General features: G+C 42.9%; 3 protein-coding genes across 6 annotated transcripts in view; all 3 read right to left on the bottom strand.

The window, feature by feature from the left end:
• The window catches only part of ASB9 (ankyrin repeat and SOCS box containing 9), a 17,828-nt gene extending 5,972 nt beyond the window's left edge, over nt 1-11,856 (bottom strand). Inside the window, exons 1-6 of the mRNA XM_068423841.1 lie at nt 11,719-11,856; nt 5,238-5,317; nt 4,042-4,149; nt 2,684-2,834; nt 1,990-2,124; nt 409-600 (exon numbers count right to left, since the gene is read on the bottom strand). Coding sequence (XP_068279942.1) covers nt 409-600; nt 1,990-2,124; nt 2,684-2,834; nt 4,042-4,149; nt 5,238-5,317; nt 11,719-11,812 — 760 coding nt within the window. The 5' untranslated portion in view covers nt 11,813-11,856. The remainder of the gene's footprint in view (nt 1-408; nt 601-1,989; nt 2,125-2,683; nt 2,835-4,041; nt 4,150-5,237; nt 5,318-11,718) is intronic.
• A 15,274-nt stretch (nt 11,857-27,130) lies between these two features.
• Nucleotides 27,131-47,130, bottom strand: ASB11 (ankyrin repeat and SOCS box containing 11). 4 transcript variants are annotated; one of them, XM_068421235.1, is made up of 7 exons: nt 46,923-47,106; nt 43,830-43,909; nt 40,262-40,369; nt 37,269-37,419; nt 36,928-37,062; nt 35,809-36,000; nt 27,131-32,468 (listed from the first exon to the last, which is right to left on the bottom strand). In XM_068421235.1, the coding sequence occupies exons 1-7, from the start codon at nt 47,098-47,100 to the stop codon at nt 32,155-32,157; spliced, it is 1,158 nt and encodes a 385-aa protein (XP_068277336.1). In that variant the 5' UTR covers nt 47,101-47,106; the 3' UTR covers nt 27,131-32,154. The 4 variants fall into 4 exon arrangements, with proteins under 4 accessions (XP_068277336.1, XP_068277346.1, XP_068277357.1 ...); XM_068421245.1 differs by lacking the exon at nt 46,923-47,106 and adding an exon at nt 45,562-45,705; XM_068421256.1 differs by having other exon boundaries at nt 32,215-32,427; nt 46,923-47,130.
• A 4,053-nt stretch (nt 47,131-51,183) lies between these two features.
• On the bottom strand, nt 51,184-59,795 carry PIGA (phosphatidylinositol glycan anchor biosynthesis class A). The gene is made up of 5 exons (XM_068425268.1): nt 59,179-59,795; nt 58,498-58,630; nt 57,207-57,339; nt 55,610-55,816; nt 51,184-53,960 (listed from the first exon to the last, which is right to left on the bottom strand). The coding sequence occupies exons 1-5, from the start codon at nt 59,786-59,788 to the stop codon at nt 53,697-53,699; spliced, it is 1,347 nt and encodes a 448-aa protein (XP_068281369.1). The 5' UTR covers nt 59,789-59,795; the 3' UTR covers nt 51,184-53,696.
• Nucleotides 59,796-71,351: the final 11,556 nt, after the last annotated feature.

The following is a 71,351-nucleotide window of genomic DNA, read 5'->3' as shown; positions in this document are numbered from 1 at the left end:
CATCTCAGACACAAGGGAACTGAGAGACTCCCGCTGACTTCAGTGCTTTAGGTAACCAGAAAAAGCTACCATTAATTTCTAAGGAGCATTTTGCTGCTTTTTTTCACCCTAAACTCTAATTTGTGTTATATTGCAAGCTCCATACAATTGTTCTCCTATGCAGTAGATTCACAACCTGAAGGTCAAAAGATGGGTTATTGTTGTTACCGTTATCACTATTGGTGTGCCACTATATTCTGATGCTAGAGGACGTAGTTAGTGACCATGTATCAGCAAATGGAGGTAAACTTAGTTATCCTCAGAGCTGTAGCACTCGTAGCATGGAATAGCATAGCCTTTTGCAGCAGTTTCTATGTTTTTTCCCTAACAAGTCCCCAGTGAACAAATAAAACGAGAGCTAAGGGGCACCTTCTTTCTGCAGGAATAGACGGCCCACAGGGCTGCTGGGTGGGACCAGCTCCATTGGCCTCTTGCTTTCAGCGTTCTTCACCCAAATGTCTGCTCCAAAGTCAATCAGCAGCATCACCAGCTCCACACTGCAATTCCTGGCGGCTGCGTGCAGAGGGGAGTCCAGGCCTTTGCCGCTGTTCACATTTGCTCCTGAACACAGAGATGACAAAGAATAATGTCTACACAGTAGCCTATTTCCATTTCCTGCACTATCATCTCCTATTTCTCTGAGTAATCCATAAGTGCTGTAGCATCCACCCAGGGGTGGATTTCCTTACGTTCAGGCTTGATACTACAATTTTCACATGCACAACTTGCATTGGTTGGGGGGCAGAGGGGTTGTCGTTAAGAAAATGATCCCAGAGGAACGGTGCATGAGGCAGTCCTTCTCCCACAGTCCAGCCCTTCGATATCTTGAAGCAGGACAAAGATGTAGTTCCACCTACAGCCTGCCTTTGCTCCCCATCCCAGTGCCCAGTTCCCTTAAAATACATGCAGGGTTTCAAACTGCTCTGAACCAGAGTCTTAAGCCGGTGGGATTTTCAAATGCAAAATCATCTGTTGGGAAAAATATGTGAGGATGGAAAAGTTCTGGAGGTCCTTCGTAGAGGAGGATTTAAGCAAGCACCCTGATGAGTGTTCCCCCATCCATTATCCTGGGCTAATGGCCCCTAAAACACAACAAGGGTGAGCTGCAGAACCAATTCAATACTATTTATAATGTTTATAGTACACATTCTTATATATAGAAGGCAGCAGAAACCAAAATGGCAGAAAATAGAAAATAATAGCCAAACTTTTAATATTTAGATTATAAATGGTATTTGATTTCTTCCAAAAAAAAAAAAAGATCACTCTGCTAAACAGTGCATAAGGTGATCTAAATGTGTTTTGATTTCTTTTCAAAGCGGCTTTGTTGGTCCATCATTTTTGTGCTACCTATGTGGCTACTTTAGGTTATATGACCCCTTTGGTTAGAAGAGATGCGCTACTGTAGATAACAAAAAAAGGTCTTGTATGATCATCCAAGTGCTGAGACTTATAGCCAGGTTTGATGCAAAGAATATAGTACTGAACATTTTTCTGTGTTGGGTTTGAAATGTTTCAAACATTTTATGAACTCAGAGGGAATTAAAACATGTTTGCAGAAATACTATGTAAAAATGATTGAGTCAATTGTTTTGGGTAAAGAGGGAAGAAAGAGGGAAGAAAAGAAAAAAAGGAAATTTCTTTCCTACCCACTTCAAATAACTGCAGCATCACACACACAGACACTGGAAAGGATGCTGTTTGTTCTAGGCACCACCGGCCATGTGAAACTCAGGATCACCCATCATTTTGTTGGGAGCTGTAAAGCTGAGTTCCTGGGTCAAGATGACCCTGTTTACCCTGTGACCCCATTTAACCCTGGGCTGCCATTAAGAGTGAAACATCTCCAGGTCCCAGAGCAGGAGCTCCTCTAAATTTTTGATGCAAAGAGAATCTAAAGATAGATGTTACAGGATATGAAAGTACACTATCCTTTATTTTTCTTTTTACCTGACTCAAGCAGCTTCTTGGCACAGTTCACTTGCTGGTTCTCACAAGCTACATAAAGCGGAGTACCCAGATGCTTGATGTTGTGATCTATATTTACTCCATGGGACGCGAGGAATTTGACACATTGCACATGACCTTAAAAGGGATAAAGGAATATTCAACTCTCGGAGATCAGTCATTTTTCAGCCGTCCAAGTTCTCTATTGCAGTGGTGTAATTTGACAAAAATTCAATGTTTGTCAAGAGATGGTAGTGTAATACTTTTATCCACTCCAGTGTTTCCAACCTGAAAAACAGGAGCTGCAGAGCCACATTCAGCAAAACACGCTAAAGCCCTCGTGTTCTATCATCTGACTCATTTCAGATGTCTACTGAAGATGAGATGAATCAGGCCGTGTTTCCATTGCTTTTGAAGATAGTCAGATGATTCCCTCAGATGTCTACATTGTTGGCAGATGATTTGGACAATGCATCTCCTTCCACGTATCACCACATGAACTCAGAGGCCCTGAGAGCCCAGCTGAGCCACCCTTGATGAGCACCAGCGGTGGGAGAAACTGTATCACTCATGATGAAACTAACTAGGAAGGTATTTCACATGACCCAAATCAAGAAAATTATCTTTTTTATATCTCTTTTCCTCTTCAACACATTGCTAGTAACATGCAAAGGAGTGCTGACGCCCATAAGGTTACCTCTCTTAGCAGCTTCATGGATGGGGGATGCCAAGTCACAGGGTGGATGTAGGCTGGCCCCGTGCTGCAGCAATAAATTCAAGCAAGCCACACTGCCACTGACACAAGCACTGAACAATGGAGTGTGCCAGTCAACAGTAACTCCATTCACCTGGAGGAACAATAACACAATCAAGCTTCTTTTTTGTCTTCTCAGTATTTCAAAATTGATTAAAATTATCCAGTTTCTCAACAGAAAACATGATTCTCAATATTTTTATTTAATTCTTTGCAAAAACTGACTACTGCTTCTGAAGATTATAACTTTTTATTAAAAAGATCATTAAAAAATCTTTTTAAAAATTGCCCCCAAGTCTCTCCTCCTGCAAAAGAATGTTTAAGCAATGCCACTCCAGGGTCTCTTGGGAGTTACCAAGTTACCAAGTTAAATGTGTGCCTATTTCTCAGTTGACTCAGCTGAAACACACAGAATCACAGAATCACAGAATCACAGAATCACAGAATGTTAGGGATTGGAAGGGACCTCGAAAGATCATCTAGTCCAATCCACCTGCCGGAGCAGGATTACCTAGATCATGTCACACAGGAACGCGTCCAGGCGGGTTTTGAATGTCTCCAGAGAAGGAGACTCCACAACCTCTCTGGGCAGCCTGTTCCGGTGTTCGGTCACCCTCACTGTAAAGAAGTTTTTCCTCATATTTATGTGGAACCTCCTGTGTTCCAGCTTGCACCCGTTGCCCCTTGTCCTGTCAATGCCCTGTCAACACCTGCCCATAGTCCTCTCCTGAAACAGTCCATTTTTAGCTGAAAGTGTGCAGCCCTCCCTTTTTTAAAAAATTTTTAACTGAAAGGTAATATATGTATAATGAGTTCATTTTCTCATTCACTGTAATTTTGACATTAGCTTGAAAAGTAGAGGCCATGAGACACACCCATTTCACCACTTGCACATTGTTTCCATTTTCTTCCCATTTTATCATCAGTTGATTGTAACCATCCTACACCTCTACTTAAGACTGCACATTGACACCAATGAGATTAGTGTGTGCAGAAAATAAAATACACCCTTAACTGTTGCAGGATTATAAGCCCTTTGCAAGAGGAACTTCCCCTTATTCTTTCAGTAAATGGTGAGAATGTTGTACCTTCATCTAAAGAACAATAACTGTTGTTTATATCTGTGCTTTTTGGATTGCTTTATTAAGTGCATTTTATAGCATATGTACCTTAAGCAGAGCTAAGTACATTGTGTAAATCACAGCGATATGCTGACATGAAATATTACATCACCTAGCATTAAAATGTGATAATACAACATATTAACACTGGAGACAATGGTCTGTCCATCATGTACTCACCTGAGCACCATATTTTAATAGGACACTGGCACAAGCAGCGTGACCCGCTAGGCAGGCTTCATGGAGAGGAGACACCTGGTCTGCTGTAACAAGATTAACATCACTCCCCTGATGAAATAGTGGAAAATATCATTACAACCAACTACCAAAACCCCCTTACAAACAAAAAACCCCCACCTTTTTATCTCTAAAACTTTATGTAATCAGACCTTCTTCAACTGCCTGGAGTCACTCATCTCAACAGGTAAGCAGAGAAAGAGGCTGTGGTGCTTTGGCTGGAGTGGATACTGGCACAGCACACCAGATATTATGCCTTCTACACACTGCTAATTGGCGCAGAAAGCTGCAGGCAGTGGAATGTCCAATGGGACAATACAGACATACTTTTAGGAACTGAGCATGATTTTATTTCTACTACACCATGAATAGCAAAATCTGGAATAAAATAAAAAAGATGAAAAATTGCTACTAGAGTTCTTGGAAGGGTCATGACTGCTGCCTTTTTACATCACTGCTCAAGCCTTCTGACCTCCTGCCCACTGAGTCTGCGGTTGTTTGACTGGATTGAACCCTGAAATGCTTTTGTGGTGTTTTCTGCTCGTTGCAGCAAGGTACACTTTGAAGGAAAGTCAGCCCCTGCATTAGAAACCACTGGTTTGATTCTACAGGATCTTTTGTTTCTAGCAATCTTGGTGCTCCAAAAGGTTAGGCTGGAAGAGTAATACCCCTTCCCTTTCCATCAACTCCTCCACAGGCTAAATCCAAGAATTTCAAAGAAATGGAGCAGTGACGTTAGTGGGAGCAGGGGTCTTAAATACCCTCAGGCGCTTCAGAAACAGATGTATGGGTGGCTGAATTGAAGCCTCAACCAGAGCCTTGCCTGGGTCCGGAGCTGCCCCCCACCTGGGGCAGCAGAAGGAATCCCCCAGACACCCAGAGATCCCAGCAACTGGGGTCCCATTGCCTGCACCAGAATTAAAGTACGCCCAGAATATTTCAGTACATCACCAGCTTAGTGCACAGAGCTTGTGCTAGGCAAGGAACTGCTTGTAAAAAACAAAATATCTGTTACACACAGATTTTGCTTCATTCTGGTGAACATGATTTTCTCACCCTGGAGGTTTCACAGAAGCACAGACTGCTTTCAACAACTGAACAAACCCAGCAGAGATCGTATCAACCCAGGAGAGGGCTACCTGTTTGATGAGTTTCTTCAGAGTAAGCACACGCCCATGGATAGAGGCATCGTGTAAAGGAGACCAGTCTGAAACAAAGTCTGTACAAAGAGAAAGACAGGGAAAAGGCTTTCATCAGTTTTCTTTACTTCAGGCTGTGTGACCACAGTAAACCTCTAATTTATTACATGAACTGCCAAGCTTTCCTTGGAGCAGCTGCTGGGAGGGAGACAAGAGGATGGCTTCCTTCTGGGTGTGTTTTTAACTCATCCTGTGTTAGTGCTGAGCAGCTGCACTGTCCTTCAGAAGATGAGAGGGATTTGCAGAACATCACCTTGCTCTGACTGAGCTTGTCCCTCACTTTGAATTATTTCCAGTGCTTTTGTTTTCACAAGCTCATTACACTTTACCAATTAGTTCAAAAGGACTACTTTTTGAAGAGGGTATGGCTGCTCAGTCATTTACCCCTGCTCAGAGCTGGGCTAGAGTCAACAATACCTAACAAGAGAAGGTACCAAAGTACACGGAGATAAATTGTGTTACCTGTTGATTTTGCCTTTCGGTTTTCAGTGTTCGGTGTTAGCAGTGGTGCATTTTAAGTAATAGCTATATTCTCCACATTGTTGAAACCACAAAGTGAGGTACAGCACATGTATACCATACAAATATTAACAGAAGGGGATCTTCAGTATTACAGATTTTATGGCTCAGAGGCAGCTGACAACAATAATCCCTCTGGGAGACATTTGCCTCCTTCAGCATTCATTGCCTCAAAACCCAGTGTCTGGTCTCCACCAATGGCCCAGGTTCCCCCTGGGAAGGAAGACAAGTATTTCCAATGGGCATTTCACTCAACTTCTTTTGGAAACACATTTTTCTACTCTCTGGAGATGTCCCAGTCTCTTTCCACTAAGTACAGAAAAAACCCCAATGACCGACTTGGACGAGTTGCTGAGGTTTTCAGGGACTGTACTAGATCACACGTGTGGAGCAGGATACTTAACAGTAAGAAGTCCACCTTCAGCAACAAAACCTAATAAGCCACCATAATTCTTTAAAATCATTTTTATGGATTACTGGTGATGTCAGTGCTTATACAAGATCTGCAGATCTTGTCTCAAGTATGAACGTGCATGGGAGCGCCGAACCCCTCAAGGCCAATGTTCTGCCCCTTCTGCCTATGCCATGGTGTGCTGGAATGAGGCGATAACCAACTGTGTCAGCCATCTCCCAGCCTGCTGGGCTATGGCTCTCTCGTCTTCAAGCGTGCTTAGTAAAGAACATCACGTTTAAACAGATAAGATCTAGTACAGCGAGTCTTACAATGGTTTTGTGATTGAAAAACTCTGCACTAAGTCATGACCTGAAGATGGTGGTATCTGACATATGTTGTTTATCACACACAGAAGATCTTTGCCTGCATAACCATGTTAGGTAGGGGGGGTGACTTTTTGTCAGCATAGTGGTCGCAAAAGTTCTGCTGTGGATTTATAGTTATTCTTGCAAGACTCTTCTGTGACTGTGCAATACACTTGTCTAGAATTGTTCATATAGGCAAAATGATATTTCTGCTACTACAGTACACCATTTTTGAGCCACTTGATGTCCATCACAATGCATAGTACACTTTTGCAAATATGTACATACTGCATCTTACCGTCTCTGAACAATGGCTCATTGATGGACTAAACTAGGGTAAATTTTAGAGTTTCCCTTCTTGGACACATGAGTCTCTGTAACAAGCAGCTAGTCAAATTGGTAGTAGTCACCCATACATCACAAGAGGGAACCCAACTAGTCCCTGTGATAGTTCTTATTTGAATGAAGTAATTAAAAAAAAAATCTAGCAGAATAATCAAGACTTCACCTTCTCTTGTGAGAATCCTTCCCTAACAATGCCTCAGCATGCTCCTGGTTCATAGGAGAATCCCAGTGACATCCTGGAAATAACCTCAGGGTGGGTTTGAAGCCTGAAGGGGGGTGAGCCTGTGGAACAAGGCCCTTAGGAACAGGGGTCTCATCAGGGATGATTGGACAAGCAGCTGATTCACATTTTTCACCATTTCTCCTCAGTTCCCTGTCTCTGGTTATGACTGTTACCTAGTTAGGGGAAGGGAAAGAGGGAGGGCTTGCATAAAATACTAGATCATTCATTGGTTTATGCTAGGTTTATATTTACTTGATCTAAGCTATCGCTGGGTGCCCCTTGGGGACAGAAATGAGGTTTATTTTGACCATGACTACAAACAAGACGCAGATCTGGTGGCTGGATCTTCTGTTACCTGGTCGGTATATTCTGCTCATAGGTGCAGTTAAAATTACTATCAATCAGCTTTGAATTCTGAAGGAGAGATGCTTTGGAGAGCAGGCTGGAGGGAACATCAGCCCTGGGACTGTGCTTCCTCTGAGCACAGGGCACAGTCTCCTTCCTGCACTCTCCTTGGGGAGAAAGCTTGGCGCCTTCTCCTGCTCTTGGCATGTATTTGTTATAGCTGTGGGTTTGGGTCTTTTCCTTCAGACCATAAGTTTGTTGACAGGGAACTGGGAAGGTGTTTGGTGATCTATTGACCATGGCCTGCAGACTAGGTGTTTGGTGGACACTTTGAAACCTTCCATCTGCAGCCAGCTGCTGCCTGTGACTATGAGACTCTGTCAGAGATGGTGCAGACTTGGTAGTCTGCACTGCCAAGTAAAGAAAGCCAGGAGGATATTCAGCATTGAGCTTTAAGGAGGTGAAGATGTGAAGGCAAGTCAGTCTGCACCATTTGGTCTCAAAGACAGAAATGGTCCCAATCTCTTTTATTTAGCAGTATAGAAATAGCTAACAAGATGAGACTCCAGGAGGCAAATGATCTTTTCCAGTCTTGATTATTTTCACTATGAAAGTCAAAGGGGAAAAAATGAGAAACTGAGAAGCAACTCAAACTTCACAGGCACAGAAGGATTCATCAACTCAGATGTGATTCCTATTTGGGAGAAGCCTCAAAATTAGAAGGCCAAAATTAGAACCCCAATACAGCTTTTTGGGCGGTACCAAGTACATGAAATGAAGAGAGGAATGGACTCAGGAAATCTGGATAATGCATGTCAATTAGTTTTTAAATAAAATTGTATTCTTTGTTATTAGCATCATTTGAGCTCTGCCTGCCTCCTTCTATGTTCCGTGGGCCATGTCCCACAACAAACGTGTAGTTTCAGTAAGTTCACAAACATCCTTTGACTTTAGCAAATGGACAGCCATTTCCTCTCATAAGGATAGCCAAACTATGCTACAATTATTAAAGCACAGTATTGTTAATTGACTAAAATAGCTTTGCTTTAAGTGATGTGTGTCGAATGGTGCTTATCTGACCATGCTGTCGTTCTTACTGATCCTGCCTGTGTTACCATTGGTTGTGTTTCCAGGCTCTGTAAAAAGCTTTTGATTTTCCCATTTAGAAACTAATGCCATTGCCCAATCTGCATGAGTTGCAAAGGAAGCATGTTTATAGTAATTCTAGAAATCTAGACTGAGGAACAAGTTTTCTGAGCTGCAGCTTGATCTTTTTTTTGGCCACACAAATACAGGTGGGGTTTTGTGCAAACTACCAAGTTGTTATATCAATGTGTCAGCATTCTGGTGACAGAGGGAGGTGCATGGTCATGCCATCACATCCACGTGCAGAATTTATGCATTCAGTGCTTGCTTGAGAAAAGGCAGGTTTCTACTGAGACTCTAAAAAGAGCCAGACCAGACCATAGTCATCAATGGACTGGCCATTAGTTTGCAATTTTGCCAAGTCTTAACAATAAATTAAAAGATTGACCATATAATCTTCAAAAATAAGTGTCAATGGAAAATAAAAAGAGGTATGTGCCAATATGTTGTAATCCAGCTGGAAATTCTGCACTGAGAGGAACCGAGGCTTTTATCCTAAATGGAATTGGAGGCCAATGGTAGTTTCACACCAGCCTTGGCTACATTGGGAAGAGTGGGTTTAAAGGCCTGTCTGATGACTAATTGCCATGGTGTACTTCCAAATCTGCTGCCATGAACAGCATGGCCCCAAGCTACCATCTCTCCTGCCCTAGCTCCATCTGCAGCAAACACCTCCACCCTGAAGCAATGCCGGGGAGGCAGCCTCCCTGCAGAGGAAGGCAAATTTCCCCAGTTCCTGCACCCAGGGCATCACCCTCTGGTAAATCACAAAGTTTCTGTTTTCTGCCTGCTCCAGGCTGAACCTCCTGTTTCTTACACCTGGAAGAGGAGGGAGGCTGCCGTGGATGTTGGGGTCTCGCTCCCCACATCTGCACAGGACAGGAGGCATGCCATCAGTTGTATAAATGATCAGTATTTATACCATATGCAGGCTTTTGATTAAAGCCTAAGCAAATGCCAGTGCTAACTGGCCATGGACTTTTAAAATTCTGAAATAGTGACTTTTGGGAAAGTCCTCAAAACGCTTTGCCCACCAGAGCCGCCCATGAAGGAGCAAGGCCGATGTACGAGGGTGGCACAGCTGTGTTCACTGCATGTACCATCACAGCAACAAGGACTTCTGAGTGCCAAAAATACGTAAAACTCCTCTCTCACAGAGGAACGAGACCATTTATCCAAATTTGAAATTTACCCAAACCTTAGTCCACAGGCAAGCTGAGTCAGGCCTCAGGACCTTCAGCATTTAGACATCCAAAACCCACTGGCTTTCAGTGGCATTGGGTCACCTAGCTCCCCCTTCACTGCTGAAAATCCCAGCCAGCCCAGAGGTTACATTAAACCTCTGGTCATATTTGATTGCACTGCCATCACTTGGGCACGTGGACACGGGCAGGGTGGTGTATACAGAGGGAGTTTTATAGCAATAACCACACAAACATGCAAACCCTGACTGCTCACTGTGGACTGCAGAGCATTCACAGGACCTTTCTAGAAGAGCCCTTGTTTTTCTGGTGATGGCTGAAAGTATCTTTTTCCAGCCTCTGACCACGTGGAGGGTGTTGCACACTCCGGTCCTGGTTTCCTTCTGTGGTGGTCACGCACAGTGCAGCTCAAAAAGGGCTTTGAAATCCTTTCGGCAGAGGTATGCTCCTGCATACATATCTGCATACACATATGCCTATGTCACTATATATAACAGTATTATAAATGGTGTTTTTCATATTCTAAGGCTTTCCCCTAAAGTTTGTGAAATCTGTAGCCTAAGCCAAATACATTCCTGCTGTGAGTTGCCAGCAGAGCTTATTGACTCTGCTAAGGAGCAGGCAGACACAAGAGGAATGGACTGAACCAAATGATCTGTGTGCAGCAGTGCGACATGTGGGCTCCCCTCCTTCCAGCCTCTGTTTTGCTGGAGCTCATCTCCAGTGCAGACCTGGTTCGATTCATACTGTTAATAACATTGCTGTCCCTGCCCTCCCACCCCGGCCTCAGTATGTACGTATGTGACACGCATGAGGAGAGGCAGATAACATAGCATATACAGTGATCATCTAGTTTTAGGGTCCTATTTTCCTATTTGGTATGAACAGAAATGTCCTGAACAGCCCAGGAAAGGAGGGAGGACAGTGTAAAGTCACATTATCTTAATTTACCTCCTCATTCCTGCGGCACTCACCATAAGCTGAAGGAGTAGCTTCTCAGAAAACGGAACTACAGGGAACACATCTAGCTAAACTGTTACGTGAAGTTAAATTATTTCTCTTTTGTTACCATCTCATATTTTCAGTGGCTGTGGCCCAGACAACCGAGCAATGATCAGAGTGAGGCCATTTGTCTGAATAACTGTTCACCAGTGACCACAACAGCATTGGTCACAACTGACCACAATGCCCTGGCCATTGCAGAAGAACCTGCTAGGGCTGGTGGCTCAGCCTGGGCAACAACAGTTGGGTCTGCTTATCTGAAAGAAAAAAGAAAAGGAAAAGGATAAAGGGAAAATGAAAAAACAAAGAAAATTAAAAAAAAAGAAAATGAAAAGAGACAAAGAAAAAGAAAAAGAAAAAGAAAAAGAAAAAGAAAAAGAAAAAGAAAAAGAAAAAGAAAAAGAAAAAGAAAAAGAAAAAGAAAAAGAAAAAGAAAAAGAAAGAAAAAAATGAGAAAAGAAAGCAGGAGAAAGGAAAGAAGGAAAGGAAGGAGGAAGGGAAGGAAAAGAAAATAAAATAAAAGAGGAAGCTGAGCTTCAAGCTGGCACTAATCTAAGTCAAACATGCCACATTGCAACTTCTTTTTCAGCATGATGTGGTTCAAGTACTACATTTGTTTCCTCTTGTACAAACTGCAGTACAGAATCAGACACTTTTCTGTGACACACCAAAAAAACCCCAACTAAAAATTCAGTTTTAAATAGAAATGGCTTATTAAAATGCCTTCTGAAGTGCGAGGGCATGGGGATGTTGTGTGGGACTGACTGCAGACCTGCCCTGGAAGCAGGACATCAGGAGGAGCACACCACCGTAGCCTGACCCTGCCCTCTCCACTGCTGGCAGAGGTGAAGGCTGGTGGTGAGGCAGGAGTGTTACTTACCCCTCATCAGCGGGTTTGATAGAGACGTTGCAGATGCCTGGCCTCCGGCTCCTTGCAATTTGCCGGTGTTTTGATTTGTTCCTTCACCATCCATGTCAGCCCCGTCTGTCCAATTTCTGTTTTTTCACTTGGCAGTCGGTCTCCAGAGTTCAAATTCCATCGTACCCGTCGAGCCCCCGGCAGTGGGAGTGATCTGTTAAGCAGACTCTGCGTGCATGAGTTGAACAGACCTTGCAGCAGACTGGGTCGTGGTGCTGGCAGCACTTTGTGCAGAAACGCGAGTACCTGCGTTAGGGTTTAACGAAACAGCTCCCTGGCTGCCCTGGGAGGCAGCCAGCGATCCGGCGAAGCGAGAGATGTGCCTGATGTCACATCCTCTCCAACGCAGCGCCCAATCGGGGCGCCCGCCGTCTGTTTTTATCAGGAAGGAAATTCTTAGTTTGCCAAAAAAACAGGACAGAAAGAGCCAGTTCAACTAGTTGAGCAAACTCTGCCTGCAGGGGATTTGCAAAGAAAACTCACAGAGATATGAACGCACATGGATCTGCACCGCTCCTGAGCAAGTTGTTTGCAGGCAACTTTGCCGCACGCCTCCCTGGACGCTGTACGCTGTGCAAAACCACCCCTCTTATCTGCCAAGCCCATGACGGTATGCAAGAAACGGAGTGCCGAATGTCTGCTGCACAGCAGTTCTTGCCGCATACCCTACGGATATTGAAACCACATGTCTGGGGAGCTGCGCTTCCCACTGGAAAGTGCTTCACTGTGTTGTCTCCGTGGCATGGAAATGGCAGCACTGCATGGGATCATCTCCTTACCCCCCTGGTTCAACCAATTTCACTGAGTCACAGTCACACGAGGGGTTTCGTGTCTGAGCAGTGCCCTTCTATTTTTAAGCAATTGCTCAGTCTAAACCAAACATCGCTAACCTACCAGTGAACAAATGGCAACATTTTGTCAGGAGGACCTCCGCCTCTTTTCTCTGGGTCTGTTTGCAAAAATTCTCTTCTCACAGATCATCGCCATTGGCCCTTTTTTCTTTCCTAAATTAGTATAATTTACACTCACAAAATCCTTTCTCCATCCCTGAATATTTGCTCATTTGTGTGCAAGTGCAAGTACAACTTCCATGCAAAAGTCTAAACCAGGTAAACAAAAATTGTTTTTTTTTTTCCATTTGTCTACTAGAGCAGAAATGCATTTGTGTATTTGGAGATACCAAGTTGCTAATCCTGGGCTAATTCTGATCCTAACTCAGCTGAGCCTAAGCGACTGGATTTCCTTCTAATCCCGATCCATAATATATGCAAGAGCTCTGAAATCATATTTAGGTTTCTTTGTCAATATCTTTAAAAGTAATCAGTTATGTTAAAAGGTACAAACAGTAGCTGAACGTCATCCACAAACCCTGCCAGCAGGGAATCTGTGAAGGCAACCTGGGCACACGCCAGCGTACAACTGCTGATGAAATATGGATGAGGAAAAGGCCTGCCCCTTCCAGGGCTCTCCCTGCTGAATGCCTTTCCGGCTCCTGGTTTGGCCCCTTGTGCTAGATGCAAGCTGACACTTTGGTCTGACTGGAAATTACATTTGTGTCTTAGTCTTTGAAATTTCAGCATAAAAAATGTTGTGGGAAAAAAAAATGTGTAAATGGAGAATGTGGTATAAATATTGGTTTCGATGATTAACATGTAAAATGAGGAATGGGAAAACAATTTTTCCCCTTTAGTATTGCTTGAGTTTAGTGGCTAAGTTGCCACATCTTACGTTGAATCATATTTTTAGCAGTATTAGCAAACGTGTCAGCAATTCCACCTCTAAAAGGAATCAGCATATGTATCCAAATATGCAGTAATAGGGGTTATAAGCGAAGAAGCATTAGCTAAGAGCTTTAAATTCAACCATAGTAAGAAGGAGCGTACAAGACAGAACTCCCTTAGTCCCTAGTCACCCATGGCTATCCAAGCTTTGGCCATTTGGTCCTTTGACCAAGAGACCTGCTGACTGTATAGGCTAATTGTTTGAACAGTCTGGTATTGGTTGCACATATTTTGGTCATGTTGTGTTAGATAAACCTCTGCCTTGACAGATGAGCTGTAGCCTGATCTTCCTGGAGGCTGGTAAGGTTGCACAGAGCACCTTAATGGGGCCGATGAGACTGACGCCCTTCCTGTGGGGGCGGACATCCCTGCCTTCCATCACCCTTTCTGAAAGGACAGCCTCTGAGACCCCACAGCATGTTGGTAGCCCACAGGCATACTTTATCTCAGACTGTTGGTGTCCTGGTCCATGTGTATTTATACCTCACAGACTAAATAGACACAGGGTTCACAAAAGCGGGTTCTGGTTTGATCGCACTTGTTTTCTGACAGCACCAGAGAGGCAAAGACTGGGGTGAAGCCACAATGAGGGCAAGATCCAGTTTCCAGACCCATTCCTCAGAACTGGGGCTTCTTTCAGGGCTACAGGACCGCACTCTGTAATGTCACTCTTTGGGCATGATTTCCCCTTTGGATCATGGTATATTGCCAAATAACTAGACACTTGTCCCCTGGGCTGGTCCTGAAGTCTTTGCTTAGTCAGAGCATCTTCAGTTCCTGATGTGATTTCCCCTGTCTTTGTTCCAGCCTGGAAATGTCTTATGTTACAAAACCCTACCTGTCTGCTAACAGACTGGAGAAAGGTGACCCTTACCTGGGATGTAGCCATCCCTTTTCTTGATGCAAGCAGAATTTCTTCAGGCATTAATAGTCTTAGCGACAATGCTACTCAAATTTAGGCACTCAGCTGGCTCTGGCTTTTTCTGGTAGGAGCATGAGGTAAGATGACAGCATAGCTAGTAACTTCAAATCTACAAAAAGTTCATAAGATTAAAAAAATTTGCACTCAGAGTCTTCAAACAGGCACACTGCTTTTATTTCAAAATGCACCTTATCCTATCTTTGCAACCTAAAGGGACTACAGGCATAGACTGTGTTGAGATATTAGGTGGGAAATTCATGGAATTGGTAAGTGATGAGATTATTACCTCCATGCATACAGTGGTGGGGAAAGTCACCATTTGAAAGAAATGCTGCAGTCTCTGGAACTGCGTGGTTCAATCTCCCCCAAGCCCTGCCTGACCCATCTGCATTGCCATGTTGCACAGCAGTCTTTGCAGGGTTAGGACAGAGCAGGGGGAGGCTAGCACAGATCCCTTTGTCCATTAGGATTTAGGTGGGGCAGGGAGCTCTGCCCGAGTCAGGGATTCATTTCATGCTGTATATATATATATATATATATATATATGTATATGTATGTGTATATGTATAAATGTGTATGTGCACATACAAATATAGAGATAGATATGTATGTATATTTGTGTGTGTATGTGTGCATGTGTGTGTGTAGGTCTGTGTACACATATAAAACCAAATTACATCTTCTACCCATTTCATTTAAAACCAAATTTCTCCCATGACATGGTGGGAGACCAGGAAAAGTTCCTGCTAAGAGACCTATTAGAAGTGAACACCCTAGCCAACATCCAGAACAGTGCAGTTTCCTCTGTGCTTATTAAGGGATGAGATGGTCTACTTGAATTTGCAAGCTGACCCCAAAGAACTGAAGGAAACATTGGCTTATGCTCTCTCTCTTCAACTGGTGGTTGCAGTGGCAGTTCCCAGGCTTTGTCACTTCTGGAAATGCTTTTGCAGTCCTCATCCATGATGAATGAGACCTTATTTTCAAATTATAGGTCCATAAATATTTCTCTTGTAGCTTGTGAAAATGCATGTTCCGGGGTCTCCCCACCTTTTGAATTTTTCCTGTGGGGTGTCCTCCACAGCCTCTCTCCAGTGCATGCACACCTTCTCCTCAAAGAATTATTTTCTGTTTGGCCAGATCTCACCTTGCAGCAGTTTTTTGTGTCACATACATCAATAAGGTTGGCACTTTTTACAGTTGTAAAGAGGCTAGTTATAATTTCTGCTGTTTATAGTAGAAGCACGATGAGTAGAAAAGCTGAATTAGCAACACAGAGAACAGAATGAAAAAGAAAGAAACATTGTTTTTCTTACGAATTGAACAATTGCATTCCATTTTCTTTGCTGAGATTTTCCCCACTACTGTATGGGCAGCCAGGAAATCAACACGTGATGTTCCTAAAGCCTCCATTATAAGATACGTACCACTATATCCCAAGATTGAAGTCATATTGATTATGCCTACATTAGTAATGAAGCATGAATACCTGGAGCTGTGAACTCTAGAGAGCTTCAGAGGGAAGGTTCAAGCCCTGAAAAAATTGCTTTATTGTGAGCCCAAGCTCTCCTTCATTTCATTTGGAAGTGCAAGGCATGCTCAGAGCTGAGAGTGTAGTCTGCTGACCAAGAATCATGCTCCCCTGAGTTATACTGTAGATGCCCTTATGCTGATATGCAGCCAGAGTACAGTAGAAAGTACCTAGAGAACACATAGGTCAAGAGTTTGATGGACATTAATTGTCTCTTGAGCTCTTGCTTCAGCTAGTAGCTCAGACATACCTACAGAGACAATGTGCTAGCTTTGGCCTGGTGTAGCAAATAATATTATTTACCATAATATTATTTACCATCTAGAGCCACTTACTTCTTAAGCACCATTTTGATATGAATGGCATCATCAAGCTAAACGAAATTGCCCAAATAAAACACCCCAAGATCAGGGGATTCCTATAGGGTCTATACAGCCTTGCTAGGTGCCAGGAATACGCAAGAAATCTTTGATTACTTTAACCTCCTTAGGTGCAAATCTTTTTTGGAAGCAAGCAGAAAATTCTCCAGCAACAAGGGAACATGTTTTAACATCAACCTGGATCTCCAGATAAACAGCACACAACTTCAAATACAGATCAGAAACAGCTTACACAACACAGAGACACACCAGAGCTTTTAGTCATTACAATACTATTTTCCATTTAAATAGCACCTACATCCCTAAGTTCTGCATAAACAGAGCTAGCTACAGAAATCACTTCATCGTTATTCAACTACAGTCATCCTCAGTGGATAATAGTGCACAGTAAAGTCAAACCTATGACACACAATATTACTTTTTCTGTTTACAGCATACCTTATAAGTGGAATCACATTTTTTTCTCCTTCAAAAATTTAAATTTTTATAAGTAATTCAACGAAATGTTCTTATATCTTGATTTTTTCTTCCACTTGCTAAGCAGTTTTTAAATTGTTCACATCAATTATTCATCACAGAAAATACTTCATTATTATTTATTATTTTGGACAAGTATAACACTTTTAATTATTATTAGCATAAATATTGCTACAAACAGTGAAAACACACTGCTGGTAAATCTGTCTTGGCATGCAAATTCAGCATTGGTTTCTGAGAATGTAAACCACAGGATTAAAGAAAATGTTTCGAAAATTGGACACAAAACATGGGATTTGTCCAATTTAACTTCAGAACCAGAGCCAGAAATCACAGAATCATGGAATCGTAGGATCATAGAATGGTTTCGGTTGGAAGGGACCTTAAAGATCATCTAGTTCCAACCCCCCCTGCCACAGGCAGGGACACCTTTCCACTAGACCAGGTTGCTCAAAGCCCCATCCAACCTGGCCTTGAACACTTCCAGGGAGGGGACATCCACAGCTTCTCTGGGCAACCTGTTCCAGTGTCTCACCACCCTCACAGTAAAGAATTTATTCCTAATATCTAATCTAAATCTACCCTCTTTCAGTTTAAAACTGTTAGCTATTGTCCTACCACTACATGCCTTTGTAAAAAGTTCCTCTCCAGCTTTCTTGTAGGCCCCCTTCAGGTACTGGAAGCCTGCTAGAAGGTCTCCCCGGAGCCTTCTCTTCTCCAGGCTGAACAGCCCCAACTTTCTCAGCCTCTCTTCATAAGAGAGGTCCTCCAGTCCCCTGATCATCTTCGTGGCCCTCCTCTGGACTCGCTCTAACAGCTCCATGTCCTTTTTATGCTGGGGGCCCCAGAGCTGGATGCAGTACTCCAGGTGGGGTCTCAGAATAGTGGAGTAGAGGGGCAGAATCACCTCCCTCGACCTGCTGGCCATGCTTCTTTTGATGCAGCCCAGGATGCGGTTGGCCTTCTGGGCTGCAAGTGCACATTGCCGGCTCATGTTGAGCTTCTCAACCATCACCCCCAAGTCTTTCTCCTCAGGGCTGCTCTCAATCCATTCTCCACGCAGCCTGTATTTGTGCTTGGGATTGCTCTGACCCACATGCAGGACCTTGCACTTGGCCTTATTGAACTTCATGCAGTTTGCACAGGCCCACCTCTCAAGCCTGTCAAGGTCCCTCTGGATGGCATCATTGATGAATGAGGTGGGGGCCTGATGAATGAGGTGGGGGTCCTGAAGACAGAGGATAAAAAGAAGGCGGAGTTACTGAACGCCTTCTTTGCCTCTGTCTATAGTGCTGGAGGCTGTCCTGAGGAGCCCCAGACCCCTGAGGCCCCAGAAGAAGTCAGGATAGAGGAGGAATCTGTCTTGGTAGATGAGGGCTGGGTCAGGGACCAATTAAGCAACCTGGACATCCATAAATCCATGGGCCCTGATGGGATGCACCCGCGGGTGCTGAGGGAGCTGGCGGAAGTCATTGCTAGGCCACTCTCCATCATCTTTGCAAAGTCGTGGGCAATGGGAGAGGTGCCTGAGGACTGGAGGAAAGCGAATGTCACTCCAGTCTTCAAAAAGGGCAAGAAGGAGGACCTGGGTAACTATAGACCGGTCAGCCTCAGCTCCATCCCCGGAAAGGTGATGGAACAACTTGTCCTTGGTGCTGTCTCTAGGCACATCAAGGATAAGGGGATCATTAGGGGCAGTCAACATGGCTTCACCAAGGGGAAGTCATGCTTAACCCACTTGATAGCCTTTTATGAGGATGTAACCCGGTGGATAGATGATGGTAAAGCTGTGGATGTGGTCTATCTCGATTTCAGTAAAGCATTTGACACGGTCTCCCACAGCATCCTCGCAGCTAAACTGAGGAAGTGTGGTCTGGATGATCGGGTAGTGAGGTGGATTGTGAACTGGCTGAAGGAAAGAAGCCAGAGAGTGGTGGTCAATGGGACAGAGTCCAGTTGGAGGCCTGTGTCTAGCGGAGTCCCTCAAGGGTCGGTACTGAGACTAGTACTATTCAATATATTCATTAATGACTTGGATGAGGGAATAGAGTGCACTGTCAGCAAGTTCGCTGATGACACAAAACTGGGAGGAGTGGCTGACGCACCAGAAGGCTGCGCAGCCATTCAGAGAGACCTGGACAGGCTGGAGAGTTGGGCGGGGAGAAATTTAATGAAATATAACAAGGGCAAGTGTAGAGCCCTGCATCTGGGCAAGAACAACCCCATGTATGAGTACAAGTTGGGGGCAGACCTGTTGGAGAGCAGCGTAGGGGAAAGGGACTTGGGGGTCCTAGTGGACAGCAGGATGACCATGAGCCAGCAATGTGCCCTTGTGGCCAAGAAGGCCAATGGCATCCTGGGGTGTATTAGAAGGGGTGTGGTCAGCAGGTCAAGAGAGGTTCTCCTCCCCCTCTACTCTGCCCTGGTGAGGCCGCATCTGGAATATTGTGTCCAGTTCTGGGCCCCTCAGTTCAAGAAGGACAGGGAACTGCTAGAAAGAGTCCAGCGCAGAGCCACGAAGATGATTAAGGGAGTGGAACATCTCCCTTATGAGGAGAGGCTGAGGGAGCTGGGTCTCTTTAGCTTAGAGAAGAGGAGACTGAGGGGTGACCTCATTAATGTTTATAAATATGTAAAGGGCAAGTGTCATGAGGATGGAGCCAGGCTCTTCTCAGTGACATCCCTTGACAGGACAAGAGGCAATGGGTGCAAGCTGGAACACAGGAGGTTCCACATAAATATGAGGAAAAATTTCTTTACGGTGAGGGTGACTGAACACTGAAACAGGCTGCCCAGAGAGGTTGTGGAGTCTCCTTCTCTGGAGACATTCAAAACCCGCCTGGACGCGTTCCTGTGTGATATGGTCTAGGCAAACTTGCTCCGGCACGGGGATTGGACTAGATGATCTTTCGAGGTCCCTTTCAATCCCTAATGTTCTGTGATTCTGTGATCCCTTCCTTCCAGCGTGTCAACCACACCACACAGCTTGGTGTTGTCAGCAAACTTGCTGAGGGCGCACTCAATCCCACTGTCCATGTCGCCGACAAAGATGTTAAACAGTGCCAGTCCCAATACTGACCCCTGAGGAACACCACTCATCACTGGTCTCCACTTGGACATTGGGCCATTGACTGCAAATCTTTGAGTGCGACCATCCAGCCATTCTGAAAATCCATCTAAAATCCTAGCTTTCCTTTAGAGCTAATGAAGAGAAATAGGCATTTTAAGACCATGATTCATCTGACCTACTTTAGATGTCTGCTCTGAGAGGACATGAATTGGGCCTTTAGAGACAGCCTTCACTGACTCTAAAAGGGAGCCCTAAATGATGAGCAGAGATGTAGGTGTGTACGTTCAATCAGCTGAAACCCACCTTAAAAGTATGGCTAAATTCACAGCCAAGTGACCCAAATCTGACGACCTGCCAGTGCTGTTGTGCACTCTGTACTGCGCAGCCTCTGGAGGCTCAGGGCGAAACGCCTTCACTCCAGCAGAAGGCCGGTGTTGTCCAATGCCTGCACCACAAAACCTTGACTGTGAGGCACCGACACCTCGGATGGGGGGATTTTGACAGACAGCTCTGGCAGATTTAGCTGCAGTGTTCTAAGCTGTTGCCCCCTGCCCCATTCCCCACTTTCAGCAGAGATTACCCACACCCTTACAACGGATGGCAGCACTGGCCACAAACTGATGCCGCAACCGTCTTAGTACATAGTCCGTTATGTTAGCTTTAAAGCCTGTAAAGGCAGTTTTCTTCTCTAGCCTGTAAACTTGAGCCCTGAGACACTAGCACATGTCACATAGTCCTCTAAAAGGCAGTAATTTCCAGCTGACAAGCAAGGCAAACATCTGGGACAGCCATGTTTTAAATCACAGCAGTTAAATCTGCCGGAGCTTGTCCACAGGAGTACTAAATCACCAGCACCATTTTCTGAGGTACCTGGGGGTTTTTTTGAAAGCTGCTGTGAAATCTCTGAGTAGACAGAGTGAAGAATTTCTCCCCTGGAGAAATTTGTAATATCATCCAATTCTTGTATCTTTAATTTCCTTTCCTCAAATCAAGTCTCTCCTCCAGAGGTTTTCCTTTTCTTACAGTTGTTCTGAGCATGCAATGTTTTAATTTTACCTTCCTCTCACCCTCACAAAAACTTCCCTTTGCAAACATCCCATCAGCCTGGTTGGGGACCAGACTTCTGCAAGTAACTGTGTTCCCTTATGCAGGTTGGCAGTTTTACTTAACAAGAGTGTCTCTAAATCAAAGCAAACAAACCCTGAAGGAGGTAGCAAAACCATCTTGGTGTCAGTAGCACCTGGATCTGTGCTTTAACTCATTGCAGATGTACAGAAGCACCAAGATTTCCCACAGAAGAGAATGAACTTAGCATGAGAGTTTGCACGCAAGTTTCTTGTATTTTCTTTGTGGCAAAGAGGGCATTAGGGGTATCCTCCTCACAGACAGAAGAGCAGAAACACTCCATTTTTCACCAGATGTCTCTCACTGAACACCTGCTTAAGTGTCTTCATATACTACAAAAATAAATCTTGCCATTGCTCTCTGAACTGACTTTAAAACTTGTACACTACAGTCCATGCAAAAAGAATCCAAACCCTGAAAGTTTTTTTCCAAATCATTGTGATTCCAAGCCTTTCTTGGGATTTTTTCATCCTGTCTCATGGTTTGTAATCATGGTTTGTCAACACTGCCAGGTTAATAGTGTGGTGAAATGATCTCATGTGTCAAGTACACACCAGGAAGCAGACGGTAGGTGTAATGACAGCAAAAACCTCAACCTAGTACTTGAGAGCTGTGGTGGTTTTTTACCACAGTCTCCTTGAATTTGGCTAAATGTAAGGTAGTCTTGTCCAATACCAAATTTAAGTGAAACCCAAATCCAGGCATAGAGCAGATTTCAGTTTCTCTCTCCTCTTCTTTTCTAACTTCTGTTAGTTTCAAAAAACAGTGGGAAATCTTTGGCTTGCTAGCAAATATTTTCAGTTTCCAAACTTTTCTGTGTAAAATAGCCATTTCTGAAGAAAGCAAAATAATTTCCACAAAGACATTAATTTTGTCAGAAAAACAATTTCCATTAAAAAAAAAGTTATGATAGTTTTCCAACAATCCCAGTGATTAGACCAGCATGGAGAAAACCCAAATGTATTACAAGCAAGCTCAGTGCCACAGAGGTCAGCTGAGCTGGCCCTGCTAAGCAGCGCTCGTGGTGGCAGGTCCCTTTCAGAGCATATTCCCTAGTATGCAGACTGCCAGCAAACGCATCATCTTCCCAAGCCCAAAGGCCCAAGGTGGGTCTTACCAAATTAAGCAACTTCCCATGTCTCCCCCTAGTTCCTCTCTCTTCCCATTGCCTGTCACCAGAAGGCAACAGCGGTATCAGCTGAGGAGTATCAGGAAGGCAGATGGGAAAGTGATAAAAGGCTCATGGGATGGAAGTATCTAAGGGGCTGCTCTGCTCTGGTGCTTCTCTTCCCCAGTTTCACTGGGGTTAGATGTTCACTGCTCATCTAGCACATTGCATTGCAACAAGTGTTTCCACCCATGCTCATGGGCTACTTTCCAGACCTTGTTGGAGCTTACCTCTAGAAATTTCCCTCACGTGACATATCTTTCCACACTTCTGCCTGTGATGGGAACAGCCAGCATGCTCCAGTTGTTCTGAAGCCTATGGCGTCCCAGGACTTCCCCATGGCGAAAGTTACCAACACCTTGTCACTACTGCAAAATGTATCTTGTGGGCTTGCACAAAAATTAGCCCATGATCCCTTAAACACTTGTCCTGAACTGGGGCTTCTGTCGGCTTCCAAAATGGCCTGCAGAAAGCTACACTGCCAGCTCAACTGATTGGGCAACAAATGCAGAGAAAGAAAATGTCCCTGGACCTTGCACCTAGTTCTGTTCCCTCCAGCATCCCGCTCGCATACCAGGTGCTCTCATCTTCTTTTGGCAAAGATTATTAGCGAATTACTAAGGTGGGTGAAATTACTAGACTCTCCTGAACAATATACTTGTCTCCCTGCCCCGCCCCTGGAACATGGCATGCAGTGCTGTGGAGGAGGGCTTCTGGAACAGCCTAAGTCAAGCCCATACAATCTGAACCATTCCCAATGTTATCTTCAGTCCTAAGAAATCCACACATGTGGTGTCAGACACATTAGCTGCTCAGATCAGGAGTTATCCATATTTTCTGTCTTGAAAATGCAACATTCAGACTGCAATAAGCAGCCATCTACAGCAGTAGTGTACCTTGGTAGATGTTTCCTTTGCTGTTCTCAGCACAGCTTGGCATTTGTTTTGCATGAGGCTGGAAATCCTCTGGAATAGCTAACGGATGCTGATACACAATGTTGATATTGTAGAAATATTGATATTGTAGAGTTTCCCTTCCTAAAGGATTATGATCTGAGCACAGTGATAAATATACAAGCTTGTCCTAGTTACCACCCATCCAGCTTGGCCACTTATCTGAATAACTGATGTTGTGGCAGAAGGGAAACAACCTCTGGAAACCGATGTACAGAGTGCAAGACTTACCTGAAGCTGAAGCATAAAGACCAAAGTGCGTGATAGGACTTCCTGGCCCTCCCCTTCCCCTAGCTGTGAGGACATCCCTGGTGCACAGCAGGCTCCAGCCAACCTCTCCCAAGGCTGCACCTAACCTGGCATGTGGGCCACTCTACAGCAGGTCCCGGGGTCATCCGCCGTGTCCCAGACCAGGAACAACAGAGCCTTCCCAGGACCTTGACTGCCCTTTGGCTGGTGGCAGGGAAGAAAAGGTCTGTACACATCCCTCGCCCTGGCAGCCGTGCAGGGAGGCATTGGGGGCCAGACCCAAGTGCTCCCATGTCCTCCCAGCCTGAGCACACCCTCAGACTGCTTAAAGGGGCTGGTTCTCCATGCACCCACTCTCTTCAGAGCAGACCTGGAAGTTGCCTGCAGCTGCAGACCACAAAACAAGAGTTCTCTAAATCATTCTTCATCTTGAAAAGGTGAGCCAGTTGCACCCAGGTATTATTTTCTCATCACCTCTCTTCATGACACTATTGGGGCAGGCATCTGAAGATCTGAAGCAACCTCCTCACTCAGCTTACTGTTTTTTCCAACAACTAAGTCTGCTAGAGATTTATACTGGCAAAGAGAATTATCTGTTAAAATGTCCCAAGGATGAGCCTTTTTAGTTGCTATGCCTAAGACACATCCAAAAAAAAAAAATTGCTAACAACTGATTTCATGGTCAGTGGCAAAAACATATTTCTTCCTAAGCCGCTGCAAGTGTGAAAAGCCTGGGTATTTCTCATCCATTTACAATGGGTGAGTAGCAGACGGAAATTTTCTACACAGAAAGAGTTATTGCAGCTCAAAGATTTTAAAAAATGTCAAACAAGCTGCCGTCCCCCCGGACACCCGGCAGAGTAGCTGTGGTGCCTTGCTACTGTGGCTGCCCACAGTGGGTGGAAGGGGGCAGAACTAGAAAGCACGTCTAGCAAAAAAGCAATGTCAGGCTCAGGGTGAAATTTCTTGCCCTGTCTACACCAACAGCCTGTGGGAACCTGCTTGTGGGAACAAGCTGGCATTACTTCTTGGCATAATTTTAGAAGAAACTTTTCACTGAAGTCTTGGAAAACCCCGACCCAAAAAATCTGTTCCCCAGTCACTGTATTTACTCAGGCTGCCATGTTTCATATATATGCCTTGCTGTAAATCTGTAGTGGCACTGAAAGCACAAGTAGCAAACCAAAATTACCTCACTCATTAATTAGGAGCCATTCTGGATATTTGGGAATGAGTGGTCTTTGACAGGTACTCAGTGATGAAAGGCACAAAGCTCCTGGGACAAAGCCAAAGTATCTTTATACACATCTCAGGCTCCAGGCAGCAGAAACTCACCTTTTGAAACTGCTAAAAGCAAGTTCTCTTTGCAGGATAATGAGATACAAATAATAAGCGAAGGATGTGCCTGTGAGCCAGTGTCCTTAAAAATATTTCAGCTTACATTGCAATGTAGACAGCAGGAAAAGGGAACAGTAGTGGCTCTGTTTACACAGAGTTTGAGGCTGATCTTTAAGCAGTTAGCAATTCGCGAAGGTCCATCTGTAAAGCGGACATATTCTTTGAAACGTATTTGGGAATAGCTATACCTTGATTTAATATTTGAAAATGCAGTAAATTGCTGAACTTTTTAGTCATTGCGTGTTCCCCAATCACCTTCCCTGCTCTCAGCCATTGTTACACTACTATTAATATTCTTCATTTAATACTTCTCTCCCAGCTGCCATAACTAGTCAGTATATTTTTTTTTTTTGTTAACGCATAAAATGTGAAAAAATATGCCTTGTTTCCACTGTTATAAACCCTGTCACCCTCACTGGGATTGCTATACCAGCCTTCAAAGAAACACAGGGCCATTGTCACTACATGTAACCATTTGTTCATTGTGACGAGAGTAAAATAGGTATTTAGTCAGCATGTGGTGTGAAGAAAAGTGCAGGGAATAAAGATTTTTAACATCCTAGCTCGAAACTAACTTTCTCTAGGATTCAGTAAGTTCATACATCTCCCTTCTCCAAATACAAAGCATAATGCATGTTCTTCACCACCCCAGAAAGAAAAGAAGTTGGGATTAATGTTTGTGAAGTTGGTGGAGCATGACATGGGCATTATACAATGAGTAAGTCATAAGGCCTATGGAGTCTTTAATTCTTCTCTTCCTAAGAAAAAAAAAGCACATTTTACTCACAAAGACTCATAGAACAGAAAATAAATGTTAGAACAAGTTTTCTCTGGAAATCTCTAAATCTCCCGCCCTTCCCATCCTGTCTAATTTCTACACTGTTACAGCATGTTAACCTCTATAGTCAGCAGATAGACCTGGCAGAAAATGAACCACCCACCACAAAAACATACTGCTAGCAAGTCCCTGGTAACATACAGCTAAAAATATGGCAGGATGCTGCAAAGTTCACCTATCAAATGCCAGAAAACTCAGCACATAGTCAATATAGCAATTTTTGTCATTACTGACCTTATTTTTCATCTCATTTTCTATAAGTTTGGGTTACCAGAATCGCAGGCACTAACTCAGCTGGCTTTGGGCTGGTACCACCCTCCAGCACAGTGTACTATTTCGCTGGCAGCAGCAGCAGCTCCTGATTTTGTGCAAGAACAGATGTGTGCAAAGGAGAAAGCAACCTCCATCCCACCACCTCACCAGGGCTGGGGCCATAGTAGCAGCAGAGCAGCTCCCAGGGAAGCTGGCTGGGCAGGGGGGCCTGCTTGACCTCCACATTTTGTAAAACACACTGCAGCCCAAAGCACGGTCCTAGTTAGTGCAGTCGCTGTGTGAGGTCCTGTGGCTTGTGTTATGGAGGAGATCAGATGAAACAGCCGCAGCCTCCAGGCCTGAAAAGCTATTAAAGGGCAGGATATTTCTTCTCTCACTGTCTTCAGATCTTTTCCACTGAAACTCTACATCTGGGGGAATGGATGAAACTAGAAAGCCCTGTATATTATTCCATTAGATTGTCTCAAAAAAACATGGGTTTAAACCCAAACCCTCCTTTCCCCATAAAGACAGTTTTTTCCCCCTGTTCCTAGTCACCACAGAGTTTGGTACATCTTGTAGCTAAAAGTATTAAACACCTTGTTACCGTTAATACCATAATCACTTTAATTTTTTACATAGCTGGAACATAATTGTATTTCTCAGACCTCAGTTTTGTGCTTGAATGAAGGTGAGCCAAGTTAGTGTTTGTGATTCTGGTAACCCAAACTTGTAGAAGATAATACCACAGACTAGGTGCATAACGACAAAAATTGCTGTATTGACTGTGTGCTGGGTTTTGGCATTTACAATAGTTTTGTTCTGATTGCTGTGAATTAAAGTTCTGAATATATAAGTTTAATTCACTGAAAAATAAGTTCAAAATCTTTCACACATGTGAAACTTTATCCATTGCTAGTAAGTATATATATTAGTTGCAATCATTTGCTGACTAATGTGTTGCTTTGGCTGACTTGTTAAACAAAATGCTGGAATGACGTGCTCTGCTGACTCATCTCTCTCTCCCCCCTTCCAGATGTTATTCTCAACTGAATATGCAAATTATGCTTTCTTCCACTATTCCTGGTACATTCTGTTGAAGATTTTCCAATTCCAAACCTGACAGAGTTTTCCATTTTGCTTGCAATGTGCATCATGAGTTTCTAGAAATGGTATAAAATTTAAGGATAAAGGAATTTTCAAGAAATAGAAATCAAATTAGACAGAAGGTCTGTGTGGAATAATGTGTATTTGATATTAACATACTATACATCTCTTGCAGAATATGACAAAAAAACCACAGTGAGGAGCAACTGGTGTGTGAAAAAAGTTAATTTCTGAAAAAAAACACACAAAGGCATCATGAACTGTCAGCCCAGCATGTAGGTCAGACAGATTTTTCAGCTAAGAGCCAGTGAATGTGTTTCATTTTCATTAGTATCAGTCTAATGCCCTGCTGGCACACACCACCAGAGTTTTCAGTCCAGTAAGGACTGGAGGGCTGCTAAATGCCAATAGCAAAGTTGCGCTGCAGAAGACGGAGGTCAGGTTTGGGACAGAAGGGTATCAGGCAGCCCCTGTAGCTCTCGCCCTGTAGAGCAGACAGCAAGTGGAAGACAGCAAGTGGCACGAAGAGGGGCTGCCTCCCTTCACCAGGGTTTGCACAGGGGCAGCACAACACTAATTTCTGGCATGGACAGTGAGAAGTCTAAATGTCATGAGGTGGGAGTGGACCAGGCTCGAGTTCCCTGGAGGAAGACAAAGTTGGGAGGAGAAGAGCCCCCAGTCCCACCATCCAACGTGGCACAGGCATATGCCATTACAAGACAAGGGAGCATGCAGGTGGACAGACGGACAGACAGCCTCCCTCAGAGTCTGCGCCTGCCCAGGAAGATGGGATGTCAGCACCTCAAGGCAGATGTGGGGAATTTCAGCTCCTACAGTATGACCAAAAGTTTTGGCAGCTTAGCATTTCCCCCTCCCCTTTTTAGTTTCACTGTGTGAATGGGAGATTCAGTTGGACAGACAGAAAATCAGGGACATCTGCTATGAGAAGTTGAGACAGGATTTCCTGGAAGCAGCCTGAACCCAACAGGTTCATCAGGAGACCAAAACAGGGATCTTTTAGGGGACAAATTAGAATGTAATTTTTCTTTTCCTACCAACTGTGAGAAACACTGTTCATTAAACCCTTTCAAAATGTGTTGGTCTATTTATTTTCAATGTTGCATGTACCTGAGGAGGTGGCCCATTAGCCAGGCTTCTTGCAGATGAGAGTCTGGGAAAAAGTGCTCTCAAGCTACTAGGAAACTTGTGGAGCCAAGTTTTGAGCCAGGGTGCTGAGAGAGTAACAAGGCGACAGCAACAAGAGCATCGCCACAACTATCTTGACAAATTTGTGCAAACTGTGAACAACAGCAGCGTGTCTCCTGCTGTGATCAGACAAGGAGAAAACCAGTTATGTGCAGCTAGCAAGCCAGCAAGCAGAGGGGCTGTGCCTGGAGTTAGCCCAGACAGCAGCCAGCATGGCAAAATTACTTGCTCCAGCTCTGCATGAACACGGTGGCCAGTACAGTCCTGCTCCCACAAGGACACACCAGCCGAAGAGCCTGTGAGCAGGACACAAACCATGGATATGACAGCTCTCTGAACACAAGTCCGCTCTCCTGGGACTAGGGAGGGCTGAGATGTGCACGTTCGGAGGGGGAAGCCCCAACACAGCAGCCTGCTGAGCAAGAGAAATAACACAGACGACAAGGAGACAGGTTGACCTTGGCTAAGACGCCTGCTGTTGAAGAGTTAGACTTCTCAAGGACGAAACTAAAAAACATTTTCTTAGTGACAAAGGAGAAATATGTGAATCTAGGAGAAAGTTGATCAGGAAAGACATATTTATGAACAAGAGCTTAGTGGTTTGAAAAAAGATACAGTGGGAAGAAAAAAAGGATTGCAAAGATGTTTGGAGTCATGGGAATGCATCTACTCATAGAAAGAACATTGGTATGAAGACTGCTTATTTTAAAGTTGAAGACAGGGTGGATACAAAGCCCATTTAATTTTGTTTTGCTTTGGATCATGAGCAATAATAGAGATATACTGAGTAATGAATGATGGCTTGAAGTCAACATCTGATTAGGTTGAGATCTGTGAGGTCCTCATCACTGGCACTTCTGAGTCCACACTGGATCTCTCATAACAGATGGATAGGAAAACTGAAAAGTGGCTCAACAGATTGAGAATGATAAAAGGAAGTCTTTTGGGTTTATATCGCACATCAGTAACCTATTTAAGCCACTCCTGCAAAATACACTCAGGACCAAGGACTTTATGGCTAGTGAGCATCCATAGCCCAAGCTTGCACTTTACACTGCCAGTCAGTGTCTGTACTTAGAATCAGTAAGTGTTTATGGTTCATCAAAACTTTTCCAACAGCCAGGATATTATGTAATTATTCCTGTTGAGATAAGTAGCACTTTTCACTGAAGCAGATAGTACTGGCAGTTGTTGGGGGTAAAGTCATACAGATGTGGTATAACAATGGACATTGCAGCACAGAAAAATGTCTGTGTCCCTAGGAAAACCATATTTTACCCAAATAACTGGTTTCTGACAACGATCACAGAATGACAGAGAACATGTCACTTATTTGAAGGAAAGAGACTTGATGAGATTAGTTAGCCCTTCTGCTGCCTTGGGATAAGCAGCTGTATCCACATCTGACAGACGTTTTTCAAACTCATTCTGAAAAACCACCACCAAGTTTCAATAGTCTCCTAGAAAATTGTCCCAGTCCTTCCCTGTCCTCACATGAGATGCCATATTTGCAAAAAAATGAAGTTTTACCAGCTATTACCTCAGTAATATTTCTGTGCATTGTTACAACACAAAGCACAGTCAATGAAAATTAAATGGGTAACTTAATCTTTTGAGATAAGAGCAAGAAAGTCTAGGTAAAGTTGCTAATGAAGTGTCTTAACGTCAGGACTTCTCAGCTTCTACTCTGATTTATTAAGGCTCTGTTCCCTCCAGACTCTCTGTTATACAGAATTTCAGGAAGAATGATGTCTCCAGGAGGAAGCAAAGGTGAGGTGATTTTTTTGATGGGAAGCTAATATCTGCAATAAATATAGGGCAGCTTCTGCTGCTTCTTAACATAAACCTTTCTGAGAGGCTGAATAGACTTTGCATTTCCTTAATGAAGATACATTTTTTCAATTTAAAATTCTATGCAAGTGAAATACTGCTTTCATTGATGATCGCAGTAGGAAATCAATTCAGTATTACACATTCCGAAATAGACCCCATAAATTGCCACAGCTCCTTGATTGCAATGCAAGTCTGACAACCCACACAGCTGACGCTCTGTCTCTCTGTTTAGGTAGTGGATAGTATTCTGACTGCCATCTTATAAAACAGAGCAGGTGAGCTGGTAGTAAAGATAAGACTGAGAGAGATCTGCTGACATCAGATTAATATAGACATTTCTTTCTCAATAGTATTTGATTTTCAGAGGCTCTTGAGAATTTACAGTTCCAATCTCTGAGATTCATGATATACTGTACTATACAAGGTCGTTTATGTCACTCACAACTTTATGGGCAATAGTTCTTGCCATCAGAGAGCATTCAATATGTGCAAACACAGGCTGAAAACTACATTCATTTTTGGCTGTAACATTGCAGGTCCAGTCTCAAGAACTGTTAGGAGCACAATTTATCTTACTTGTGCTGAATTAATCGTAAGAAAGTACGGGAAACTTCAGACCTATGTCCCAGAGAGGGAAACTGTCATGGTGAAATTAAGGGATTAGCATCGAACCAGAGAGGCTGCTGCTGCTGGAGCAGGGAGAGGAGCTCAAAGGCTGCTGGAAGCCAGTCCCATTAGTCAGGCTCCAGCAGGCTAGTTCCCCCTGACTTAAGATGTATGGGCAGTGAAAATCGGTACTGGCATGCATAGCTCATAATAAAAACACTAAGTCTCGTAGCCTGAAAATGTGTCATTGGCCTCTCGGACCTGTGAAGTTGAGCTAAGTGGAGACAGACTCTTTTTACTACAACTAGTGAAACATCATTGCCTGTCTCATGGTAGAAGTTTACCAAAACTGGGGTCACCATTTCTCCCCTCAGAACAACCTCCACAGAAAAAATAAACAAAGCTTTACAGAGCCACGCAGGCATTGCACCAGTCGCTGGATCCCACATTTCTCAACTCAAAGATGTACACATTTTTAGCTCTGCTGTGTCCAAGCTACTAACCCTGACAATATTTAAACTAATACCACAATGAACAAAGTCATAACACTCTAAAAATCCCTTCTCACAGGAAGGTGATGAAAGCATCTAGAGTAGAGCATGAGGGAGCAGACAAGCCTGCGAACTTCTCTTCCTGGTGAGTAATAACCATCAAGAGGAACATTTAAGTGATGCACAACTATCCTTAGGGGCCCTGCTTCTCTCCTGCCCTACAGTCTGAGGACTTATCTTGAGAAACATTGAAGCATGCAAAGCCCAAAAGCAGAGCAGCAACTCACTCCTTTGGTTATCTTTAAACCTGGCAGAGGGCAGACATTGAAATCTGCCCTGCTGTGCCTATGAAAACATTTGCAGTTCTGTCCTGGAATTCAGCTAGGGAAAACCTATTCATGTAACAAACACAGACAGATCTCAGGTGGCATAGCTTAGGAGGGATTTTTTTTTTAGAAAAGATGAATGTTTGTTTAAGACTGTCACACATTTTTGTGTGCTTACTCCAAACTCCTGCACCTGCCTTGGTAGCATTACATGCACTTCAGAGGACAAGATGTGTTAGCGTTGGGGGCAGCTGGGTGAGGGGACGTACAGTGGCTGGACAGCCAGAGCCTGCTGGAAGTTGCTACGGTTCCACTAGATCATGGGAAAGAGGTGGAGGATGTGAAGTCAAAGTAGACAAATGATGTGCAACGTAGTAAATATGGCTGACATTGGGCACTGAAGGCTTTCATTCTCACTCTACTGGAAGAATAACAATCACTACCTTGATTTTGACAGTGAGACTGGATAGACAAGAGGAAGAAGCTGCACAGACACTATAAAATAAATATAATACTAAATGCAGGGGAAATCTCTGTGTGTGTCTGTGGGGGGCTGGATATGTGCGTGTATATCATGTCAAGTGAGATGCTCATGTGCTACTTCTCAGGATGGCATGAGTGGCTGTGGCAATAGACTGTGAGGGAACTGTATCCATATCATTCACTGGCTGTGAAAAGATGTTTTCAATTTGCACTGTCACATAGCAGCTGATGTTTGGTATCCACAGTAGACAGTAAATGATGTCTTTGATTTTTTTTCTTTGATATAATGATTTTGGAGTAAACAACCATTTGTTCCTCTTTCTTCTGTAGTATAAAGATAGTCACAGACTTATCGATAAAGGAGAAAGTTCTCAAGTGGCTCAGGCAGGTGCAGCTTGTGGACTGTATATAGGCACGACCGACCCAGATGCTTTCTGATACACAATCGGCACAGCTGGGCAAGGCCGGCAGGACCTGGAAAAAAAAATAAAGAACAAGCACCCCCAACCCCACCACTGGTATAAGTCAGAAAGCAACAAACACCAGCAAGATTTGCAAATCAGATCAAGCACTACACAATGACTTGCTGAAGTCAAGGAGAGCTAAATACTTTGTTGTTCATTTTCAACTTCTGTTGTCAAAGTTGGTTCAGCAATTTAAATATTATGAGCACTAAACGTCTTTTTCTGCATGCACAGCTAGACTTTTCTGCATCTTTTCTTGAACAAATGCTTTAAATGCCATAAAGGTGTCTGCACTGGAGAGAGCACCAGGATGCATACCCCTTGCTCAGTAAATAAGATAACTCCCAGCAGTGTTGTGAGGACATAGATGAGAGGGATTACGGGGAGCTGCAGAGGTGCTCAGTGTAGACCAGCCATAACAGGGTGCATATGGCAAATACAGTTAGTTGTTCTTATACACAGAACATGCTTCTTCCAACCGCTGGTGTCTCAGCAGGTACCTGCGCAAGTAGTAACTACAGCTTAGCCTTTTTACACGACCACACTGCTCCCCACAACAATTTCTTAATGCGTCATCCAATTTTAATTAAGTCTGACTAAAAGGAAAACATCTCGAAGATAGAAAGTCCCCGAAAGTTTTGTGCAAAAAAGGCACCCAGGGTAAAAAATTTTAAAAATTAATTAACAAAAAACACACACACAAAGAAAAGAGAGGCCTTTTTGCCCTTCCCTTGCCTTAAGGGAAAGGTTGCCACGTATGAAAAGTTCTTGGTAAACATCGGAGAGTCCACTGTCGGAGGACTCATCGGGCTGACGGCAAGGCCGGCTTGGGCAGTGGCTTGCATGGCACTGCACACTGCGCTACTGCCCCGGTGGCTTCCCCGCAGGGTGACAAGGTAGGTGCCCCCAGCCCACCCCACCGTGGGTCAGGTGAGGGGCACACCAGGCACAAACCCACTGGAAATGAGGCTCCGTCACTTCTGCAATTGCACGCTTGCACGTGCAAATGCAACTTGCTAGTGAACGTGTCCCTGCCTCCCCTCCACTTTCCTCTTGGTGCCGCTGCTCTGGGTTGAATCTTTACGCCTGCTCAGAGGTGCTCAGTTTTCAAGCCCTGGCTCAGGCCTTCCCCTCTGGTTTCTGGCCAAACAGTAGCGATCACAGCAGTGTTTGGCAAGCAATGGATAGAGATCCTCCATAATCTGTGTTTTTACTACAGGAAAATTTAGGAGCCTAAACAGGCTGATAATGCCCCTTTGAGAAGAAATTAATACAAAAATGTAGGATATATACAGAAGAACACTTGTATTACTGTCACTGGAAGTGAAGAAAGAAGCTACCATCTCCCAAAGCAGTTAGGAAAACAGAAACATTTTGTATTTCACATCTCAATAGCTAGGAAGAGGAGCAATTAAAGGGAGCCATCCAAGTAACCACAGGAGAAAAGTCAGAGAGTATAAAGAAAACTCTTCAAGATAGGTCTCTGGGGTGCTTATTTTACACAGAGGGACCTCAGAAAACACAGAAGAAGTAGGTGAAAAGGGCAGTTGTAGATGTTAGATACAGCAAAGAATCTGAAAGTGGGACTGAAGGGAAAGGTGAGGAACCTGAGCAAGCTTCATTTCTGAAAAATGAAGAGCCAGCAGGAGCTGAAGTGCCCCTATAGTCCCTCTGACTGTAAGGAAGGAAAGGGTGACAAGCTGAAATCAAAAAGAAAGTTCAGGAAGATAAAATTATTAGTATTGCAATATTTCTTTATCTACACAAACTCTCAATCACACAGGGCAACTGGAGCAGGATAACTGCAAGGACTGCCTTTGCTCATGCAGCCTGCTGTTGCTGAGCCCTGAACATCTCAGATACAGGGACAGAAGTCACAAGAGGTGAAAGGCATCGAAGCAGAAGTCCTCCCAGAAGGTTTTAGACATGACAAATTAAAGCTCTGCACGGAAAGCTATGGAGAAAGGGAGCAGGACAGAAGGATATTAAGCCAATGTTTCATTTCCTCTATAAAATCCACCTGTGTGTGGAGAGCCAGCACAAAGCCTATGCACAACATTGACAATATTAATTTACCACCCAAGAGCTGTTTTGCAGCTGGAAGAGGGCTCTCTGCACACATCGTGCTTTGCTCCTTGGTAGGGAGTGAGCAGGCTCGGGAAGGTGGGCAGGCTGCCTGCGTGGAGGAGCAGCATTCACCCCCTGTGCAAGCAAAGCCCCGAGGGGCATAGTTCAACTAACAGGGTACCAGTGAGCTGGGAAACACAGAGCTTAGAGGAGGGGGGGACTTAATTCAGCACATCCGCGCTGCAGGGATGTTGCTATTGGATCCATCAAGTTCTGGTTGCATGTGGTGCAGGTGAAAATGGCACAAGAGGATCTAGATTCATTTCTGCTCAGAAGTTTCTTCCAGTAGACTGGAAAGATCATAGAATCATAGAATCATAGAATGGTTTGGGTTGGAAGGGACCTTAAAAATCATTTAGTTCCAACCCCCCTGCCATGGGCAGGGACACCTTCCACTAGACCAGGTTGCTCAAAGCCCCATCCAATCTGGCCTTGAACACTGCCAGGGAGGGGGCATCCACAGCTTCTCTGGGCAACCTGTTCCAGTGTCTCACCACCCTCACAGTAAAGAATTTCTTCCTAATATCTAATCTAAATCTACGCTCTTTCACTATAAAACCATTCCCCTTGTCCTGTCACTACTTGCCCTTGTAAAAAGTCCCTCTCCCGCTTTCCTGTAGGCCCCCTTCAGGTACTGGAAGGCTGCTATGAGGTCTCCCGATAATTAGATAATCCGAAATATTTTAGAGAGGCAGAAAGCAAGCTGCAAAGGTCACTGCTGGTTTGTGCTGGGATTGCAGCCCTATGAACTGCATGTACGAGCTGTGTGCCGTGAAGCTGAATAGCCATCTGGCAAATAGCTCTGCTTTCTCCTGGCGTCTGAGGGCACACACACTCGTGTCGCTTTTCCTGCCAGAAGCAGGATATTGAGCCATGGTGCGAGGCTGAACACGAGATGGTGGTACTAAAATATTATTAATAAATAAACTCTCGTGGCAGTTTTTAATCCTTAATCCTTAAAATCCAGATATGTAAATAAGTATAATTTTCCTTCAGTAGATAGGAAACAAAAGCACAGAACAACTAACAACGGACCAATTTACCCACTAAATCCCTAACACTTGGTGGCAGATCTAGCAACAAAACAGGTATCTCTTACTCTATTCTGTGTCATGTGTTGCAGGTTTGAAATCGGTAGAGAAGCTAAGAAAATTTATAGAGACCATTGCTTTTAAAAGCAGTTAAGAAAAAGTACTTAGATAAAGGAAATAAATACTGTTCTACTTAAAAAAAAAAAAAAGAGAAGCGGAAAGCAAACCATTACCTTCCCGAAGCAGAAGCGCCTGCTCCACTTTGCTGTTGGGTACAGCAAGATCCAGGGCACACTTGAATTCAGCATTTCTGCATTTCAGGTTAGCACCATAGTCTGTCAGCAAGACAACTACCTCCACGCTGGATTTCCTTGCTGCCGCATGGAGGGGGGTGTCTAATCGCTTCCCCACATTAACGTTGGCTCCTGGAGTGAACAAGAGTGCACGGTTAGATCCAGGAGGCAGCAGGAACTGTCCAAAGCCACATCACACAGGCTGGTTTCCACCAGTAGCCTCAATACATCAAGGGGATGGACGGCACACAGGCGCCCCTCATTTCTCTCAATAGCAGCAGTGCAAAACTCAGCAGGTCAAATACCTGCTGTACAAATGTCCTCTGAGCCACCGAACCCTGTCTGCAATGGACAGAACTGAGCAGCTTGACCTTCCACCCAAAAGATGCTCAAAGCCTACTATTTGCTCTGTGAATTTCTTAATAACATAAAATCTAACCTAGATTATGTTAATTTAATTACTGAGGGAAAAAATACCCTTTAGGTAACTCATTGTAATAACTCCGGGAGCACAGCAAGTGAAATGCTTGCCCTGGGCTTGCCAGGCACAGCAGGGCCACACTTCTAGGAGGTGTAAGTCAGCTAATGTACACTGACAGCAAGAATTTATGCTACCTCATAGGCTGTGCCTGGACCTGCAGTGATTATTCTTTCAAGCAGCTTTACTGCTGTCTTCATTATCCATCGAGAAGCAGGTGAAGTTAACGCTTAGGATGGCAGTTTATCATAACCAAGAGTTGATTTTGGTCACTAATATTAGCCAGCATTATCTGTGCTTCCTGTTACCATTCTAGAAAACTAAAAATATTTTATTTTCACATTCAGACAGTCTCAGGGAGGTGTCTGTAATTAGGACTTTTTTTACTGAGAAAATCATAAATTCTTCATGACTGCAGGTGAAATTTTTAATAGCCTCAAACAAGTCTCTCAGTCTCAGGCTGCCAAAACACCTCTTGTGGAAATAACCCATTATGTTTGCAGTGGAGATGCAGCCCGGAGAGACCAGCAGCACTGGCTGACACCACCACAGCTCTCCCCTGGCCCCTTTTCCAGGTATACCTAGCTCCAAAAGCTTCTTGACACAGTCTGTCCTCTGGTACGTGCAAGCCACGTAGAGTGGGGTCCCATGCTGCAGATCTTCTTGGTCGATGTCAACCTCATGGGCCAGAAGGATCTCCATACACTCCCTGTGACCTGTGGAGAGAAGAAGAGCTGCCACTGAAGTGCTGCAGAGCACAACACACCCAGATACAACCAATGAGGCACAACAGCTGGGAATAAGCCAACCCTATTTATCCATGCCAGTACGGACAAGGTTATTTTGAAAAATATTTTAACATCAATAAAAGATGTATTCCTCACTTAGTTATTGCTAGCTTCACTCCCAGCCTGAACGTTACCTCTCTTGACCGCTTCGTGAATGGGCGAAGCAAGGTGGTTCCTGAGCTGCGGCTTGGCTCCAAATTCGAGCAGCATGTTGACACAGGCCACGCTGCCACTGCAGCAGGCATTATATAGAGGAGTGATCCCGTCGATGGTGACAGCATTGACCTGGAACAGCAAGACACGCTCAGGATAATCTGATTTAAGAGGAATGCCCTTGCAGCATGCCTCATGTGCACACCAGAAAAAGACCCTTGGCTTGTTTAGTTTCAGAATTGATTTTTTTAACAACTTTCAGAATTATATGTTGTGGCACAACATAAACAACATTCTCTTTAGAGGTCCACACTCTTTCCCGGATAGCTAGTGCCATAAGGCAGCGACACTGCCTGCTATGAACGCTCCTCCTACAGTTGCTCAGAAAATGCAGATTTATTTTTTTTTTTTAATGTGGAGAACTTGAGTATCTTCACAACTGTCCAGTTTGCACCAACCCAAAGCCAGAATATGCTCAGATGAAAATGGCTTTGTTTTTTAATTGAAAACATTTACTTCATGTTTAATACTTTTGCCAGAAAACACATTTCTAGCACAAGAAATTTTCACGGAAACAGTCTTAATTCTAAACAGAAAAGGAGATTGAAAGAGTTTGTGTTCATATGCATGTGTGTGTGTAAGAGAGAAAGAATTTCCTTCCTCCACCTCCAATGTAAAGACCCGGCAAGAACCACCATCCATCGTTCTCTACTGGGACAGCACAGTCCTTGGCTTGTGTTGTGCACAGCACTGTAGCTGCTGTGTTTAAGCATGTAGAAGCCCTCAGGGGCAATTTATGCAGCAAATCTGCTTGTCTTTAATTCTGTGGCACGCTGGTCAAGAGTAATGGATTGTGCAAGCACATGGCAATTTGTGCAGTTTCCAAATCAGGGAGAAGAGGAAAGGGATGGGAGAGAAAGGGCTGGAGAAGTCCTGGGCTACCGGGGAAGCCAGAGGACGTGTTTGCACTGGTAGCAAGGAGCTGTATTGCAAAGGGGTCAGAGCACCAGGGTTGAAATACCTTAGCTCACACAATTTAACTAGCAAGATATTTTGCCTTTAAAGTGAAGAAAGGCAGTGACGTTTAAGAACCCACTGATTCATTCTGGGTAATTCAGCAGCAGACCATCTGCAGTTGATACCTCCCTAGATATCATTTGTCCTTTTTCATTTGAACTACTGACTTGTTTACGATGCTGTATGAGTTAACTCCTTTTCTCACAAGGTGCTCTTCCCACAATTACAAGCCAGTCCTTGCCATTTCCAGTGTTTCAGTCCTTGCCATCTTCATCAGGCTCCAACTGTGCAGCAGCCAGCGTGAGGCCATGCTCCTCCACGCGAAGCTCTGCTTGCAGATTAGGCAGGTACACCGGAGGAGGCAGGCCCTGCTCCTTGGTGCCTCCTCTGCTTGCTCAAATTCACGGAAAACCAGGGAGGGGAACAGATCTGGCCAGAAAATAATTACGACAGGGCCAGGAGGTGGGCAAGATAGTGTGCTATGGGGAGATACCAGGTACCACAGCGTGGGGGACATCTGTCTGCTCAAATTTTGGAGCCCAAATACAGCTGGCTCTTCCTGAAATTGCAAGGCTCCAACTAAGACTCTGTTTGAACAGCAACATCACTACAGATCCCAGCCTCTTCCTTGCTTTTCCTCCCCTCCTGCTAATTGCTGAGCTAAACTGTCCCTCATCCTGCACAGCTTCTAAAACAGCAAAAAAAAAGAAACAGATATGCTTTGGGGGTATCTGTATTTTCAACAGATTACATGCTGCAGCCCAGCACTGCCCCCGCCTGCCCCCAGTCTCATAGGGCAGATGTGGCTGGAGCTGCTGGAGGCACTGGGGGTCTAACCACATCATTTCACAACAGGATCAGTGATTCAAGCAAGCTGATAACCAAGGGTAAACAAGGAGATAAGTGAAGAAGAAAAATGGTTTCTTTGGTTTCTCTCTCCACTGGGCATTGGTTTAACTGGCAAAAGAGGAAAGAATGGTAAGACAGCTGCTGTGGAGTAAATGGTTAGGTTAAAAAAAAAAAGGAAATGAAGAAGAGCATAGCAATAAAGGAGAGCAGCAGAAGGGCACATTTTCTCCCAGAAGTTAGACAACGGCCTGTTGATGTCATTTCTTAACAGAGAGTGGGGGAAAATCAAAACCAAAAAAAACATTGGAGCTAAATGTTATACCAGGAATAGGCTGATTTCTTAGGAAAGCAACAGATAGTTCAGAGATGATTCTCTGAGTTATAAAAGGCAATGCCATTAATATACCAAAATCAAGTAAAATTGAGCAGAAAGGGGTTTTCCTTTCATCTTTCTAAGAGACTGAAATTGGCACACAGTTTAGGAAGTTAACAAATGCATTTTCTTCTGCAGAGGAAGCTTGATTGCCTGTTTTGGTGTTGCTCAGTTTCTTGCCATATAAATTGTACTTGAAAACTCATCTGAATTAAATATATTCTTATATATTTCATCCATTCCTGTATCTCCATTTTTAACATGTATTCTACCGTAGGGCCAGCTGGGGGAAACGTTATTTTACAAACAGATAAAATGTTTCATTGCTTTAAGCGCATCTATTTTCACTTACCTGAGACTCCCAAAAAATCACACAGAAAACCAGAGGCAATTCCAGTGATCATTAGCAGGGGGAAAAAGGGATAAGTCATTTTCTTCAAGGTTATTTTCACCTAGCATCTCTCATTCCTTTTCCATCAATGGTGACTATGTTTCACATATAGAGGGAAAAGAAAGCAGAATAACGGGGTGACCCAAGCAGCCATGGGGGGAAGGCAAATCCATCACCCCCAGAAAAAAAACACTGGGTTTTTTTTTCCCTGTTTCTGTCCAAGATGCTCCTGCCCATCCGCAGCCTGGCCCTGCCACACGGGCAGCCTGTCCGACATCCCCACTGATGCAGTGAGCACCCGTGCTCCAGGTGCCCGCGTTCCCGTCGGCGTCCCCGGGACTCACCTGAGCACCGTTCTCCAGCAGCACCTTCGCACAGGCGACATGGCCACCCAGGCAGGCCTCATGGAGAGCCGACACACGGTCCGTTGTCACCAGGTTCACGTCGAAACCCTGCAATGCAGAGCAGGGGATGTGGGGGGAAAGCCCTGCCCGAACAACACGGCTCCCCTGGCACCAGCATGGGTGCAAAGGGTGGTCGGACCATGGCGAGGATGCATGTCAGGGAAGATGCATGGGTTGGATTAATGTTGACCAGTGCCTCCGTGCTCGTCCCCCCTCAGAAATGGGGTTAAAGACGAAGCAAGGACAAGCTGTGTCTCCCGTTTCTAGTTCTTTACAATGCACGGTCAATCACAGGAAAAACATGGCATTTCTTTAGCTTGTAAGGGTGATGTTAACTTCCCTAGAAAGACCAGCACCAGGAGCTACAGCTGGTGGGATTCACCTCCCTGAATAGGGACACATCTGGCACAGGTATCAGCAGCTCAGCTGGAGCCCTCTGCTCCTTCAGTGGGGAGATACAGGCACCCCTATAATATGATTCATGCCGTGCTAAAGCAACTGGTTCTAGTTGGTCAGATGAACTGTGTCCTAAAAATACTTCCACTGACTATATGGGGTGCCCAGTGTGTTTCACTCAGAGGTGGTAAGTACCTGGTAGACCTCTTATTTGACCACCCAGGAAACATTTTACATTGGAAGGAAAGAAATGTGATTTATAAATCACAGAAACACAGAATGGTTAGGGTTGGAAGGGACCTCTGGAGATCATCTAGTCCAAACCCCTGCCAAAGCAGGTTCCCCTAGAGCAGGTTACACAGTGTCGCATCCAGGCGGGTTTTGAATATCTCCGGAGAAGGAGACTCCACCATCTCCCTGGGCAGCCTGTTCCAGTGCTCTGTCACCCTCAAAGTAAAGAAGATTTTCCTCATATTTATATGGAACTTCCCTGTTTCAGTTTGTGCCTGTTGCCCCTTGTCCTGTCACTGGGCACCACTGAGAAGAGTTTGGCCCCATCCTCTTGACACCCACCCCTAAGGTATTTGTAAGCATTGATAAGATCTCCCCTCAGTCTTCTCTTCTCCAAGCTGAACAGACCCAGCTCCCTCAGTCTCTCCTCATAAAAGAGATGCTCCAGTCCTCTGATCGTCTTTGTAGCCCTTCACTGGACTCTCTCCAGTAGTTCCTTGTCTTTCTTTAACTGGGGGACCCAGAACTGCCCAGAAATGCCTCATTACAGGTATTTGCCTAAATGACAGTTCTTACATCTATTCCTGCGTAAACAGAAACCAGACCTATTCACAAAAGGGAAAGCAATTGTCATATGTGTTTTCTCCAGAATGCACCTAGATCTCCTGCTAAGTAAAATTTCACCACCATGTGTGAGAACAGGCCTGGAATCAGCTCCATTTTCCACTTGATGTCTTCTATTTTGTAACACAGTTGGTCCCTACCTGATGTGCTATAAACTCGGCAGCTCACAAGATGGCAGCAATGCACTTCTTGGGACTCAGCAGCAAATGAGACGGGCAGAAATAACCATCTGTGAGCAACGTAACACTGTAGAAGCCACCAGTCCCCATGCAACGAACATTAAAAGCAAACACTGTAACCACTTTAGGATAGAAATTCTATGATAGAAAAAACAATCGTTTTTCAGTTACGTGAAGGTATTATTAATGTTAAAGCTGTTGCTAAAAATTTCCCATACGTTACGTTACATCAGTGCCAGGGGAATAGATAAAACCTTGAAAAAATGTTGAGATTATTCCATTTTCTAATTGTATAGATGTTTCATACTTAATGATCAGCATATTCCTTCAAGAGGAATGTCTTCTAGATAGTCCTGATAAGAGGAGAGCTATTCTCAATCATTATTCAGATATATATATTTAAAAAATTTAATTCAGTCATTGCAAGTGAAAGAATAAGTATTGATACCTCAGGCAATTCCTTCCATTATGAAATGGAGATCGAGTTATAGATCTTACTATAGCTGTTTGCCAAACACTGCTCATGTTAAACCTTGTTTTCAGACGGTTATAAGCTCTTCTGAATGTATCTGAAAAATCAAACTCTTCTTTCAGTGCTGGAACAGGCATTCGTGAGTTCTTGAGCTCCAGCCCTCCATCGTCCCCTTATGTCCAGGCATTCCCGGGAGAGCAGAAGCCTCACTGGCTTTCTTGAAAGCTATGGTCCTACAGAAGAGGTTTCTGAGTGTCCCACATATACACTAAGTATAGCTCCATATTTAATTTTAGGTTACTAGTGTAAGTATATTAGGATCAATGAGCAATGATTATGCTGCTCCATGAACAGCTCCATCCCTACATTTATCAAGCTGTGGTGAATCGGCTCCAGTTCACTCTCTACAGACACTGATGCCTTGATCTCTTTTCATCAGCAAGGACCCTCATCCTTCACTCACAAAATTAAATGTCTTTGGGAGAAGGAGAAAGGGTGGATTAATTAAATGATCTATAACCACAACACCGGGTGCTTCTCCAGTGTACAACCATGACCAGTGTATAACCGGGGCATCTACTGTATAACCCCAACACTGGGTGCCCCTCACTGATAAGATGGTGTAAAGTCAGCATAAATGGAGATAGAGGGCATCAGAAAACCAGCGAAGCCCTGAACGAATGAGCCCTCTTCCTTATTATCTCTAACCTCCATCACTTCCTTTTCCATAAAATCATTTGATATCAGCAGGTGAAGGAAAGAGGGATCAGGAAACGGGAGGGGGGAAACTGGCTGTAAACAGCAACATCTTTTAGCTGCTGCTGTGCCTCGATAGATGTCTGGAGTAGAGGATTTTACAGCAGCTCCACTCCTTGAGAATGTTGTTCGTTCAAGCTATGGCCTCACTGGTAAAAATTATTTACCTGGAATATAAAAAGTCTGATGGCCAAGTCACAGAACTTACACTCAGGGAATTAATTTCCCTGCAGTTAATCCTGATTTGGGGGCAGGGAAGTCGCTCATTCGTGCCAGATGAGGGCATTGAGTTTAAGCAAAGATGGTAGGGAAGATGGTTGGCAAAGCATGAAGAACCATAATCTGTCCCTTTGCAGCTGCCCACTTTCATACCCAGCTTCTTGTCCTTTCTAGTCTATTTTTTCCTCCTCTCTTTCTTTTGCCTGAACTCTTGGTTTCACTTGGAGCAGAGGGTTTCAGGCTGACATCTCTCTCTTTAGGAAGACCATGCTTGCTGTTTTATAAAGCAAGATGTACTTTTACAGCTTTCTACCAATTTTTTTAAATAGCTGATATATATATTGTCCATATTCTCAAGCCCAGTTTGCATGGTTTATCATTAAGACCTCAAGGATCATTGTTTACCTTATAGCAAGCTACAAGCTGTAACAGTCTTTGTCCTGGGCTTGTCCCCAGCATCCTAACTAAGCAAACTAATACATACCCAAAGGCGTGCATGCGGATATATTATTTATACAACTGTATATGTCTTATGCTCTGCTGCAGCCTATTACCAGCTCACCAACTCACAGATGCAATTCAGCAGAAACTATGCTGCTTCCCAACCTTTTCTTTACCTGTGGACTTTTACCTGTGCAATCAAGGTTTTCAAAGACAGGAGACGTCCTTGGAAGGCAGCGTCATGAAGAGGGGATCGGTCTGCCCAGCTGCCTGGAACAGCAAATACGTAAAAGTTAATTCAGGTAAGCAACAAAAGCAGATCCTGGGAGGACAGGGAAGAAACAGCTGCATGTAAATGTAGCTCAGGACTGAAATCAATGTGGGGGCAGCGGTGAAACTGTTTGACAAATTGATTTCAGCAGAGCAGCTGAGGGCTCAGCATTCCTGAGAAAACCGTCCGCTTGCTAAGGGACCTAAACAAAAGCTTCTTGGCAGACCTTTAAAAAACAGATAAAAACACTCTTCAGCAAAGACCACGAGTTTAGTGCCGCTGGGACTCACCCAGGCACTTCAGAGCCCTGCAGTTCTCCTGTTCGAACTCATATAAGCCTCTGTCTTTCCCAGGGAGCTTTTGTCACAAATAGTATTCCGGCTTCTCTTGCACTTCGTTAAGAGACTCATAGCAAGGACATACAGGCGTGACTTGTCCATCAAATAAATTCTAGCACGTCCCTGGCTTTATTTCCTGAACTGACAATTTCATAAATAATACCCTCAAGCTCAGACTAGCAGGTAACAGGTTTTATCCTCCTCCTCACTGGAAGGTTTCAGAAAATACATGGAAAAATAAATTCTGCCTGAGGCTTTACTTTTCTTCCTTAATCATTTTGAATTGTCAAACTCTTCAGACTCCTTCATGTAGGCTAGCTTGCCCTTGTTCTTATCTTAATCTATTCATGTGCTAAGAAAAAAAGTTCCTTTGGCTAGCTACTACCTACAGCCATAGTCAGTCGGCCTAGGTTCAATCCCTGCAACTCAAGTAGAGACCGTATTTACTTGTCCTACATTAAAATTTATAACCACGCCATGACACAGTGTATAGTAAGTATTTCTCCAAAGGCTAGCTGCATTTACAGTGCCACAGGACAGAAGCAATATCAGTGTTTGCATTCATGCTCTGTTGTACAGCAACCCCATGAGCACTGTATTTGAAACCCTTGTCCTGTTTGATTTTTTCAGCTACGCTGCACACCACAGAGAATGGAAAGGGTGATTTATCTCCATTTCAGGTGTTACCCGAGGCAGGGAGAAATCAATGAGAGGCACAGACACACCCCTGGGGACTTGAGGCCAAGGACAGAGCAGAGGTTTCCACCTTGGCCAAGGGAGTCTCCTTTTGTTACCCGAGAACCAGGATGCACTTCAACTCATGGGGTTATGGTTTTAACTATAGTTATTACTTTTGTTTCCATTTAAATGAGCGGTTCCTGGGCTCCTAAGGCAGGAAGCTGGCATGGAAAGACCAGCTGGCACAATATACAACCAGGCTGCTAAGGACCAAGTAGGACACATGGGGCAAAATGGTGGAAACAGGAACCAGGCAGAGACTGAGAAACATTTTCCTGAAAACATCCAAAAAACCCCACATCCCTCATCGTGCTGGTGACTGAAATACGCAAGCTCAGTTCAGAAAGTCAGAAGACATTGCCAGTGACAAAAAACAGGGCAGGGCCTCTGTACAGCAGGAAGATTCAGAAGTAACTCAGACAGCAGAGCTACAGTGCCTTACTTAACCTTTTACGTATATAGTATAGCACGTGCAAGCGCACATCACATGCATTTACAATGCATGTGTATGTACTCACAAGCCCCACCATGAAAACATGCTGCTGCATACTTCCATGCCAGCCACAGCAACCTACCTCCCTGCAACGTGTGGCAAATATAGTTCCCGTATGGGGCACATCTTCCCTTCACAGTTGTGAAAGGCATGTCTGAAAACACTGTGTCTTTTTAAATTTCTACAGATAAATTAAGCAGCCCTGCTGCTGCTGCTGCTGCTGCGCTGCTTCACTGCAAAGAGAAAAGGTTGTGAAGCTCCACCTGTAATCCAATATAGTGCCCCAGCAGCAGCATCATATGATCTTATGTTTTGAAAGATTAGCCTTAATGGCTTTTTGCAAATGGCAACTTGCAGATAAAAATATGTCTGCTAAACTTCAAGGCACTTCAATAAGAACCTGCATGAAGGAAAAACTTCTGTTTGCCATGTGTCTTGACTACAATTGTGTGAAGGCACTTGGAAAAAAAATTACAGTAATAAATGACTGGAATTACATTCTGGAGAATAACAAATAAATTAATAACCTAGACATATCTGTATATAAAGGCTTTGTAAAAAATGCTTTGCTGCAGTATTTCTCTTGGCCAGATCTTATTCTTTCTGCTTTGGGTGGCCATCTCGCACCATCCATGTTCCATTCACATTCACGTGCCTGTTCATGGCGGCACTACTCATCATGAAGCAATTGCCCAACAAATAAGTCACATGAAAATCTGTGATGTCACATTGCAGATAAGAATCTTCAAGTAGGAAAAGAAGTCCTCATTAGTAGTAACTTTAAAATACTGTGTTGTTTTAATTAGTGAAACTACCAGGCATGTAAATGCGTGTCTACTCATTATTACGGCAGCGATGTGAAGGAGTAAAATCACTTGCAAAAAACAAACAAACAAAAAAAAACCTACTAAATAGCCTACTAAATACAATATATTCCTGTGCCATATATTTTTCACAATAATTTTAGCTGTATTCATTTATATCATCTGACTTAACAAAACAGGGGTTCTTGGCTTGGATTCATAAAGCCATTAGTTATATCCTCCTGTATCTCCTTTCAGAAAATCAACATGCTAAAACTTTTCCCTAAATATTCTCTGGCAGTAAAGCTGGCTATTTAGTAAACCCATCTGTAACCCTTGCTAAAGAATGCCTTGCTTCCAAGAACAATCTTTTTATTTACCATAGTGCCTTGAGCAAATGTTGTCCTTGTTCTAGCTGGGTAATTGTTGGGAGTCTCATATTTTGCACACCTAAATCATGCCAACACATACTGACACTGCAAAGACCCCAGACATGGAAGGCATTTCAGGTTAAAACATTCACCCATGCATTAAGCAACAGATTCCTCATTTCAGGTCAACTCAATGATTTAAATCCTCGAGTTACAAAAATGTAGCATATACTCATTTAAATGTTAGAGTGTCGATATTTTTACTTTACCTGGGACTATTCCATAGATCTCTTCTGCTATCCTGGCAGCCTCTTTTCTGTTGCCTTTAACAATATAGAAATGGGTCAGCAAAGCCAAGGAAATCTTAATTAAAAGCTTGAAGCAAAACAAAGCAAAAATGGCAAAATAAATGTTAGTGAAAGCATGGAGTATAGAACTGCCCTCCATTTTGGTTTGCTCTTTGAATAGTTTCTCAGGTCGGCTGAGTTGCACCAGGCTATTCTTGGTATCACATGTCATCTATTTTAAACCCTCCAGAACCTGCTGTTCCTCAGTTACCAAAAATACATTCTGGTTTTATTTGGTATGGGCTATTTGATACTAAACAACAATACCAAGGATAAGATAGGTTGAACATCTCATGCCGTACAGGAAACAAACACAAAATACTTTCCAAACCCACATGAATTAGAATAAATTTTCAGATAGATACTCTCCATACCACCTGAAAGCCTATACATCCACGTTATACTTACTCTTTGATGTAGCAGTTCCATTTACAAAGGCTGCATGGGTAAAGTTGAAGAAATTGTTCAGAGATACTGCAGGAAGAATACATTTCTGTCTTTCCTGTCTTGGTAACAGGCCTTGCTGGTACTCAGATACAGAACAAAGGCAAGCGTATCAAATAAAAGCATTATCATGAAAGAATCTGACATAAAACCACATATTTTCAAAGCCAGGGCTAAGAAGTCAAAGTTATTCTAGGAGGGGAAAAAACGTCTTGAAAGTATGTAATCCGAAACACATGATAACATACTGGTATTTTCCATCACTCAGGGATAAAGAATGGTGTCCATTAACACCCCTTGCAAACAGCATCTTACTGTTTTGAAAGAATGGAAATATTTGTGCATTATCCATCATTGATTCAAAGTGTAATATTTGAAACATGAAGAAGATGCACCCTTTCTTTAAGTGCCCTTTTTTCTTTCTGAAGGCACATGGCTTCCATAGAGAACAGAATATTTTTTCTGCATGTATTTAATTGAATCTGTGTAGAATACCCCAATTCCTTTTCATTTAAACTTTTCTTGATTCCTGTGTTCCTGTATGCACAGCAAGAGGGAGATTTATTTCTTTCTTTGAATCCCTTCCTTGCCCAGGTTCTCTTACCCTTCAATTTACATACTTGTCAAGGGAAAGAGCAGGATGCCTCCCATCTCCTAGAGATCTCAAGGAGATGGTGGATATGCACAAGGAAATTTTACAGCAAATTATTTCCCTGGACATTTTAGATGCAATTTGTTTTGTTTTGTAGCAATACAGCTGGCTTAGTACCTTGCTGTCTTCAGCACTCTGCCCTCCCAGGTGCACTAGAATGCTATAAAAAATACATGCAGACAGACTGAAAAAAACACCCCAAGCTATTTTTTCATTTTTCAAGTGAGCCAATTTTTCTAAAATTCTGAATTAAACCAAGATATTACATTTTTACCAATAACTTAACACCTTACATAAATACGTATACCTTTTCTTCCGCAGTAATATAATACACCTGTAGAAACTATAACACCTATGAATCAAAAAGAGGAAAATTGCCTATTTTTAGTCACTTTAATACTGTTTGCCACAGGACAAGACAACTGAAGGCTCGGATTACATGGCAAAAGTAGTTTAGTTAAGGAACCAGAGAAAAACAATTAAGTTTGTTCAACTGGGAAACACCAAAGAAGAAATTAGCAAAAAAAAGGTGGACCAAAAAAGGGATGATCAGTTAGCCCTAGAAAAATACGAGATAATGAAAACACTCCTCCTGAAGCCATAGGAATAGCAAAAGGTGTAAAGAACAGAATATAGGATGCAGAGAAAAAGAAGAAAAACAAAAAAAAATTAAGATCATTACAAAGAAAAGGTCAGCCTAAATGATGGAGAAATCTTTCTCACGTAGGATCTACAAAACTGGCACTCAATAGGACGTAAGCAATAAGGAGCAGCATCTTTTAAGAGAAAGACCAGAAAACAGACTTGGTTGCAAAGGAGATCCATTGATCTTTCACAATCAGCCTGCCAAACAGTAGATAGAATTGTGCAAGTCCACAACCCTCAGGAAAATACAAGAAACTGGAGATCAGGTGTTTTTCACTGAAATTCTCTTATCCCTAAAGGAAGGTGAAATTCCAATAATACTGAAGAGCTCTCCAGGTGGTCTAAAAAACCAGGACAAATTTTGACCACTTGGTAGAAGTCGCAGGAACATGACTCTTCCAGAAGGAAAGGCTCCATTTGTGCAGTAGCAAAATCACCCTCCTGGCTTCAGAACAAGACAACTAAAGATTTTAATTAAATGATGGAGTCATTTGAGAAAAGCTCATGTAATCTCTTAATCTGCTTTTAATGTACAAGAACACTAGGAAAATGACTGCGGTGGATTAAAAAAAAAAATCACCAATGGGAAGATGGATGAATGGCATGATGGGAAGTATTAATACTGGCGAAGGTGGTAGTCAGGCAAGCTGTAGCAAGATATGGTGTGAACACTTGGAAACATCTGGTATTTCTGAAACTAAAGAAAGGTAAGCAACATAACGTAGGCATGAGAACAGATATAACACAACGGAAGAGCAACGACAGTGAAGAAACAGGAATCTCATCTTTCCTCCCTCGCTGTCTTCGGCAGCATCTTTGTGAGTTGAATGAGTTGGATTACGCATTGATAGGCTGGAGTGAACAAGTCAGCCCTCCGTAGTAAAAACATGCCTTATTGAGGACTTCTGCAGGATGCTCAAGCTACTCCATGAATCACTCTAGCTTTTAGCTAGAGTAATTACTAAAATGTCAAATCAAAATATCCAGAAAATATATTAATGCTTCAATAAAATTATGAGATGGTGAATGAATAGTAGTTTAGCTAGATCCTTCAAAGAACTGGAAAGCCAATATTTATATATCCTTAACAATAATAATATCCTTATAATATCCTTAATAATAATATCCTTAATATATCATGTAAGGAATAAGCACAAAAGAAAACGCAGTCTAGCTTAGAATTCACCTGATTTTCACTACGGTTCACCTTAACTTTAGCCAACAGTGAGAAATGTCAGATGTGACCTGAAGAATTTGGCAAGGAAATAAAGATTAGAGGGATCCTCTTCTCAAATAAATTAAAAGAGGTATTGGTTTGTTCTTATGCTAGACACTCTTTGAATTACAGCAGTGTATTTCAAATGTATATTGTTGAGAGTTTGAATATCAAATATATACAAAGTAAGACAACTGGGGGAAAAAAAAGGAGACAAAAAACTCTTTATCTCGAAGGGAAGAGATCAGAACAAAAATGTACTGGAGAGCCTAGATATTTCTTTTCTAGCAGTTTGATCTAATAAATGACACTACTTTCCATACAAGCCTTGCCTCATTTTTGCCTCCTTAGGTCAGCACACTTACAACACTCCTCCTGGCTTTGAGAAAGGGATGTATACGGTGACTCACTGCTTGCTCTCACACAAGCAGATGTGGGATTCATCTCACCTATCCACCACCTAAGGTCTTGTTATCTAAACTCCTGCTGCTGCCTGGGCAGTAAGACAGCAAATTCCAGCAGGCAATTAATTTCCCCATCTGCCTCCAATGCCTGTGCTAGCAGGCGATGACTCCTTCTCTAGCTGCATGCCATCACTCACTCCCAATTAAACAACCAGCTTAAAGAACTAGCGTGTACTAGGATAACCAGCTTATGCACAGTTATCAGTAAATCCTGCACAAATATCATCTCCAGAAGTTATGCCAGTGTTGAAGACAGAATCTGAAAACAACCCAATCTACCTGTTAAGTTTACAAGAAAAATGCGTAATTTCAGTACAACAGTAAATTCAGACATATAACTACGTATATATAATTTTGTTCCCTTAACAAAAAATATCCACCTTTTATCTGACTATGTCAATGCAAAAGTAATTAGGAAAAACTGCGGAAGTCAATGCACTACTGTCATAAAAGATGTACAGCAAATATGATGAGAGTAGTTTAATGACAGCAAATCAAACATTAAAAAAATTAAATATTTTTTGATTTAAAAAAGGTTTGTAAAAACATTTTCTTTTGAGATTGATTTTCTTGCATCTGTTTACATAAAGTCTATATTTTACTGGAGCATCAAAAATATGCACTTTTATAACTATTTGTTTATAAGCCTAAACATATAAAAAAAAAGGACTAGCAAAGAGAAATAAATATCAAAAGGGGAAAAAATAAGTTTATTTTAAAAAGATGCAGAAAAACTTGACCACAAAATGTATTTACCTTCTTACAGATCTATCCACATCCCCTAAAACACAACCTGAAAGACGAATCTCACGTTCACACTTTACTTGATACTTGTTCTGGTTTAACACACAATTTTCAATTATCAACACACTGTCTATACCTTAATTCACAGTGTCTGCATATAATGTATTGGAAACACAATTTTTCCTTGTGCCTGTGGGACAGAATTTCATTGCAGATCAATGGTCCCTTCTATGAAAGGGCGGGACCTTTTATACAGAAGGTTTTTGGGTGTTCCCTCCTCCTCCACACAGGAGGCTCTGCTCTATGCAAGACATTACTCAGTATCACTCTCTATTTGGTAACATTTCCTTAGTATTTCACAACCATCAAATGTTACCTACAAGCACAACTGAAACATTTTAGATTTTTTAAATAGTTATTTTATTAATTTCTAAATACATATTCCTAAAATACACTCATTATCTCTGCTCAGTTTTTTATTATTGTGATTATTTTATTTAAACTTTTCCATTTCACCCACTGATGCTTTTTAAAATCGCGAGTGATTCAGTGACATTATCCCTTGACTCCACTACACAAGGCTGGTAAGTGAATCAGTCCCATGGAGAGTTATGTGCAATACAAGTTGCATTACTTGAGAAACAGCATATTTGTAGTTAAACCAGTTATAGATTAAATTTTTGTGGCAGCTTGTGCAGAATGATTTTTAATAATCTTTCTCATAAGAAGTCCAACCACCAGTGATGGGAAGCAGCAATATGGAGTATATTTCTGTACTTTCTAATTGTATGTTCCCACATATTAATGAAAAAAAAAAAAAGTAACTTTGAAAAGTAAAATATTACTGTAATTCCACCCCTTTACCCATAATCTGTGTGGTGCCATTTTAGCTGACCTCCACTTCTAATGCAGTTTGAAAAATTGAAATTGTAAAACAATGCCTATTGTACGTTACATATAAACTGTGAAAAATTCTAGTAAAAGAAAATAGACTTTGTATATGGCATTTATTTCATGTTACCTTTCTGTGTTTCCTGAAAATATGTTCAAAGAAATTATAAAATGCTAGATGTTAGGGTAACTACATCTCTACACAAACAAGATGATATTGACAGAAGTTGTCTTTTAAATACTGCCCTTCAAGGGTTTGAAAACAGTATTTTCATATTGCACAGTTTTAATATTAATACAGTATCCAACACTACATAATACTCAAGAGTCATAAAATCATAAGATTTTTAGTCTTCAGTGATGCTTGAAAAAGAAATTAACTCAGTGCATTATTAGAGGTGGTTGACATAAATGAGATAAACAGCTCCTCTCACACATTTGTTCTTATGTTGTGCAGCCTATTGTCCCAGGTATAGATTACTTAGGACTGCTAACAGATGCAAGGACCATCCCTTTTTTTTCCTCTCCATGAAAAGCATACCTATTGGTTATTTCCATTTAAGGGGCACCTTCCCAAGATTTCACTTGCAGAACCTGTCTGACAGTGTCTCTGATGTGGTCTAGGTGAAATCACACACACTACAAACTGTCCCTCCCAGAGATGGACAGAAATGCCATTTTGGTCATAAGTGAGGGGAAGGAAAAAGAAAAAAAAAGGAAAAAAAAATATAATGGAGGGTGGGAAGGGAGAGCAAGCGAGTGAGCACGTTGGTGCTTGTTAAGCCCTTCACAGTTTTCTCTCTCACGCACGTGTGCGCGCACACGTTACTACACACTTTGGCATAGTCTGCTGGAGGAGTTTTCAGGCCTGAGCTGTTCCTGAAGGCTGCATTATCTCTAAATAATGTAATTTCTTCAGCTATGTACTTAAAAAAAATGCCACAAGCTTTACATCACTTTCACACATGTAAGTGAACAGGACAAATTTAGCACCTCTGAAAATATCAAAAATTCATTATGGAGTTTTGATTTAGCAACAGGATGATCCAATTTTGACTAGGAAATAACTGCAAAATAATAACGCTATGCAGGCAAAACACTGTCACCAGGACACAACCACTAGAACTAAGACTCTGAAATTTCCATGGTAATGGACTTCATGACTAATTTCAAGTGCCATTCTCATCTTAGGAGAGAAAATGTGGGGTTTGTTGGGTTTTTCATTAAATATTTTTAAATAGGCCTCAAGTTAAAAATCACAGTAAATATCAGGAATTAGCAGGGACGACAGTAAGCTAAGAATTTTTGTGTTTTGCTTTCCCAAATATGACTAAAGTTTACAGTCACTTTCTGTAATAGTCAAGTTGTTCAGAAAAATCTTGCATTTTTGTCTCAAAGGCTTTTGACACATATAAAAACCCATGTTCGCCTCCCTGCTTTAAGTGCAAAAGAGATGTCCATAAATTTGCATGAATCCAAAGCAAAATTAAAACACAATCCTAAATTGAGGTAGCACATTTAACCAAGTTTCTTTCCAAGAACTTCAGAAAGAAACTGAAGAATTTTCAGAGTAATGTCTCTATGAGCAAGCATTAAAACCTTTAGTGACTGATGCGATCTCCCCTCTCCATTTGAGCATTTTAGGAGCTTGGAAGTTCTTCTTTAACTCTTCCTTTTTTCCCCAAAAAGTACTGTTTAGTCCATGCACCTTTCGGTCCTGTGGCATCTATTGCAACATCAATAATGGAATCTGGAGTCATCCACCTCAGAAACGCCAGAAAAAGAAAGTTCAGAACAGCAAAAAGAGCAAAAATACACCCAGTCACTGGGCCACAGTGAGACATTAGTCTGTGAAGTCGTTCATCCATTGGCAAAACCACTTCATCTGCAACCCTGTCATACACCTAAAAGAAGAAGAGACAGAAAGTAAGATCTTAAAATGATGTTGCTTCTACCTCAAAAATCAGGCAGTATTTTGTTGTCAGTGTGCAAAATAAATTATCTGTTCCTAACTATTAGATGGGACAAATATTACCCCAAAAAAGCTTTGCAGATTTTAAATGTTGATTTATGAGTACTGTTCTAGAAATTTCATTAATTTATTTAAGGAGAAAAAGCAAAAGAAGTGTTTTATTTTTTTGACAGACCTCAAGAGTATTAAATAGGAAGGCTGCATAATTTGTCTCTCATATAATGTTATACAGAGAGGGTTGGATTTTTTTAATTAATTGAATGGGTTCTAATCTCATATTCACACCAGTCATAGGAAAAGAGTCTGAACGTGCAATTACTAGATTTTCAACACAAAGATGGATGAACTCATAGATGAGCTGGCAATCTTCCAAATCTCTGTATTTGAACAATCAAGCAAATCATAATAAGATACTGATTTTTATTTAAATAAACACTAGTATTTCTTAGTAAAATTATTAAAATTCAATGAATGTGAAAAGTAAATACATGCTACTAGTGACTTAATATACATATCAACCACAATCACTTAAAAAAAAATAGTCCTGTGTTTCATAGGACAGAAACATAAATACCCACTACCCACAACTCCAAAAAGGCTTAAAGGATACAGATTTTTTTCCTTGAGAGCATTACAGACTTCATCTGAAACTTAACAATGAGCTAACAAACAACTGTCTTTTGTACAACGTAAGTTCCATGTATACTTCTTCCAGTTATACTAACATTTTCTTTCACAGAGTTGTTTTTTTTTTTAATTTTTTTTTTAGCAAAGGGCTATAAAGGAAACCGAAATGTTGCTTGTAGTTACAAATCATAAACTGAATTGTACAGACAGTACTTGAAAATGATAAAATAAACTGGTTGTACATGATACTTCAAGGAGACTTATAAGAGATATATATCTGAGTACACTACAATGTAATTAAGAGGCATGTGATTCAGCTGCTCTCTTTCCTAAAACATAGGGGCTGAAGTCAGAAGCGACAGATCTCCACAAGTGTTTATAACATTATTGCAGTTAACATTCTTCATTAAGAGCAGAGCTTTTATGCTGAAGTGCAGTTCTAATTCTGAAATACCATTTCAAAAGTGTGATAATTTATTTTCATTACATCCATAGCTTATGTAATTTCAGCTATGTTCAGCCTACTGGCATTAGACTACCTCTCATAACTTCAAACCACTTGTTAGCATGCGGCAGACAAAACTTCATCATGAACTCTGTCTTTTCATTTTCACACATCTTATACAGCATGTTTTCCAGGTATGCCAGAAAAGTTACTGAATGTGAAGTATATGAGTAGAAATGTAACTAAAGATCTAGGCTGTTCTTCAGAATATTTATCATCAGTTATGGCATAGAAAAAAAAGCAAGTAGGAAAAAAACAGGTATCTAGGGATATATTTTTTGGGAAAAAAAGTATTTTCTGAACCTTTTTAAACCATGTGCGTTTGACAGGAAACACACTGAAAAATTACACTGAAAGATCAAACAGAGAATGTACATAGTAATGTTTCAAAGAAGCAGCTGTTTCAGAAATATACTTTAAGAGAATTTAAAATAAGGGGTTATACATACTTTCTCAGTTCTCTCTGCTACATTCCTCCATGTATAAAATGTCTTTACTTTACTATGAACAGTTTCTGGAGATGGTAGCGTTCCTGATCTGAGCTGGGCAATAGCTTTTTCTAATCCATCACACAAAGACTTCATGGAGGGTTCACATAAAATAATGAGATTTTCTGGAAGCACCTCAGGAATCCCACCAACTCTTGTACTCACCACCTTTGAAAGAAACAAAATAGCACATATGCTGCATAACAACATAATAGTGATGACACCGCTATTACACTGTTTAGATGCAGCACTTAAGATGACTAGGAAAAAATAATACAATGAGTGGTTGCCATGAAGGCAAAGACCGATACTATGCTTTGGGAATTTTACCTGTATGCAAACTAAAGGTCTGGGCCCTAGAAAAGACCCAGCATAGCAGATTACCTTTAATGATGCTCAGAATGATTCTTTGATAGCATGGTAAAACAGAAGACTCGGTCTAATATGAGGTTTATGAGACATCTTCTCTAAAGGTGTTTGTCACAGTACACAACTAAATCTGTGTAACCAGATTTTGGACTTGTTCTCTACAGTCCCTCATGAAAACTGTTACCTCTACTTGCAGAGGACAGTTTTACCACATCCACCTTCAGCTGATCCTTTCTGCGCTACTGAAGATTTACAAGAATTTCTTTAGAAGTTCAGTAATTTTAATCTGAATTATTGTTTTTAAAGGGAAATCAGAAACTAAGACTCACATTATGCAATCATCTCTAAACAGCAGGCAACAATAAAAAAACTGCAGAACTTCTCGACCTCTAGAGAAGAAAACAGATGACAGGGGAGTAACTGCCACAACTAGGTAGTAACTACTGTCAAATGATACCGGAGGTAAAAAAAATCCCTCACATTTTCTCTACTTCTTGTATATTAGATATTCTCATCAGTTTGTATTTTTAAAAAGTTTGTTTAGATTTAAAGTGAGAATCTCAGTTCTTTATATCTGTGGATTTAACTTATTAGTCAATTTGAGTTGTAAATTACCCAGAAAGGGCTTTTACTGCTTTATCTCTCTCCCTCTCTTATCTTGAATGTCTACATGGTAAGGCCAATACATCCTCAGTTAATATATGAAAATAAATGTCAGTTCTTGGTGCAGGAAGAAAACAGTTCTAATTCAATAGTTTAGTCCAGTAATTCAGCATTCCTGACTGACCAAAGTCAACCCATGCTCATGAGCCATTTTTCTGCAACTCCTCGTAAAGTAGTGTCACAGTAAACCTTCATGGACATCAACTAACCAAAACTCTGCAAAGGAGTACATACAAAATAGCATTTTGGAGAGGCAGTCTGGTTAGTTCAAAGAACCAAGAGTTCTACACCTTATTCCCAATTCTGCACAAGTTTCTTCTGGGAGTTTAAGCAGTTTTGGTTAACCCTTCTGTCTTAGCTTCCAGGTGATCTGTAAATGGGGATAATGTTTTCTCACCTTTGTAAAGACAGAGTCTCAGATAAAATCAAATGTTATAAGCACATATTATTTAATCAGGAACTTTGTTTAAATTAGCTATGTGCGTTTGAGATAGTGGAGGTTTTTTGTTTTTTGGGGTTTTTTTACCTGTAAACCACAGCTTGCTGCTTCTACAATTGCCATACAAAAGGCCTCAGTGAGGGAAGTGTTGAGAAAAATATGCCCCTGGACTAGAACATTTCTAACATCCTGGTGTTCCAAGGCTCCTAGGAGACGTACCCTGCATATAAGAAAAAAAAATTAGATAAACACTAGATGTGGACTGTAATAATACTGTATAATGTTACACATATTCTGAAAAACATACCCATGGTTCACACTTACATAGCGAGAGAAGGAACACAGATATGTTTGTTCCGTGTTCTCTAAACTTCTCCAGCCATGAAGAAATAGAAGACCCTGTTTCTTACTTTCACACTAAAAGAAACTCCTGAAAATAAAGTTGGGGGGAGAAGTTGCTCTGTTTGTTTTAATGGCAACTGTGTTCAAAATATTCCTACTGAGCTTTCTAGTTCTGTAAGAGAACACGGCTTCACGCAGTTAATTATTAATATTTGTCATCCTTTCTTTGTTCAGATGTATTATCTGAATTTTCAGTGTGAGGTCTGATCAATCTCAAAGTCTGAGGGGGGAAGTATTTAGGATACAATGATCAGAACCTATTATTTTGAAGAGATACTGGGAAACAGAAAAGGGTGAAATAAGACTGATAGTAACAAACAATTTTATTGTCCATCCAGAGGAATTACTGACTGAAGTACAGAACAGGCAACAGAAAACAGAGAAAAGGAAATGGAAAATTAAGAACCTTGTCCTTGCCACATAAAACTGTCTTAGAACAAGAAAACCCCACCAAAATACACAAATGCATATATATCACAGAAACATTTTGGTAACACAGTAGCTCCAATGGAACATGTTTGTAGTACCCAAGAACACATACTACATAAGCACTACCCTGAAGAGTTTCATACTGAAATAATAAAGTAATTACAAGCAGTCATCCTCACAAGCAGCAGTGACACGAACTAGCTGTCTAACACCTTATGCCATATGGTAACATGTGATCCAAGCAACACAGTTTCAGAGAGGAATATGATAAATTTATGCCTAAGTCAGCTTTTCTCTGACTCAAGTGAAGGTTCATACAGGGTCTATTTCTATGAATTAACTTGCAGGATCATAGTCAAACTCCCTAAGTCTTCAGTTAGTGTCTGGCTTGTCTGCCTTGCCTCCAACAGTTTTCATCTCCTCCAGCCTCAAGTTTTTGGGGTTTGGGTTGTTTTTTAGGGGGAGAAGGGCAGGCAGAAAGGGTGTTGCTGTTGTCTTCCCCACCCCTAAAGTACATTGAAGGGTCATAGACATGCACAGAACAAACCTGTCATGTAGCTGGTATCTTTCCCGGACTTCTTCCAGTATGATTCGTTTTGGTCCTTCTCCTCCAACTAAGAAATGTAACTCTGGATATTTCTGACAGAGCTCAGGAATTATACCACTAAGCAAATCTATACCTAAGAGTACAAAATTTAGGGCAAGCCGTTATTGTATTTGATTTTAGAACTTACAATGTAGCCTACTACTATAACTCTATTCGAGAGAAGAAAAAAAGAGTCTCTTGAAGACAGTGACATTGCTGAACACAAAATTCTGAAAAAAACACAACCTGTGATCTATTAGGAGACAAATAAAAAAAAAATTCACTTAAGTTGCTGTTGCTTGATTAAATAAAAAAGTTAAAACGTTTCTAACAATATATAGATTAGGGCCTAAATCATATCCCCAATATAAGCCAAACCTTCCATTTTACAAATTTCAATTTTCAATATCTTCAGTATTACAGAGGAAATACACTTCTGAACCCAACAGGTGCACGCTGAAACATACATTTCTTCTTTTTTAATGCACAGACACAAAAGCTCAGAACCGTCACCTTACAACTCCCATTTAAAATCCAATCCATACCACAGATACAGTGTAAGCAGTACCTAACCAAGACCTTTCTTACCATAGCCTAGAGAAAAAAATAACCAAAATAAACTTACATTTTAGCCCCCATTACCTTTTCTGTAAACAAGTCTGCTGACAACAACAATTGTTATTGTACTGTCATCCCTCCTTGATGGGTCTGGAGTGAAGTCGGTGGGATCGACAGCATTGGGGATGACAGAGACTATCCGAGGGTCCAAAGCTGCTCGCAGCACCGTGTTCTCCTTACTTGTGTAGGAGACACAGATGATGTGGTTCGTATCGCACAGGGACACGGTCAGAAGTTTGTTGGTAAGCACCGAGCTGACATCCGCAAAGCCAAAGAGGGAGTGGTCCGTGAACACCGTCCGCAGCCCCATGGTCTTGGCGTGGAAGAGGGCGTCATGGGCCATGGCAGAGAAGGAGCTGTGGGCGTGGACGATGGTGACCCTCTCCCGCACAAGTATGTACCTGAGCAGGGGCAGGCTGTGGAAGAGCGTCGTCGCCGTGGACTGGTTGTACATTACCTTCAGGGGTAAGTAGTAGACTTTCAGCCCATTGGTGAGGTAGCGGACGCCCTTGCGGCGGCCGTAGGCGTGGGTGACCACCAGGACCTTGTGGCCCCGCTCGATGAGGCACTGCGACAGCTGGTACACGTGGCTCTCCACGCCCCCCATGTTGGGGTAGAAGAAGTCCGACACCATGCAGATGCTGTGAGCCCCCCCCGCCGGGCCCCCGGCTGCCATCCCGGGCCCGATCCTGCCAGGGGAACCACAAGGCGCCATCACTCGCCTGCGGCCGCCCGCGACGAGGACCCCCGGGCCCCGCACCGCCCACGTCCCCGGGCCCGGGCCCGGGCCCGGGCATCCCTCCCGCGCAGGCCGCACCGCGGGCCCCGCCAGCGACACGCGCCGAGGGGCAGCCGCCGCCGCGGGCCCTTTAAGAGGGCGATCACCCCGACAACCGGCGGCCGCCGCGAGGGATGCGGGGGAGGGGGGGGGGGGCGAAGGGGGGCGGGGGCGCGTGCGTCCGCGCTCGCGCGTGCACGCACACGTACCTGCCGGCCGCCGGCGCTCCCCGGGCGCTCCCCGGCGCCCTCCCATTTCCGGGCACGGCCGCCCGGTCACCACGGCAACCGCACGGCTGTCCCTCCCACTCCCGCCCGCCCTCAGACGAGTGCTGCCGCCTCCGGTCCGTCGCAGCGCCGCGGCCAATCGCCGCCCGGCGACGCGTCACGCGGTAAAAGAAACAGCCAATGGGAGCGGCCGCGGGTCGTCGAGCGGCGCGGCGGGGAGGCGACGGAAGCGGGGCGGGCCTCGCGCGCGGTGGGGTGCGGAGGGACGGGGCGCGCGGCGGGCCGTTGGGCTGGGCCGGCCTCGCCTCAGGCCGCCCTGCGGCCGTGCCGCCGGGCCCCAGGTAGAGGGGTGGCCGCTCTCCTGCGGCAGCCTGGCCCTTGCTGCGGTGGGAAGCCTGCCTCGGCCGCTTGCTGTCCGAAAAAAAAGAGCTTGTACGGAAAAAAGCCTAGTCAAAAGTGATGACAAAAGGGAACTGCACGCTGTAAAGGGATAGAACTGCCTTAAAACTCAAAAGGCTTTGCCCTGCTCCCGATGGAGAAGCTCTTCTGGTGTACTCTGGCTCACTCACAGCTGGAACTCCTGAAATATCTCAAGTCTTTTGCCACAAGTGCAGGAAGCTTGCTCTTGCTAAATGAAAAGCAAAATACCGTGATTTTTACAGACAGTCCAGGAGCTTGAACTTTTAGAAACGCGGCTGGGTTGTGTGAGTTGTGCTCTGACACCCCAGGCTGGCATCGCTTGGCTGTGTATTTCTGTTCTTCTCAAGGAGCTTTGCAATCAGCTGTTAGCAGCTCCAGCACCAGCCTGACTGCTGCTGACTGCCAAGGAGGATGTTACTCACCAGGCTAGGGTTGTTCATGCCTTCCCTATATGTTCCCAAAATTATGTTTGGCAGCTACTTCTTGCCAAGATTTCTGATACGAATTTTGTCAGATTTGATTCTGTCATCACTCCTACGCAAACATGTATGTCGTGAGTGACAGTACAAGCTGACCTAGGCTGCAGTGCTGGCAGGATTCCTGGTTATGTTGAAGCTTGAACAGGCATGGTTTGGAGGCGCTGATCCCAAGAAGGACCAAGAAGGAAATCGGGCACTTCATTCTGGGGACTGAAAGACGTTAGCGTGCTGAATAAGAAAAACTTTGCTCATTGTTTGAATTTTTCTCATGTGCTCAGAAAGGCGAGACCAGTAGTGTCAAATCTGACTTCATCATCAGGTGCTCTTTCTGAGTGGCAAGAACCTGAGTTTCAGGATGAGAAGCTGAGTATGAGGCCAGAAGTGGGGAGGCTTCTTGCCTGCAGTGGCAGGTATCCCACTGTGAAAGAAGAAGAGACCAGGGACCAGGGGGCCACAGGAATCCTAATTCTTAGCAGAAACTGCAACCTGGGTGTAAAGCAGTTGCCTTAAATTACATCTAGGAAAAAAAACCCAAAGTAGTGCCAGGAGAAGGAGGAAAGCACTTGGAGGTTCTCAGCTGTAGCACTGCATGATGTGATCCCTGGTAAATGATGGTGGTGACCTCCCTCAGTGTCAGGCTGCCCTGAAGAATCAAGCTGTACTAGTCACTCCAATTTTAGCTGCCAGAAAAACAATGCTTACGGTTTTAACTATTTGGAAAATGATTTTATTTTTTTTTAGGCTGGTTCTTCTTGTATGCTGTCTAGAGAAGCTGTAATTCTTGGTGTCCAAGCTTAAAAAATCCAAAGAGAAATCATAACTTGTATACAACATAGCAGCCCCTCTCTTCAACGAAAGAAGTGGGATTTGACGTGTTCCATAAACAGATTGTGACCGACCACTGTGCAAATGCAGAATACTGTCACCGATCTACAAAACCTTCCACGGGACAGATGCACTTAATCCCACAAACCTCTTTTTATGACACAGCAGTTGTGATTTTTTTGGCCCTCTGTATTTATCTGAACTTTAGAGATGAGCTGACGCTTTCTCAGCAGCTGGCCGTAGGCTCTGAACATCTTTCTGAAGGAGGTCAGGAAAAGTATGGTGGCCAAGCTTTCCTGCCTTTGTTAGGTTTGGTGTTCTGATATCTGTGTTCTTCCTTAAACGTGTCTAGTTGTGCATAATGTCATACCTGTCACTGGTCCAACTCAATCCCTGTGCATCAGCAGCCTCCTCCCGTTGTCATGTTCAAATGACTGAAAAATTTGCCTGCCAAGGAGCCTAGGAAAAACCTTAATGGAAAGGAAAGGAATCTTTGCTACTGTGAAGTTGGCAAAGGTGCTGCCAAATTTTTTGTCCATGGCTGTTTCATGAGGATGGGGCACCACACACTTTTAGCTGGCTGTGTTGTTGTGTTGTTTATTCATAAAATTGTCACTGATCCTGGGCAGATCCAGAGTCTGTCCTACCCTGATCTGAGGTGAAGCCGTTGTGAAGGGACCAACAGCTGAAAAAAGAATCAAATTTTCTTCCTTTCTAAATGGTTGAACTCGATGCATTCACTCCCTCATTTAAAGCACGCACAAGGTCAGAGTGAGACTGTGGGATATGTAAAGTAGAGAGTAAAGACGTTAAACCAGTGACAGCAGAGTAATTACTGCTTCCAGGCCTGGTCCCTGAATGCTCCCTGAAGCACCCTCATAAATCGAGTTAATGGAGAGAGGAGATGGAGGAGACTTGAAGAGGCTCATGTGGCTTTGTTCTGGTAGCAGCTGCTGTCTTGCCTCAAGGAGACCATTTAGGTGTTCTTGAAGAGGCAGGAAAACATTCTGCTGGGTACTCTACTGTGTCATCTCCCTCTTGGCCTCCCCTGAGGCTGAATGTGCTCTCTGTCCCCAGGCTGGTGGGCGATGTTGCTTCTATTGCATGTCTGTCTTGAGCAAAAACAGTTTGGTGAAGTGGTTTTGCTGTGTGCAATAAGCTGGTGTATTAAATTAATGCATTTATTTACACTTAAGATGCCTAAAGCATGCACATTTATTATTTGAAAACATTAGTGGTTGACAAAAACAGGTGATCAGTTATTCACAAAGTGGTTCACAAGAGAGCTGCAAAGCATTGCTGCTCCAGAGCCTGATGACACAGTGAGGAAGCCATGGTGCTCCTGGAAAAGAAAGGTCGTGCCATGGAATAGCGGTGTGAGAGTGCACGGCCGGCTCACAGCCAAGGATGTTTTCTTTCCATGGAATCAGGAAAGCAGAAACTGTTGGAAGCCCCAAATGGAGAACATTAGTGAAAAACAGTACTGCTGGATGGTAAATCGTGGCCTATAGATGCAAGCATAGAGTGAGATTGATTAGTGAAACCAAGCAGGAGAGAGACAGAGACAGCCCAACACCCTGTCTGAAAAAACACAGTTTTCAGTTTCTGATCCTGCTGGAATTAAATATGCTCCAAAATGAGGAGGAAAGCAATATTTGGAATCTTTGTCCTGAAGGGAAGGACGAACTCTCCTTCCGTTTGGTTTGCTTTTCTATGGTAAGGCTGGAGAGCCTGTCACTTCTCCTAAGACTCCTGCGGAGAGGGAGTGCAAGCCCAACTGTCTACCTCAGCAGTTATTTTTTGTGGTAGGAATTAAAAAAGGATCTAACAGGTTTCTATAGTACCTTAAAAAGGTTGGTTTTGCCTGGTTTCTGCTGTGTACACCCAATCCCATATCTGGCTGCAATACCGCCCACAAAGCAGCCAAGAAGAATCATGGATTTCTCATTCAAGCACTTGGGTTTTCTTACAATCTTTCTTCCATATTCGTGAAATCCCACAGAAGCAGGATGAAATGACGCGTTAATGTACTTTTTAAAATAAAGGTTTTCAGATGAAAACAAACTAACTGCAGTGTAGTCCATGAAGGAAATGACCATTAAATTCAAACTGTAAAAAGGGTTTCTTTTCTTTAAGAAACTAAGATTTCTCTTGTAGATGCTCGAAAATAAGTTGGTTTTCCACTTCACAGGCACACCTCCCTTCCAAGCAGGCTGGAATTCACCTGTGGCAGATTAATTTGCTAGCACAAGTGAGAAGTTGATCCGCAATTCTGTGTGTGTTAGGTCTCACCTCTGTATGTAACCAGTGCCCCTCATGCATGCCCCAAGGTCTTGATCACTCAGTCACCCTCCATGTACTACAACGCTCTCCCATCCCACAGCCCAGAGCTTCCCTCACAAATCAGGACAGTGAAGGTGGGGAGGATCATGAGGGCTTGGGAGCAGTCAGGGTGTATATACCAGGAGTGGCTTCCAGTGCCCTGGGCTTACACACAGGTCACATCTCTGTCCTTACCAGTACAGGACGGTTGCTCACAGTGCATTGGCAGTTGCAGCAAATAGTCCTCTTTTACACCACCTAGGTGTAAGTCGTTCACCACTTCCATTTGGGGGCCATTTCGGCACCTGGGCGCCTGGTCTCAGAGTCCTTCCCAGTCCCCAGCAGGAGCAGTTTTGCAGAGCCTGGGTGCCGCCTGTCTTCTGCCTTATCAGCTGAGTCGGTGATCCAGCTTAAGGGCTCCCTAGATGGGGCAGAAAAGATTCCTGGGCACACAATGAGAAGTGATGGCTGGGCTCTCCCTGACGCTTGAAGTCTGTCAGAACGACTGGTTACCTTAGTACTGGCAGACCTAAGGGATGTCTGTCCTGCAGCCAGCGTATAACCAGCATCAGCTCTCTAGCAAGTCATCTGACTAATTTGACAGAAATGCAATCATGTGCCTGTCTCTGATCTGGATCAAGTGAGATACGGTAACACACAGCTCTGGTGTCAGTTATTATGAAGCCACAGCCTGTTGACCTGACTAGTCTTGGTTTTACTTTTTTTTTTTTTCTCAGCTTTACTAGATTTTTAGTGTCTATTTGATGCAGCCTTGAGGCCGCATCAAAGTGCTTCAGCATTTGTGCATCAGCTGTGTTAGAAGAGAAGGCCTGTCTTAAAGGTCTTCTGTTTGTACCTTTAACACTGTACTTCACGAACTCTTTTAAAAAAATCCTGGGAATTTATGTCATAGAGTCAATACAAACTGAAGTACCAGAACTCTCAGATGCGTTTCAATATTAAAATGCTAACAAAATGTCTTTAACTGAAAGTTAAACAAGTATAAGGACTTCTGGGTGGAGGGGAAAAAAGGTGCAGTGACAACAGCAGATGGAGCTGTTGGAAACTTAAAGTGTGTTTGTCCTGGTGGGAATGCAAAATATACTCTGTGCAAAGCTGAAGAACCTGCACCTGGTATGTGTTATTTCCTACTACTAATGCTCCTACTACGCGTGTGCTCCAGAACATTATCAACATGGTTCTCTGATACCCATTAGTGTAGTACCTGCCTGTTTTCTACAGTTAAAATTAAAAGAAAACTCAGTTTCTTATAAAAACTAAACATGAACTATCCAATATTTTGATAATTTATATCCAGATTTAAACTGTAAAGCAAGAATAATTCATTGTAATTACACTTCAAAATCCATGAAATGAAACGAGGGTTTCCTTAAGTTGATAGTATTATTTTAGCCTTGAATATCTAAAGATAAAAACAAGGTAAGGTTCATGGAGGAAGCAGTAATTTTTATTTGACTGTTAGAATTGGCAAGACTCGGAGCTGCTTCCAGGCACACAAACCCTTCTTGAGGTTTGAAACAGAAGCCACAGGTTTCAAACTTTGTGCAGGTTGGAAACAAGTGCTCTGAGTTTAATTTAATTAACGTGGAGCAGAGCAAGGTGATAAGGTGATTGGCCTCCACGGGACAGGTAGAGAGGCACAGGCATTATTAGCTATGAAAGCTTGAGAAGTGAGCTGTGGGTAGTTTTACAACGGGATGTACGGGGAAATGCCAGATCAGAGAGACTGGATGACTTTAAAGGGATTTTAATGATGTGCATTTGTAACTGAGCTACAGGAAAATATTGCAGTTTATTATGGAGACAATATTGATAAGACGTGTTGCATAGTTCTTGTGAATATGTTGAGCTTTTCCTTGTGTTTCATCACTTCTATTGGTTATTTTATTCTGAGGAGTGAAGCTAAATAACCACTATGCAACCGCATTTGAATGTTCAAACACAGTTCTGAACAGTTAGCCCATTCATAGGGAGCAAGAAATGCTTTCCCAAGAAAGAAAGGAAAGCAAAGGAGGCACATGAGAGTGCTTAGACAGCAGGATCAAGGGTCAGGGTACAGTTTTGGATAAATGCTTTGCCAGTGAGTCACCTAACAGAAGCTGATGTGTTAGTCTGGGTATCTTGCATGACTGTTTCAGCCACAAGTTTGAAATACAGTCTTCAACAATCAAAAGTACCACTTAGCAAAACAAGCGGGGCAGAAGACTAGGTGGAATGCTTCCTGTTTTGTTACCTCCTTTTCTTGACGCTTAATTTGTAATCACACTCAATAACGGTATATTTTTTATATAAACACTGTTATATTTTTAAACATATAGCATATACTAGTACAGACTAGAATTAAATCACTGATTATTCAGCCATAAACATTTTAAAGGTAGCTTTTAAAGTTTAAGAAATGAAGCAGTTCACACTAAGTCATGGATCCTCAATGCTCTCAACCTGGGAGGACCTTTCACATTGAATATTATTGGAAAGTATGATAAAAGCGGAGACCAAAACGGGTATTAATGGCATAGAAGTCAAAATACAGATCAAACCCTGACAGCATCCTTTTATGTACTCATTTTGCTTTATTGGCTAAAGGAGTAGTTTCCTTTTAACTTATTTTAAAACAGACTTTCTCTCCCCCAAGTGAAAAGTTTTTATTGAAGTTTTTGAAAAACTGCTGGTGTAGGAGTCTGACAGAAGTAAAATAATTGGCAGTACATCATTTCTAACCCCTGACTTGTTTGGTTTTTAATGTAGACTGTAATAAATGAGAACATAGATTCACTTGTCCTGGTAACCACCTTGTAGTTCCAGAGAGACCAATTCACTCCATGAATCCAAAATTAGAAGGTGACAACCTCTTTGATATTTTAAAGTTGAAAGCATTTGTCAGTTATTTAGAAAATACAGAGGAAACTGGCAGCTGAAGGAGCTTCCATAAATTTTGTTTTGGGTTTTCAAGGTTTCCCTTTCCTTGTTTTACCCTACTGTAAAGCAAAATAACTCTTGATTTAAATAGCGTAACTCCTGGCTTACAGTGGTACAGGAGAACAAAAAGAAACCGAAGCAGATTCACATTATTTTTTGACTGGAAAACAGGAAGGGACCTTAAGAGTCAGCTGGACTTGATGCCCAAAGGATACATATAGATTTATATGTTTGAAATGTATATGAGTATGACAGGATTTATATATGGTCTGTCAACCTTCCTATGAATAATGCTTGCTATAAGCAATGTCACAGTACATAACATACGATGGCTTTCTAAGTAAATGATAGCAGTACTTTCAAGATTTGCTTGAATTTCTTTAGTGTCACTGCCATTCTGTAAGATCACACATACCTCTGTCCTTCTAGAAGTCAAGTACATTTTTTGGAAGTAGATGAAGATTTCCTGACTCTTTCAAATGCAGTGTGCATATTTTGCTATTATTCTCATTGTCTTTTCCCTTGCCCCCTCCCTGCAAAAAGCACATGCAAGTGAAAGCTGGCTACTCATAAAAACTGGTGTTTTTAGAAACTTCATGCGTGTTTATTTAGAATTAACAATGATTATTTAAGTATTCTCATTCCTATTATACACACGAATATGTAGAGACCGTAATCGAAATATCACATTAAAGACCTCCCTCACTACATAAAAAATTAAGACACACCATAACAGGAAGTTTTAGCATTATTATTCTGACTATGAAATCTATAAATCATGTCCATATGCTTAAAAAGCAAGTCACGCTGAACACAGTAATAAAAGGCATTTCAAACTTCAAAGAAAACGTTCCTCTGCTGAATAACCTTCCCTCTGAGAAGGTCATTTAGTCATAGGTTACGAGCTAATGACATCAGTCAAAAACCAGATCTGCCATGAATTTTGCATACCTCTTTTAAGTCTTCTGAATTGTTATATTAAATCTCTGTTATTAAATTCTGATGTATCGATATGATAGATAACATAAAGCATTTCTATTTTAAAGTTAGTTGAATATTTTCAAATTGATCAAATAATCCAGAATTTCTGAAATAAAATAACATTATGAGTTTTTATAAATCCTCATCAAATTCTAATTATCTAGTCGTGTTTCCATCTCCACCCAGAGCCTCCTTTTAGTCATCGTTTTCCAAAGGATTTATGGCTGTGCCACAGTGTTAGCAGCATCCAGATCTTCTTGGGGCTGTGGCAATGAAGACCGTCATGCAGCACTGACATTTACAACATTCTGCTTAAACTCTTGAGCTTTTCCACATAGTATTTCAGTGAATGTTACAAATATCCAGTGTATGCTCTAGCTTTGGTCATCTTCTAATCGCACAGGAGAGCGGGATGGAAAAGAGCAGTACCCTGCAATGCAGAGACTGACACAGGGCCTTAGGAGAAGATGACCTGCCAGGAGGGGAATTTACTGTAAAGGAAAGAAGCTGTAAGATCCCTGTGCTGCAAACACAGCAGTGCATGAGTGCAGTCCAAAAAGGGTCAAGGCTTCAGAAGGTAGAAGTGACTTTCTTCTATGGGAGCCAATCGGAGGGGAAGGATGGCCAATGCTTATACTCAAGCAACTGGTTTTCAGGGCTAGGGAAAGGTGTTGTCCTGTTCCTGCGCAGGTAAGTGTGAATCTGGTTGATTGAGAGCTCTTGGGCATCTCTGCTCTCCTGCCTGGGACAGTGCCACGTGGCAGGTGAAGTGAGAGGGGATGGATCCATCATACAGAGTTGCAGGGGAAGGCTACAGGACTGCAGAGCTGTCCTGGTGTGTGTGGCGTCCTTGAGTACGGGACACCGGCAAGAGGCATCCTCCTCCTCTGCCAGCCCTGGCACAGTGTGGGGGCTCACCTCCACCTCATTTTGTGACCTGGTGGGCCAGAGGCAGCTGAGTGACAGATGAATGAGTTAATGGAGAGAGAAGGAGTTGTATGTGGTCTTGTGCTGCACCAGGAGGGAAAGAGCTGAGGGTGAGGTTAGTGTGCGCGTATTCACACACGCACCCCAAGTCTGTTATCCTGCAAAGGTTTGAGTGTGAGTTTCAACTTTGTGTACCAGAGTTGACAATCTGATTTAAAGCACAAAGAAGTACATTTATAAGCCTTCTGGAAATTAGGGCTAAGAATCTCTAAAGAGCATGAAAGTTATAAACTAGATAAATATTTAAGTGTACTGGCTGCTTAGGCCACTCTTGTTAGTGAATGCCACCACAAGCAGTTTCCTTTTCCACCTTCACAGTAAGCCTAAGACCTGTTCTGATTTCACAAGCTTTCTGGCACATTGCTGCTGCAAAATGGAAATCCCTCACAGGTAAAAGAACTTGTAGGGGATTAAATGTGAAAGAACATTGAATTCTACATTAACCTTCAGGTGTGTTTTTGATGATCAAACATTCTCTGGTGTTTGAGCATGTTTCTATCAAAAATATTTACCTAAGCTTTTCACAAAGTGATCTGCAAGAGGTAAGCACAACATTTTGAGGTTGAGCATTAAATTCACCCAGAGGCTTAGGCTGAACAAAGCCCATGGACATGACAACACCTCGCTCCTTCCCATTCGATCTTCAGTCCTTAGTCCTCCAGTCACAGGTCTGATTTTCTGTGGTGTAGGAAGGTGTGAAAACCTCAGAGCAGGGTTCACAGTGGTGGTCAGCAATGGTACCTTTCTAACCTGGGTATCCTAATGGCTGTTGCATTCTCCTGGGGGTTAGGTGGTTCATGTTCAAATCCCTCTCTGCCTCAGTGAGGAAAGCTTTTGAACACGGTTTTCAGCCCCTCAGTGACTGCTTTATCTAAGAGCCTTCTGGAGCTGAAGCAGACTCATTTGTCTCTCAGGTTGGAGCAGTTCTGTTTTGTAAAAAAAAGTTAATATATTCACCGGTCAGGACAGAAAACTGAGGAAGCCTCTACAGATTGACGAGTCTCAGGCATAATTAATACTGGGTCCGGTTGCTAAACTCCAATTTAAGAAAAGCTAGGAAATGCAAAAGTTAAACTCTTTCCACAAAATTTAGCTGTACAAATACTGTTGTATAGTTTCGCACAAAGGTGTATTTTTACTCCGTGTGCCTCTGGTACCACGAGTCAAGTGTCTGGTTTGCCTCTGCAGCTCCCTGCCTTTCTGAGGAATGTACTAATGGTGTAGCCTATTGGCAGTCCAACCACGAGGTCGAGGTGCCCCCGACAGGGCTAAGTGAGCAACGATGGGGCAGTTCATTCCTTTTATGGACCCTTGTATAGCTCAGGGACTTCACCCACCATGTACACGTGTCTGAATTTAGAACCTCTCAGAGGAGCGAGGGAAATGTAAGGGTGTGCTTCTGTTGCCAAGCTGGTACACTTGGTTTTGCACTGGGGTCACATTCACCTTCTTGTCCATGTAGAGTGCATGCTAGTTGAACATGGTCTGTGGTCTGGAGGAGAACCCAGTGCAGACCAGTAGGTAAACCTACTGCAGGGGCTTCTCGCTGTATGCTCACAGGTCAGAGTGTGCCGCTTGGTCAGAAGATCCCAGGCCAGTTCCCAGCACAGGTAACAAAAACAGCCTGCTGATACGTTTGCACAGACCTAGATCACAGATGGCTTGGGAAGCACTCAGAGCAGTCATGCAGGTTCGAATCCTAAATGCCTTACTCAGACAAAAGACACGTTAAATTATTTTGTGCTTTGTGCAACAATTTAATCAATCTTACAGGATTTGGCTCTAATTTTATTTACAAGCAATTTGTTTTTTTCCCTATACGAATATAAAAAGATCTCAGATGCACATCAAAAAAGCCGTTTTCTATTCCCTGTGTTGTGTCAACCTTTCCATCGCTGTAGCAGTTGTTTCATTTGCTCTATTCCCTTCACTCACAGTGCAGTGTAGAATTGGAGAATTCAGCAAAGGGGAAAAAATGATTCAGTCGTCAAGACTATCACTTCCAGTTCAGGATTATTGCTCACAATATTTTCTCTGGACTGGCTCAGTCGAGACTTCAGTGGCTCAGAAAATAATGCTGTCCTTGTACTTGATTTGGTTAAAACACTGTTACTCAGGCCTCACACTGGTGAAAGGAATGTCAGTGCAAAGGAGATATTTTCATAGTGTGGTAAGCTAAAAGGAAAACTATCTTTTAGTGAACCGTGCCTTTCCAAAAATCACTGAAGAGTTAGTACT

This window comes from Nyctibius grandis, chromosome 2 (assembly GCF_013368605.1).
Source record: "Nyctibius grandis isolate bNycGra1 chromosome 2, bNycGra1.pri, whole genome shotgun sequence".
Lineage (NCBI taxonomy): Eukaryota > Metazoa > Chordata > Aves > Nyctibiiformes > Nyctibiidae > Nyctibius > Nyctibius grandis.
Note: the sequence above shows the minus strand (reverse complement) of the source record. Positions and strands in the feature narration are given on the sequence as shown.

Excerpts from the sequence above, each read along its gene's own strand:
- ASB11 (XM_068421235.1), bottom strand. The coding sequence starts at position 47,100 with ATGGAGGGCAGTTCTATACTCCATGCTTTCACTAACATTTATTTTGCC. Across the intron at positions 40,370-43,829 it reads TGAAAACCTTGATTGCACAG|GGTTTCGACGTGAACCTGGT; the intron begins GTAAAAGTCCAC and ends TCTGCATTGCAG. Across the intron at positions 36,001-36,927 it reads CAAGAAGCTTTTGGAGCTAG|GAGCCAACGTTAATGTGGGG; the intron begins GTATACCTGGAA and ends TGTTCACTCCAG.
- PIGA (XM_068425268.1), bottom strand. The coding sequence starts at position 59,788 with ATGGTGTCGGACTTCTTCTACCCCAACATGGGGGGCGTGGAGAGCCAC. Across the intron at positions 57,340-58,497 it reads AGATACCAGCTACATGACAG|GGTACGTCTCCTAGGAGCCT; the intron begins GTTTGTTCTGTG and ends TCTTATATGCAG. Across the intron at positions 55,817-57,206 it reads CAGCAAGCTGTGGTTTACAG|GTGGTGAGTACAAGAGTTGG; the intron begins GTAAAAAAACCC and ends TTTCTTTCAAAG.